The sequence below is a fragment of the Arachis hypogaea genome, chromosome 5, assembly GCF_003086295.3.
Source record: "Arachis hypogaea cultivar Tifrunner chromosome 5, arahy.Tifrunner.gnm2.J5K5, whole genome shotgun sequence".
NCBI classification, from domain to species: Eukaryota; Viridiplantae; Streptophyta; class Magnoliopsida; order Fabales; family Fabaceae; genus Arachis; species Arachis hypogaea.
This window is the reverse complement of record NC_092040.1, coordinates 99708948-99763768: the sequence shown is the minus strand read 5'-3', so window position 1 is coordinate 99763768 and position 54821 is coordinate 99708948. Positions and strand designations below refer to the sequence as shown.

Sequence of the window (54821 nt, the reverse complement as noted above, 5' to 3'; positions counted from 1 at the left end):
ATGGTAAGGATCGTGGTGGTGGCGGACACCGGCGGCCAAGAAGAGAGATTAAAATCTGTGGGCGAAATGCTAGCAAGACAGGCAGAGAGGTTTAGGATCGGATTCGAGTTCAAAATCATTCAGGTCACTCAGCGATTCTCCGAGTTGACCCGCGAATTGCTTGGATGCGATGCGGATGAGTTTCTAGCTGTGAACTTCGCTTTCAAATTTAACTGAATCCCGGACGAGATCGTGTCCACGGAGAATCCACGCGACGAGCTCCTGAGGCGCATGAAGTCACTCTCACCGTTAACAGGAAATAAACGCGAACAGAAAATAAACGCGAACACGGTGCCGTTTTTGAAGCGCCTGGAAAAAACCTCACGTTATTTTTCATTATTTGTGAACCGAACTCTATACTTTTCATTATTTTTTTTTATTACCTGGTCCATTAAGGTCTAGAAGATACTTTCCCACCGAAGAAAGCTCCATCTCTCAACCCCCTGAGTTGGCATTACAAGAAAACATTTGATTGGTGAAGAGAAAGATGTAAACCATAACCATATTCAGCACTAGGCTATGGTTTGCTTTAATGGACCCAAATTGAAGGAAATACAGACAATGGACACACCAAAATACATAATTGTTACTAGCATGGAATGCTTCACTTACAAGTGGTGGTTGCCTTGTTAATTTCGTTAAGAAAATAGTTTATTTGTTAGGGGAAAAGGAACTCTCGGAGTCGGAGGAGCATTTTGTTCCATCAATTAATGATAACTACTAGTGAGTAGCAATGTTGGGATTGAGATGTCAAAACGTAAAACTCTAGCATATGCAATTGAAAACACTTGAAATGTGCATTTAGATTTTATAATGGTCAAATTACATCTTTCTCAAATTAATTTTCTATCTTATTTTAATTTTTAAATTCGTTGAAGAATTATTTTATCCAAACACACTTTTGTCTAAATACATTAACTTTTCAATGAATTAAAGAAAAAAACAGCTATTTTTAAAAGGGAGTAGTAGAACATATGGAGTCTCAAACTCTAATATCCGAACATCAAAAGTTAACTCTATAGTGTGAATAACAATTAACAAGACACAGGAATGTTGAGGATACTTTCAGCAATGATTTTGAAATGTTTAGAATTAATCTATCTTCAGAAATTAAAGTTGAGGATTTGATTAAGTCCTGAGTGAATGCATGAAAAGGCATTGATGAATAGTAAAAATACAGCCAAGAATAACAATCAAAAGGGAAAGATTTCTTCTTATACAAACATGGCCAAAACCTGCTTTCATGATGGCCACGGACGGCAATGGCAAACCTTATATTCATAAAGAGGGAAAAAACATGGTATACAAACAATGATGAAAAAGAGTGTTGCTATCACTTATCACCGAAGATCAATTACATCAAATTTTAAATCAGGATTCATGTAAACATCTGTACAAGTGTTGTAAATAGGACCACCATCTGGAGGCTGACTGTGTGGATGAAAGCCGCGGTGCTGGCATTGTTTGATGACGTTCATTCCACCAGGGGTTGTCAACCGAAAAATGCCATGTTTTCTGTAGAATGCCATGTATGAGAACTAAATTCAAATACCCATTTTTTGTGTAAGGACCAATACTATATATTTTGAGGAACAACCATGGTTAAGAGATTTCCTCCAAAGTTTATGCATGTATTATTATTTCGGTAAATTACAGTAACCTATTCTAAGGTTGGGCAACATCACACATGGGCACACCTTGATATATTGTTATGCAGACACTAATCTCTCCTCTTGTATTTATAAAAAAGGTCAATGTCACATTTTGTAAATTAGAATCGCGACGAGTTTAATATAACTTAAATTCAAAGGATGGTTGGTGTATGCCTTTATTAATAGGAGAGCATCATGTGTAATATCACTTAATCTTAAGGAATGTCAATGTAATTTGCCCTTTATTAATTTTTCTAGGAAGGATTTTACATTCTTTTCAAGTTTCAACTTATGGTCTCTAATTGTGCTTCCAAAATTTATTAGGGAAGATGCCTCTATGAATCAAGAATTCAAGATACATCTGTGATGTGCCTTACCTTGAACTGTCTCTTGGTGCCATAACTATTGCAACGGCTTCTGGAAGCATAATCTGAAGAGAGAACATACATTTACATAAGCAATGAAAGAAAGTATAAAGGAATCACCTAATAAATAATAACTTAGTTTCGTAGAGTAACAAAGGACCGCAGAAATTTATGCCAAATTATATGGCAGGTCCATAAAAAATTTCAGGAGCATAGAAGCTTGTATGTTCTATATGAAGTATACTCTAAACTTTATGTTCAGTAGATAAAGGTTTATAGCTGAATCTATCATGACAGTTATGAAGAATTTGACATAAAAGTAGAAAACACCATCATTAAAATCTCTTGGTTTTCTCTCTTCCACCATTTTCTCTAAAAACTAAACAAATTCATCTCCAAAGACAAAGCAAAACAAATCCATAAAAATAATCTTTAATTAAAACTAATGTACTTACCTGATATGAGTAGTGAGTGTGCAGATCAATTGATGACATGAAACAAGATTGTGTAGGATGTGTCTGGAAATCACAAATAGTGTGTCAAAACAACAATTCAAGACTAGCAGATAAAGTGCAAGGAATTTAGATTTTGGCTAACTCTATTTTATGAGCCAAATGAAAAAGTCAGATATTGAGAAATTACACCCTAAATGACATAATTTCTTATAATTTTTTTTTCATTTAGGTAAGGAAATTTAAAAAAAAAAATCTTTCTACAGCATGAATCAGTTCCTTACAAAGGCAAGATTTGAAAACTCACATGTATCCACCCAAGGGGGAAAAGAGATTGTTTATCCTGCACGTCAAATATTTCCTCTTCATTTGTAGCCTGACACTGCTCAGAAAGTAGTAAAGTACATAATAATTGTAAGGTTTTAAAAAATACTAGTCATACATATGCCCAAAAATATTTATAAGGAAAGATTTCTTACAGAATCTGATGTTGACTCCTGCTTTGGGATTATTAGAGCAGTAATAAAAAATTTTCTGTTTTTCTGCAATCAGATGTATTGAAAAAATCACAATCTCACAATTGAACTATATAGTACTTAAGGCATTAGGAAGCTCAACCACAACAACAAAATTTTCCTAAACTACCATATTAGAATACCTTGCATCTTATACATGAATCCATTAACACAAACATAGCTAAAGTAAATAAGAACATTGTTGCTATTGCAAAAGCACAAGACCATGAAAATAGGAAACCTAGTTTCTTTGAGTCTCGGATAGATTCTGCAATGGATAAATTATCGTTTATATAATAGGTAATATGCAACTCAATTTCAGGGACCTATGCTCCTTTTAGATCTATCTTTGCACACCAATTTAAGTTAACAAATTGTCGACATCACTTACAAGCAGACCAGCAAGGATACCACAAGTCTCCAAATTTTTGTCTGTATTTGACTTGGCAAGCTTCATAAAATTTTCCATCATAGAAGTTGACTGCAAATAGAAGCATTTATTAGGAACAGAGAGAAAAACGTCAAACTTTTATTAACATTTAATTTTTCAGAAATTATCAGCACACAGAAAACATTTACTTAATAGAATACATTAAAGATGGATAAAATGTTATTGGCTCTCACAACGTGCAGCTGCAGAGGCGACTCAGCATGAACATAACCACCTGATGACGGAATATCTGCCTTGCATCCTGCCTCGTCAACATGAGGTGACATTGCAGGGACCAAATCCTGTACTTCAGCAAGTACAGGTGGAGGAGAAGGCTGTCTGACAACTTCTATTTGGGCAGGGGGTTTTGTTGCTTCAAAAGAGATCAGAGAAGGAGCTTCTTTAACCCCAATTTGAGCAGGGGCTTCAGATTCTTCAAAAGAGATGAAAGAAGGAGGTTCCTCAGAATGCCGGGTATTGCATTCCACGCTCTGGGCAAGATTTGAATCTAAATCTGATCTTTTGTTTTCTGTGATGCTATTATCTTTTTTATTACAACATCCATCTTCCAAAGAATGTTGTAGGCTGTATACGGGAGAACTTGGTCAGATGGATGTAGTTAATGTATAAAAAAATATATAAACTAACCCGAGATGCATTATATAGCTGCAAACCTGTAATTTTAAAATATTTAAGCTCTCAAAATCAACAAACCCTCTTAAAGTACCAACAACTTTAAATTGAGTTCCATTATTTTAGAAAGACCAGGATACAACATACAATTTTTATTTCTTTTTTTCACAACAGCAGGGAAGCAAAACAATAGAAAAGGTCGGAAAATCATTGCAGAATAAACTTAAAATAGGTAATAACCTTGGTATTTCAACTGGAGATAGATCTGTGATAGATGGATATCTGACCTACATCAAGAGAGAAAAGTCAGGATGATCTTTGAATAGAATTGAATTTACAGATAAAAGCTAGCATACCCCTTTATCACTTGTAGGTAATCGCAAATGCCCATTAAGCCCGTGGGGACCAAGGAAAGAATGTTTAGAGCGAGTTTCCTCCTTTGCAGGCGTAAGATTTAGAGATCTACAAAACAGTAAGAAAAAATGCAACGGACATCTTAGTCAAGCAACAGGTAATCCAACTGGGAGTTTGGGAATTTATTTTGTATATCTGTTTCATTATGAGGATTGTATTTTAACCAGCTGGTATAACCAAAGAAAGGACACATTGCAACAGTTTAATGCTCACCCGCCTAACTAGGTCAAAGTTTATATTATGAAAATCAATGCAGTAATGTAACACCTCCACTATTATTGGCATAGGACAAAGATACCACCTAGCTTATCAACCTTCAAATGTATAATTTAATCTCATGAATATGATCATTACAGATAAAGTAAGAAGAAGAATGGAAGTTTCACATAACTTAATTCTATGACTGAAAATCTTGAAATTATGCAATATCATAACCAAAAGGAAACCAATCATAAATTAATGAAGAGTCCAATACTTACCGTCTTTGCAAATGCTGTTGGACAGGCCTGGTATAAGAGAATTGTTGGGTCCTTGATCCTTGGTAACCAAATTCCATGGCAGTTGGTCTGACTGTCTGGTCAAATATACAATATCATAGGGATGCAGAACTTCTTTTCAAGGAGAACATGAAAAATAGAGATTCATTTGCGCAAAAGAAAGTATGTAATTCTAAAGAAAGATTACCACCGGCAAACTACAATCTTCAAAACAAATTCTCCTGCAAATATTACCTTTATTTGGCCATAACTGCCCACAGTTTGCTTTTTCACTGGAGAAAAATCCATTAAATTATTTGAATGAAATTTTCCATGCTCATTTTGTTGGTAAGAATGTCTACTGTTAAGCTCATTGATCTTCTGTTGGACCAGTGGTTTCAACTTCTCCAGTTCATTCATGGAAATTATCAATTTCTACGGAAAGATTTTGAAACTTAGATTACATCAACTATTTTATAATAGATTACCATTTGAAGGAGAGTAGGAGATAAACCTTTTTCAATGATTCTTTTTTGCTTTGTGGAGATGTTCTATAATCTCGGTGACGTGGTATTGTCTCGGATGCCAAACTAGTACAAAATAAAAACGATCATCAATTCAGTTTGACGACAAAATTTCATATACGACGAAGTCCAGCTACGTTAAACCATTCAGCTGAAGCAATCATAATTTGTGTCAAATAGTCATTTATTACAGGACACTTTTTGTGATACCTAGAAAATCTTAGGAGCATGACATATAAGTCGATAATATTCCTCTCTGTCCGAAAGATATCAGCCTGCAATGTAAAATTCAATATTCGGAATTTAGATGCCACGCAAGAGAGAACCTAAACAAGAAGTGCGACTACAAGAAAGAACAAAATAATTATTCCAGCACAAAGGATAATTTAACTATTACCCTTATATCCAAAATATATCAAGACTGTAAGGGAAAGGAAAATATGAAAAAGATGACGGAATTCACGCATGTCATTTTCCTCATCATGCTCACTTTTTAAATATTTCATTCATCTACTATAGGAAAGTGTGTACTAAATATTTTTATTTCAATAATTCGTACTCCCCATTCTCAAGTTAAGAGATTCTCCATGAACATAACCAATATACTTCCAAACTCAAGTACAACAATGCATTCATGATGCATAGTAATTAGCAAGAAGCTCTTAACTAGTGCAGATTGTAACATCTCAATAAACCCTTTTGCCCATCTATCTCTCCCTCAACCTTAAGTATACCCCAACACAACCAATAGCAATTCATTAAAAACAATACAAAATTACAATAAAAACAAAAAGCAGCTCCATTTTTTCCCTTAAAAAAAGGAAGTAAACCACAAAACTCCAATTAACTAGGGAAGTACATTGAAATCCACCAAACCCTAAATTAGACCCTAGTTCCAACAAAGGGTTCCCCTTACAATTATATTCTCCTACACACAACCACTAAACGAGCTCAAAGCAGCAATCTTTATCATCAAACTTAAAACCCTAAGTCCCTTACTCATTGTTAAACCCTTCAAGACTCAACCACAGAGATTAAGTTCTAATACCAACATAGCTAAAATAATTAGAAGAGAATATAGAAAGAGAAGAAGAACCTGTCTGAGGATGTTATCAGCGATGCGATAATAGAGTCGCAGGCCGATTCGATTATCGACATCGAGTCTCTGTGTGCTGGCGGCGATGTTGATCGTGTTCGAAGAAGAAGACCTCATTTTTTATTCCTATTTTCTTTTTTCACTGTCTTCCTTGTTAGAAACGCGGCGACAACAACAACAGCATCGTTATGTGCGAACTTTATGATGTTGTTGTTGCTGTCGTCGGTGAGGGAACTAGGATTTTAGTCGTTAATGGCGGCTTTAGATCAAAGAGACAGAGAGGGAAGAAGAAGATGGGGGAAAGCAATGACCAATGGAAGAGGGATTTGTAATTTTGGTTTGTTGTGAGGGCAAATACGGAAACGCAGCGTCTCTACTCTCTAGGATCTGTTTGTAATTTTGTTTCAGAAATGTTATGTTAGAGAGCCAATTTTTTAAAATTAATTTAATTTATTTTAAATTATAATTTTTAAATTATAAATTTTTTATCATATATCTTAAATTATAAATTTTAAAATTTTAAAATAGTTTTAATTAAAAATTAATTTTTATTTTTTGCCCTTTTTCTAATACTAAAAACTAGCGACCGACAGTTGTGAAAAATGAATTTGTAGCCAATTAATGAATTGAAATATTTTATAGGATAATTTTTAGGCATATTTATCAAATTCGCTCCTATTCGATTAGTTAAATTAAAAACAGTTATTTGGTTATAAAATCGGATTGGAGTATCATTTGAATTGACTAACCAATTAACTCGATCAAATTTAATTAAAATTAGTTAAATTCAGTCAAAATTGATTAAAACAGGATAAATTGATTTTGTCAAATTCGAGAAAATTTGATCAAACTAGATTAAATTATTATTTACTATATATAATTTTTTATTAAATATATTACATACATAAAATTGAATTATACTTACAAATTTAAAAGAAAATAATTTTTATTATTTATAATATATTGTTAATTTTCATGATTATAATTTTTTTATAAATATTTAGAAAATATAATAAATATAAATTAATTGATAAATTATAATCTAAAAACAATAGTTAATTTCATATAAAAAAACTAAAATACAGATATTTATTATGCAAATAAAAAATTAAAAATAAATTTTATATAATTATTTAATTATAATAAGATCAATCTATGACTTATTAATTGAACTATTAATCTAATAATCTAATAGTCTAATCGTTTCCGTTATTTATTCAGTTCTCCTAATTATATTTTTAGGTGATACGAAAATATTAATGTTTTAATAATTTTAATTATTAATTATATATATAATAAAAATTAACGAATAAAAACATTAAAGCACTAATGTTTCATTTATGTCAGAATTGATAACCTTTTTATGGACACACCACTTTATTGATCTAAAGTCTAAACAAACTGGATTTTTGATAAATAAATAAAATAAATATTTTATTTATCAAAATATATAATTCGTAGTATTTTTACTAAAATTTTTTATATTTTTTATTTCGTTTACATAAATAAGATAAGACATGAAATATTAAATATATTTATTTTTTTTTTTGAAAAAGTATAGGTAGACATAATGAGAATATTAAACAATGTGAACAATAAATATGTCAGATGTTCAATTCAATAGGTATGCAGATAATTATGTTCATTATTTTTAATTGGATGGTTATTTTTTTTATTCGATTTACTCATGCACAATTAACAATGGTTAAATGTCCAATTCACTGGGTGTGCATATGGTTATCCTAATGTTAAGGTTTATGAGATAATAATTTGGGGTGGAATGTTTTTTGTTTTTTTTTTGGGTCAATTCTAGAACCCATTGTTTACACTGTTTACAAAAATCATTGTCTACCAAGCAAAATCGATTTCCTTAACAGCGTAAATGAAATATGTGCACTCTTATTTGTTTACACTGTAAACGAGATACGTGAAGAATTATAACGTTTATAGTAGAAATGAAATACATTACGATAAATTTTTAACAAAGTATAAAAGGATGTGCAACCTTTGTATTCTTCACAAACATCTCACTTCTTCTTCTCTGTTGGAAAAACTTAACAAAGGTTCAAACAAGAACCTGTCTAACAGCGAAAGCACCAAAAATAATTTTCCCACAACCTATGCGATTAAATAAGCAATGCCAAAGATACTTCAAGCAGCAAATATAATGGCAAAAATTAAATATTCAGACCCTAGAATTTTAACATGGGAAAATCCCTAAAAGAGGGACAAAAAATCCACAGAACCTAGTCCAGAAAAATCTTCTACTATCAAAATAATGTGTACACAATCAGTCTTCCTAGTAATACTAGGGCATCTCAACAATCAACAAAATACATCATCAAAACTGATGGAATCAACATAAATCCTTCACAAAGTGGGTATCTCAAATCAGGCAAAAGAGAAGGCAATACAACTAGTAAGTTATATCTTAATGTTCATCTCTACACCAGAAACAACATACTAAAATTTCAGCAAGTTTACCCATTCAATCGGATAAACAATGACTTGCCCTTTTCTCCCAAATTTCCTTCTTCTCCCTCTTACGCCGAAGCCCTAGTTTTTCTTTTTCGTTCAAAACTGAATGAATCTTCTTTCTCTTCGTGGCTTAAAAGCCAATTTCTTTCTTTCTTTCTTTGTTTTTTTTTGTTTTTAATATGTGGCCCCACTTAGTTGGGAACCCACCAACAAATCTCCTCCTCACCAACTCAAGTGGGGATAGGCTGTTTCACCAACCTCGCCTTCTCTTTGCAGGAATTAAACTTCACTACAGGTAAACTCTTAGTCATCATATTTGAACCATTATCATCTGTGTGGATCTTCTCAAGTGCATATGACTTCATCTCAAGCGCTTGACGTATCCAATGATACCTCACCTCTATGTGCTTCGATCTGGAATGAAACGTCGAATTCTTGCTGAGATGGATAGCACTCTGACTGTCACAAAATAACACAAACTTCTCTTGATTGATGCGTAACTCTTGTAGAAATTTCTTCATCCACAAGAGTTCCTTAGAAGCTTCAATAACAGTAATGTATTCTGCCTCTGTAGTAGACAAAGCAACACATTTCTGAAGTCGAGATTGCCACGACACAGCTCCCCCTGCAAAAGTCATCATATAACCAGAAGTAGACTTTCTTGAATTAAGATCCCCAACCATATCTGCATTTGTGTAACCATCCAAGACAGGTTGGTCACTCCTAAAGCATAAACAAACTTTGGAAGTACCATTAAGGTATATGAGAATCCACTTCACTGCTTGCCAGTATTCCTTGCCAGGATTAGAGAGAAACCAACTAACAACTCCAATGGCATGAGCAATATTTGGCATGGTGCAAACCATAACATACATCAAACTGCCAACTGCAGATGCATACGGAATCCTCTTCATTTCCGCTTTCTCTTTCTCACTTGTAGGACATTGTTGCGAACTCAGCTTGAAATAACTAGCAAGTGGAGTACTAACATGTTTGGAATTACTCATGCTAAACCTCTCTAAAACCTTCTCAATATACTTCTGCTGTGACACCATAGTTTCCCATTCTTCCTGTCACGAGTGATACTCATACCGAAAATTTTCTTTGCAGGACCCAAATCCTTCATAGCAAAGGATCTGTTTAAGTCTTTCTTAATACTTTCAATCTTCTTAGTATCATGACCAACAATCGACATGTCATCAACATAAAGCAAGAGAATTATAAAATCTCCAACAGAGAATTTTTTAACATACACACAATGATCAGAAGAAGTCTTACTATACCCATCACCTTCCATGAAGGAATCAAGCTTCGTGTACCACTGCCTTGGCGCTTGCTTCAACCCATATAAGCTCTTCTTCAACTTGCATACAAGATGCTCCTTTTCTTTAACCTCGAAACCCTCTGGTTGATCCATATAAATTTCTTTATCTATGTCACCGTGAAGGAATGCAGTCTTCACATCAAGCTGCTCAATCTCTAAATTCAAACTAGCCGACAATGCAAGTACAACTCGAATAGAGGACATCTTCACAACTGGAGAGAAAATCTCCTCAAAATCAATACATTTCTTTTGTTCAAAGCCTTTCACACACAATCGAGCTTTGTACCTTGGCCGTGAGACATTTTCATCCGCTTTCAATTTGAACACCCATTTATTCTTGAATGCTCTCTTACCCTTCGATAACTTCACCAATTCAAATGTATGATTCTCATGCAAGGATTTCATTTCTTCTTGCATGGTCTTCAACCAATCTTTCTTATGCTCATCAAACATAGCTTCCTGGTAGCTCTCTCGCTTCCCAGTCTCAGTGTTCATCACATACTCATGAGGAGAGTATTTCTGAGAAGGATGACGCTTTCTAGTAAATCTTCTCAACTCAGGCTCAACTGGTGGTTCAAGTAGAACTTTAACATCTGGTACCTCAGGTTGAGGTGTAGGTTCATCATGCAAATCATCACCATCATTATCAACTTGTACATCTCCCCCATTAACAAGAGGTCTAGTGGAAGGACAAGGTTCATCATCAGCATAACGCCTAACAGTTATTGTTGGCTTATTTGTCTTCTCAAGATCTTCAATAGTTTGGTCTTCGAGAAAAATCACATCTCGACTTCTAATTATCTTCTTGCTCACCGGATCCCATAATCTGTAACCAAAGTCTTCGTGACCATAACCCATGAAGATACACTGCTTTGACTTTCCATCAAGTTTGGACCTTTCATCTCTTGGAATGTGAACAAAAGCTCTGCAGCTGAACACTCGCAAGTGACTATAAGAGACATATTTTTCTCTCCAAACTTTCTCTGGAACATCACCTTTAAGTGGAACTAAAGGAGAAAGGTTGATCAAATCTATTGCAGTTCTCATCACTTCACCCCAAAAGGATTTAGGCAACTTTGCATGAGAGAGTATTCACCCGACTCTACCATTGATAGTGCGATTCATTCTCTCTGCAACTCCACTATGTTGTGGAGTCTTAGGAACCGTCTTCGCAAGCTTGATCCCATGTCCTTTACAATATTCTTCAAATGAATCCCTGTATTCACCACCGTTATCTGTTCGAACACATTTCAATTTCCTTCCTGTGTCTCTTTCAACACTTGCATGAAAGTGTTTGAAGATATCGAGCACCTAGTCTTTAGATTTCAAAACAAAAGCCCACACTTTTTGAGAATAATCATCAATAAAAGTAACAAAATATGATGCACCACCTAGTGTCTTAGCATCCATAGTGCAAACATCAATGTGAACTAAATCTAGAACATGTGATCTCCTATGAGGTCCAGAATTATGAAATGATACTCTAGCATGCTTTCCAACAAAAAAATGAGTGCAAGTATTTAAAGTTGTACCTTTCACTGAAAGTGAGTGCTTCTTGGCTAAGTCGCTTAGCCCTTTCTTGCTCAAGTGCCAAGACGTATATGCCACAAATCAAAAGAGGAATCATCAGCTACATTCACCTCTTCTTTGCATAACTTTGCTTGCAACTGGTAGAGAGTAGTGAGACTATTGTCTTCTTTAGCAATAATGAGAGCCCCTATGGTAATCTTGCATTTTCCACTACCAAAGGAAGTGCAATACCCCTCTTGATCCAATGCCTTTACTAAAATGAGATTGAACTACATATCTAGCGCATGCCTAACATTCTTCAACTGCAACTTGCATCCTATGTTGGTTTCAAGCCACATATCACCATACCAATGATATCACACACTCCTTTATCTCCTAATTTGATCTTTCCAAAATTTTCAGCAGTATAGAAAGTAAAAACTTCAAGCCTCGGAGTAACATGACATGAGGCACCAGAGTCCATAATCTAAGTGGAATCATCACAGACAAGATTCAGATCATTTTCATCATATGTGATAAGAACATCTTTATAAACAATAGCAGCAATTTTTTTATCACTATCTTTACCTTTGTCTTCGTTTTTTCTCCTTGATTGTTCTCTTTTCAAGAACCTACAATACCTCTTGATATGCCTCGGCTTGCCACAATGGTGACAAATGTAAGAATCGTGATAAATTAACCGATTAATTAAATAATTAAATTGCCCAAATAGGATCCAAAAATTTATAATGTTAATTAGACAATTTAAATATTATTTTCGAACTCAGTAGATTTTTCTGAGTTGGTAAATATAATTTTCTGCAAAAAAGCGCATAAAAACCCGAACCGGTAAATGAACTGACAGTATCGGCTTAAGTCTGTCTGATACTATGCGAGAATAATTAAAAACAATAGAAAATCTTAGAAAAATATTTAGAATTAAAAATAAACCGGGCATTAATTTTAAAGGTTTGGCCCGAAATTGGGTTAAACGGGCCAAAAATGCTAACGGATTTGACCGGGCTCAAGATGGGCCCAAACCCAACATATATAAGACCATTAAATGAGCCAAATCAGCTCATTTCAGCACCAAAGAGAGGAAGCAACGTGAGTTGAAGAGGGAAGAGGTGAGGGTTTCATTTAATATTCATCATCTTCTTCTTGGAGCCATATCTCACTCTTTGTAGCTCCGATTTGCGTGCCGTCAGTTGCCAGGCAAAGCTTGACTGACGCATACGCGTTAGTGGTCGACGCTCCTGGTTAGCATACGCGTCTCTTAGAAAATGGCTTGATCACGCGTACGCATCAGCCATGCGCGCACGTCGCCTCCAGCTTCTCAAATCTTCAAATTCTTGTGTTCATTCCACTTTAGCATCCTTCCTCTTCATCCTCTATGCCATTCATACTCTATAAATTCTGTAATCACTTAACGCACATATCACGACATCAAATGATAATAACAGAAGATTAAAATTAGCGATTTAAAGGCTTGGGAAGCATGTTTTTAATTATAGCACGAAGTTAGAAAAGAAACTTAAAAACATGCAATTTACATGAATAAGTGTGAGAATAGTTGACAAAACCCACTCAATTCAGTTCAAAATATATCATAAAATAGTGGTTTATCAAAGCTCTCGTCGAGTTCTTCGATTTCATCAGAACAAAGTGGTAAAGAACTTTCAATTTCTTGCCCAATTCTTCCTTCTAAAACATATTTGAATTTGGCTATGGTTGATGAGTGGTTCTTGTGATTTTGATTAATTAGGTACAATCTAACACCGGGTACTTAGTGAGTTTTGTCCTAATCCACTGTGGGAAGGTAAACTTGCTCTCATCCCTTGTGAATTGTGTATTTAGGAACCTTAGGTATTAATTTATGGTAAATTATGTATGTCTAGCTTGAAATTGTGATTATTGGAGCATTGGTTCTTGAATTGGTGGCTTTTGGTGATTGGAGGCTTGAGTTGGATTCAATTTGGTGATTTAGCGCATATTGGAAATCGGCCAAAGTATGGTTTCATTTTTTTCTATGCAATATATAATATTTCTGGACACTTAGGCTAGTGACACATAGGATATGTTAGATTGAATTGGTTGTTGGATTGGATAATGCATGATGATGTTGTTAGATTGATAATGTGTGATGATGTTAATGCTTGTGATGGTTTTGATGTGTTAAGATGAGAATTATGATGAGGTGTGATAAATAAAGCTTTTGAGTAGTGAGATTTGGTACAAGTGTTTGAAATTGAATGTTGATATGCAAATTATGAAATTGTGGGGTTATAGAGGTAAAATTGATTGATATAAGTGTTGAATTGGTTGACGTGTGATGGAAAGGTAAAGTGTGATATTTGCTAGTGTTGTATGGTGAGATGGAATAGGCTTTGAATTGGTTGGGTTATAAATTTTAAGGTGTTGAGGATTAAGTTAACTATGGTAAAAATAGATTTTTAGTGAGTTTTGACGGATCATATCTTGAGCTACAGTTTTTGAAATTTAATAAGTTTTATATCAAATTAAAAATAATTTAAAGAGCTTTAAAACAGTATAGATTTTGTTGAAATCTGAATTTTGTAGAGAAAGATATGATCGTTAGAAGTTTGTGTCAGAAATCTGAATTCTGTGATGTTACAGAAATTGTGATTTCTGGTTTGTGTGCACACGCACACTGCTGTGCACGTGCTCTAATCAGTGGCTATTTTAGACTTGTGCGTACGCACAGCCTTGTGCATACGCACACCCTATGTATTTTTGAAAGCGTGCGTACGTACACTCTTGTGTGCACGCACAAACAGAAAGGTGCCTACTGTTGGGAGCGCTAGCACACTCAGGTGCGCACACACACCCTGCGAAGTTTGCAAGCTGTGCGCATGCACACGCTGGGATGTGCATTTTGTCGAGGGCATTCGCACGTATCTGTGCGTGTATGCAGAATGAAAATCTTTGCTCTCTGTGCATACACACACCTCTATGCGTACGCACACTTCATGGAAATCCTTCTGGACGTGCGTACGCACAACCCTATGCGTATGCACACTATCCTGTTTTTCAATAAACATATTGTTTTTAACTGTTTTACCTTCCCAGCAAGCTTGTAAACTTCCGTGATACTTATATAAGACTTTTTAGCTTGTTTTTAAGTGTCATAACATAGAGAGGACTCGAGGTGAAATTAATTAGTTATTTTCTTGTAAAAAGTTTAGAAAACGGACGCTTAGGTTTCTGGAGTACTGAGGACAGATTTGGTTGAGTGAGAAGGCAAAGTATTGTATTGATGATCACTGACTATGAATTGTGGAGATTATGAACTTATGGTGGTTGAGACGAGTCTGGGACTCGGAATGGAATGATGGATCCCTGATATACTGAAAAATAATTTCTGAAAACCACTGAATTACTATTTTATACTGAGATTGTTGAGATGCTATGCGCCTGGCAGGGACGGTAGGTTAATCCCGCCTGTCGAGGTCGCGGCAGCAGCGTAAGGACGGTAGGGTTATCCCGCTTACGATGAGATGTGAGGTATGTGGCAAGAGTATCCCGCTCGCATCCCTTCGGATCATTAGAGTGTGCAGGCCCTATATCTTGGACCGTGTTTCGGGCACGATATCTCAGGGGTTCCCATTATGATACTGAAGGGCGACATCTCCATGGAGATATGTCAGGTTGGCAGTTGAACCGATAATGTGATATCACAGCCAAATAGGACAGACATTCATCATGTGCATATTCCATCTGTTTGTTTGCTTTGCCGACTTGTATTATTTGCCTAAGTGTTTAACATGCCTAAATGCTTATTGTATTAATTGCTATATATGTTTATACTTGTGCTTTACTTACATTGTTATCATCTGTGTATTCTACTGGGATTGAGGAGGTTTGGAAGGCGGTGGCGATGGGATTGCATGGCGGTTAGGCTGGCGAAGGCTGTGGGACAGCGGAGAATTGTTAGATTAGAAATCACTAAGTTAGATTACCCCTTGTTTCATTGTGGTTTTAAAGTTAACATTTTAAATTTACTTATGTTCTAAGCTTGAATTTCATGATGGATATGAAGCTCTAGGATTGCCTCTGGCGTCCAGGAGTCTTATATTTTATATCACTGGGCACTATTACCATACTGAGAACCTCTGGTTCTCATTCCATACTCTGTTATTATTTTTCAGATGCAGGTCGCAACCCACCTCGGTGAGTTATTTTGATGGTGACAGAGCAGAAGATCCTTGTTATATTTTTTGAAGTCTTTTGATTTATTTTGTGTAGATCTCTCACTTTTGTATTTATTTTGCCTAGAGGCTTACTTTGAAAGGAAGTTTGTATAAGCTGTTTTACTTTCTAAACTCTGTGTGTCTATATATAACTAGCCGGCTTAAACTCCGCAAGCCGCGGCTAGACTCTTATGAATATCATACTTTGATGTCTTGATATCTGTATGTATATCTTGTGCCTTAAGTTGTAGGTTTGTGTGAATGTTTTGCGCTTTTCAAATTCTTTTTTTGAGCTTAATCCTTCATCGGGCTTCTAGAATATATTATTTCCTTCTATATAAATATGTATAAGCTTTAGAATTGTCGTAACCTTTGATTAACCTTTGCTTTACAATGCGAGGTAAGGCTTAGGGTAATTAGGGTGTTACAACAAATGAACTCCTTTCTTGTCTTGTACTTTCCTCTTAACTTGTTTCGACTCTCTGACTTGTCAGAATTGTAAGGTTTTCTACTTTGACTTCTTCCCCGTGACTCTGAAACAAGTGCTTCTGATTGGGAGGAGGCATTAGTCAAACCTCGCTTTCTTCTTCTGGCTTCTTCGTTTAACATGCTCTCTTTAACCATTGCTAACGTCAACTCTTTATTTGGAGCTGAGTTAGTCAGTGTCATAATCAAAATTTCTCAACTATCAGACAAAGAGTTCAAGAACAACAAGGCTTGTAACTCATCATTCAAAGTGATTTCATTATTTGTCAGTTGGTTTACCGTCTCCTGAAAGGTGCTCAAGTGCTCCGGCATTGATTTACCTTCAGTATACTTCATATTGACAAGCTTCCTAATCAAGAATGCTTTGTTTTGCACATTCTTTCTCTTATATAACTCCTTCAATTTGTTCCACATCTTCTCGGCATTCGTTTCGATGTCAACATGTGGATACATGCTAAGATCAAACCATTGCCTAATCAATGCAACTGCCTTCCGATTCAACTTCTTCCATTCAGCATCGGATTTAGTACCTTTGGATTTATCCATTTCCACAGGATCATACAAGTCCTCGCTATACAACATATCTTCCATGAGGGTCTTCAAAATTGAATAATTTTGAGAATTCAATTTGACCATATTTGGCCCATGTGTATTTTCCTCAATTTAATCAGCATAGAGATAAACAATCAAAGCTCTAGATACCACTTTATTGGAAAAACTCAACAAAACTTCAACAAAAACATGTCTAACAGCGGAAGCACCAAAAATATTTTTTCCATAACCTGTGCGATTAAATAGGCAATCTCAAAACTACTCCAAACAGCAAATATAAGGCAGAAATTAAATAACCAGACACTAGAATTTTAATGTGGAAAAATCCCAAAAGAGGGACAAAAAATCTACATGACCTAGTCCAGAAAAATTTTTCACTATCAAAATAATGGATACACAATCAATCTTCCTAGTAACATTAGGGCAACTCAACAATCAACAAAATATATCATCAAAATTGATGGAATCAACATAAATCCTTCACAAAGTGGGTATCTCAAATCAGGCAAAAAAGAAGGCAATACAAGTAGCAAGTTATATCCTAATATTCATCTCTACACCAGAAATAACATACTAAAATTTCATAAGAAATAGAATAAATTTACCCGTTCAATCGAATAAAAAATAGCTTACTCTTTTCCCCCAAATTTTCTTCTTCTTCCTCTGACATCGAAGCCCTAATTTTTCTTTTTCGTTCAAAACTGAATGAATTTTCTTTCTCTTCGTAGCTTAAAAGTGAATTTCTTTCTTTTTTTATTTTTTTGTTTTTAATATGTGAGACCCATTTAGTTAAAAATCCACCAACATTTTCTTTCATTTTTTTTTTCAAAAAATAAGTCAAAATGTCTAATAATAATAGATATATGATTATAAATGTATATCTCAATTGTCATATAAAAAATAATAACACCAAAATCATATTTAAGTGTAATAATTTCATTCTGTTGCTCATCCAACGAGTAAGCGCTAACCATCACGAGACCTTACTCCCATCCATCTTTCCCTAAAAAAACCTTACCTATAGTGATACAATCTTCCTAACAACTGCTTTAGGCATATTAAAAATGCTCATGGGTAAATTATTGAGCATCGCTTTATTGAGTACAAGTTTACCAACCTTTGTTAGATACCTATCTTTCCATGCTTTAATCCTATCTTCCACTTTAATAATAATCAGCTTCCATGTCTCCAATCTTCTTGGATTTGCACCAAGTAGTATACCGAGATACCGAATAGATAATGTACCTCTTTTACAACGCCCAGCAACCTACATGCTACGCTAACTTCCTCTTCCTCTTCAATACTATTGTCACCATAATAACATGTATATGTAGCCATGCACCACCAATAGATGCATAAGATGAAATTATTTCAGATAGACCATCAGTAAAAAAAAGTATACCCAAAATACTTAACTATCTTCACCATAAAGCAATTGTCACATTTCCATCGTAAAAATACTCATAATCTTTAAGTTGATAAAAAAAAGTACAATTAAAACTCCTTGGGCCTTCAAGCCTAACCTATAGAAAATCAAAGATACCAAAAAAATCAATAATATTTAATTTTAAAAATATAAAAATAAATAATTATTAAATATTTAAAATTTACTAAAAAAATATATTAAACAAAAATTAAACACCAAATTATAAATACCATAAAATTCATCAACACTACTTATGCACCATAATATTATACAGCCTAATTATACATATTCTCTCCTTTCCGTATGTTTATATAGACAATAAAACAGCTGACGCAGATCAGGAACATGAAAGAAACGGGAGCGGTTAACTTAAAAATGCCAAACTAATTTTCCAAATGTCCAAATCCTTTTTAACATAGTCGATAATATGATTCCAAATTTGGGATTGTCATTGTCCATTTCATTAATACAAACGCGTAATACAAAGAATTTAGACGTGGACAAAAGTATAATGGAATAAACGACTAAAGCAATAATGACCTGTATTAGATATTTGTATATATATTTATTGTACATCTTTTCTTTTTATAAAAAAAATAAATAAAATTGTAGCATCAATGCACATAATAAAATTTTATTTTTTTAAAAAAAATAAAACATATACAAAGTTATACACAAAAATTTATATAAATAATTAAATATCATTATTTTTTTTCTAACAGCCAATTACATTTGATTTTATTTATTCACTCAAAAAATTATTTTATCTAAAAAATAAATATCAAATTAATATCCGATCAATTCTGACGTTGATAAAATAATACCTAATCTTTGTTAATGATAAAATAATCTCCAAAAAATTTTAAAATTTGACAAAAATGACTAACTTTTAATTGAGTTATCTGAATTTAAGATTTAAGAGTGATGTGCCAGTTAACAATTATCATAATTATAAAATTTATCCACTTTTAATTTTTATTAATTTTAAAAACACCGTAATTTGAATTTTCAAATAATTTTAATCTCCTTATTTTCTGAAACTCTCATCTCTTCTTCTATATCATCATCATTTTCTAAAAATCCTAATCTCCTTTTCTTCTTCTTCTTTTTCCTCTCAATGATGTCATTTTTGAAAATTAGCTGGTGGTTAGCGAGACTCTATAGTTATAATTGTGGTTGTGGTAGTGGTGGTGGTGGTAATGGTAGAGGGGTGAGACTTACTACAGAAACATCGCATAGAAGATCCTGTGTTATTGAGACAATAGTTCAGTTCGCAATTGAAAAGGTGTGTGAAGAGGTCCTCCTCTGAAACACAAAGTTGCCAGTTCTGGTTTGGCCAAAGAGAGAGATAACTCTCTTGAACTTCGAAATGACGACGACAGCAATGACCTTGCAATCTCTTTCGATTGATAAAGTAGCGTCAGAATTAATAGAAAAAGAAAAAGTGTTAAAGTGTTGGTGTTGAGTTTGAGAGAGACGCCACTTTCTGGATGGCACTCTCTTCAATCTTAAAAATGACGAAGACGTCGTTGCTGTCATTCCTATAACCATTAATTATGAGCTCAACAGCCATAGTAACATCATAATCACTGGGTCAAGAAAAAAAATGAAAAATGAAAAAGAGGTTGAGTCTTGGGAAGAAGGGATTGAGTCTCAGAGAAGCATATTTGGTTAGAAGAGAGAGAAAAAAAAGGAGAGCAACGTTGTTGTCGTGAGCTAAAGCTGGAGGTTGGTCGGAAGAAGAAGGAGGAGGAAGCTAAAAGCAGTGACGAACGAAAATAAAGAAGAGTTTATTGAGAAAGAAGAAAATTGGTGGATGATGATAAGGAAGGAGAAGAGACGAGGGTTTTAGAGGAAAAGGAATTAGAGTTTTTAGAAAATTGAAATTGCAATGTTTTTAAAATTATAAAAATTGAAAATAAGTAAATTTTGTAACGATAATACTAGGGAGACAAAAAAAATCATAACTTTCCTTATTTATTATTAATTATTAATGAATATTAAATAAGACAAGTTATGATTATTTTTTGTTGATTTTTTTTATCAAATATTTTTAATTTTGTAATTATGATAATTGTTACCTAACATGTCATTTCTAAACGTTAACTCTAGGTAACTTAATTGATAGTTTGTCATTTTTGTCAAATTTTAAATTTTTTTTTAAAATTATTTTATCAATAACAAAAATCAAATATCATTTTATCAATGTCAGAATTTTTTAAATACCAATTTAGTATTTATCTCTTTTCTTTTTTTTCCAAAGGTAAGTTAACTTTTATTTCTTTAGAAAAGAAACAATATTGTCCAAAGAGGGACATACACATAGCAATTGGGAATTCCCACTAAGGATAACATAGCAAAAACAGATGGCTATTGCGAAGAGGAACGAAACATTAGGAAATGTATTGAACCCTTGGTAAAAACTCAATGGTACTGAGCTACTACCTCAGTTATCTCCTCCACCATCATCTTCTTTCCTTCAAACACTTCTCTATTCCAAGCTTTCCAGAGTTTTCAGCAGATAATCGCAATTCGAACAAGTGTCTCGGTGGTTACCATCAATCCAAATTCTCTACTGTCCAGAATGCTAAAAGGAAAATATTTTCGTTATGCAAATACACTCTCAGCGGATAAAGGATCACAGCCTTCTTGGGATTGGCAAAGTCTTTTAGAAGGAAGAAAAGTTGTGGAAAAAGGTATTAGCTGGAGCATAGGATTGGGATCTAATATTCGTATATGGACAGACCCTTGGTTACCTCCCCCATATCCATTTATTTCTAGTTTCAGCAACAACATAGGTACAGAAGTCTACTGGGTCAAGAATTTACTTATAGTGGATCGGCAATGGAAGAAAGAGCAGAAGAAATTTTTTCTCCGAAGACAGCAACTCGTATCCTTTCTATTCCGGTGAATACTGATGGTGTAGACAAGCTACAGTGGATCTGGAACAAAAGAAAGCAATATGATGTCTCTACTGGGTATACAATCGCCTACAATTTCTATCATGTTCCGACAGCACAACTTTTTCTTTTGATGCAAAATCAGTTAATTTGAAAGCAGATTTGGAGAGTATTTATCTCTTTTCTTTATCATGTAAAGAGGGATTTAAATCTAAATAGGTTTTACTAATTTTTCTTTTTGACAAATTGTACCTTCAACGCTTTAAACTTTTGGGAAGGTTTCTTACTTAACGTTTCTAATAAAAAAACTTGTAGTTGTTGAGTGGGTAAAACTATTCTTTGCTATTACTTTTGCCATTTGGACTAGTAGAAATAAAGCTGTTTTTGAAAACTAAACTAAACAAAAGATACAGCTGAAAATGTGAACTAAGAGTCAAGAGTATGGGATATGCCTCAGTTATAATATTACTTCTCGTAAAAGTATAAATTAATAATTTAAAAAATAAAATAAATAATTATATTTTTAATATTTTTTTAAACAAAGAATTTTTTTAATTTGTGTGATTTTTTTATTTTTTGTGGAGAGAGAGAGAAAGAGAATTTCACACTATTTTAAAAAATTTTGAACGGTCAATGTAATAGTAGGTACTTATATAAATGTAACTAATACATTCGGCAAAACAGAGAAAAATAAAAGAAAGAGAAGAAAAGTCAAAATAAGATAGGACAAAAGCGTGTTTTGAATTTACTTGGTTTGGATGTTATACTGTCATATTATTTGACTCTAATTGAATTAATTAAACAACTAAACTTCTGAATTTTTGCCTTATTGATATGTTTTCAATTTTACAGAACCATGTTCATATGGACAAAATATTAATTAAGATTAAGATTTTTAAATCAAGTCTTTTATTTATCTTCTTTAAAAAACTTGTCACTTATTTTATATATATGTATGTATGATTTGAATTGTGGTGGCTAAAAGTGAGTTTTTGTTGAACAACAAGTACTTTGTAGACACCTGACGCTAGTCATTACAAGAGAAACGTTAGTCATAAAACTAATGAACGAGATTATTATATAAATCGATAACTCTTGCGCCAAGAACAAAAGTATAAGTGTATGTCCAAAAATTACTTTTTGTTCATATGGATCATTAATTCATTATTGGATCATGGCTCTTGTTTGGATGAATTTTGTTTATTTCTTTAAAATAGTATAACAATATGTAATTTAATAATCATTTGAAAATAATACAAAAAATTATTTAAAATTATATTTAAATTAAATATTATTTTAAAATTTTAAATTTGTTTTAAATATAATCAATTAGATGTAGTTTAAATATATATTTTAAATTTTAGCATTTATATTTAAAATTATATTTATTAATTTAAATTAAATAGTGTATAATTTTAAATTATAAGTTAGTATAAGTAAATTATATTAATTAATTTATTATTAATTTTAAGGGTAACTAATTAAAATTAAATTCTGAAAAATTTATTTCTATTAAGCATAAAAATTCTATCATTGTTTTTTTATGAAATATTCAAAATGTAACCGATATTAAGTTTTCAAATTTTAGTTGTCTAAAAAATTTTTTTATAACATTTTTACTTATCACTTTATCGATCTTTTTTTTAAAAGAATAAATAAGTATTGATAATTTTTTGTTACTTTTATTTTATGGCACCAATAGAAAAATAATTAATTTAAATTTTTGGTAACAAAATGTTAAATAAAGGTGAATATCAAATTTTTATTTATTTAGAAAATGTTTTATTCTAATATAGTTATAGCTTAAATAAATTAGTAGATAATTGATATTAATCATGCATTACATAAATAATAAATAAATTAAAATAGTTTAAAATTTAAAGAATTTATAAATATATATTCGAGGAGAAATAGTTAAATCTATAATATATTATTAAATATAAACTTTTAATCTATTAATTTAATAAACTTTTAAAAATAAATCTTTTATTTGGTTTTTTAGTTTAATCATATAGAAATTATTTAAAAAAATTATTATGGTTTAGGTTACATTTTGAATATTTCATAAAATATTAATGGTAGAATTTTCATGCTTAATAGAAATAAATTTTTCAGAATTTAATTTTAACTAGTTACCCTTAAAATTAATAATAAATTAATTAATATAATTTACATATACTAACTTATAATTTAAAATTATACACTATTTAATTTAAATTAATAAATATAATTCTAAATATAAATGTTAAAATTTAAAATATATATATTCAAACTACATTTTACTGATTATATTTAAAGTAAATTTTAAATTTTAAAATAATATTTAATTTAAATATAATTTCAAATAATTTTTTGTATTATTTTTAAATGAAGGTAAAATTACATATTATTATAAAATTTTAAAGATATAAACAAAACTGATGGAAACAAGGGCCATGATCCAATAATGAATTAATGACTCACATAAAAAAATAGGTTTTGAGCATTCACTTATGGATTTGAATTCTCTAAATTTTGAATTTCATTTTAGAAAATAAAGTATGATTTATTACCATTTATTTCATAAGTGGAATCAAAAGAAAACATGAGAGAGAAAATATTCAATGATAAGAGATTTGACTTTATCCTCTAAGATAAAAAATCTAAAATTTAGAGGATTCAAATTCTCCACTTGTGCTTTTGCCCTTAGCGCAAGAGTTATTGATTTACATAATAGTTTAGTTCATTAATTTTATGACTAACACTTCTAAATATGAACAAAATATTGTTGGTCAACAAAAAATCACCTTTAGCCACTACAATTTAAGCTACTGAAAATCTCTCATATATATATATATATATATATATATATATATATATATATATATATATGCTAGAAATAGTCCTATAAACTAAACTAATATTCCTTTTTGTTTTTTTTTTCTTAGACAAACTAATCCTTTCACTTTCTCAAATGATTTATTGAAGAACGAAAAATAACAATTTTATACAAGAATTAAGAAATTTTTTTTAGTTTAAGAAAACGTATTTTATTTTCATTTTCAATATTTTATAAACTTAAAATTTAATAACAATATAAAAATTTAAAATAATTAAAATAATTTTTTTTTACTTATTTAAAACACAACAATACTGAAAATAAAAAATAGAAGGAGAAATACAAACCAAACAAATTCCAAAAATATAAATAAATCAGCAAAAGAATATTTAAATAAATAGATTGGTTTTTGAATGAAGTAAACTAAAGTAAATAACTTTGAGGAAGTAGATTAACCAATAAATATTTATATTAAAAATAATTTATAAATAATTATTTTGTGTTTGATTTTCTAATTTTAATACTATTTATTTAAAAAAATATAATTAAAATTTTTTATTATAAAATAAATTATTTTTTTAATTAGTTTATAAATATTTAAATAATTTTAAAAATTACACCAATAATTAATATTATTAGTTTTTATAAATTAAAAACTCAAAAAATAACTTTTAAATATTTTCAAGCGGATATTTAAGGTTGGTAGACTAGTAGTAGTTGAGTTTGAGTATGGTTAATGAGTAGGAAGTGGCACACACAATTCATCCACGTTAAGCATTTGTGAGAGAATGAATCCATTTAAACACTCGAGACAGAAACAATCAAACAAATAAGCAGCAACAACAAAACGCGCTACGCTCTTTAAATCTTTACCGAACTTAACTGTACACTGTTGACTTACAACACAAAACGACGTCGTTTCCTGATGGGGTTCATCTCTATACTCTGCCCCTGCATGGAGACTCGTCTCAGGGGATCCGCCGCACCCTCCCACGATCCCGGCGACGGAGACGCTGCAGACACCTTCGATCTCTTCTTCGGCCTCCACACACTTCAGCTCGCCACGAATTTCTTCTCTGAGCTCAACCAGCTTGGTCATGGAGGCTTTGGCCCTGTTTACAAGGTACTCAATTTTTTCTTATTAATTTCTTCTCTCTCTTTCTTTTATTATCTCTCTCACACACACAAAATGAGGTTCCACACGTGAACGGTGAACATTTTGTTTCTGTTTTCCAATTAATTATTCGGTTTGATTATTCTTTTAAATTTGATTATTTCGATTAACAATTATTTTCTTAAAATACATGTGAAATGTACAAAAAAAAAAAATCCATTACTAAATTAGTAATATAAAACATGAATTAAATAATGCGACTAATTTTTAATATGCACTTAATATTTTTTTTTTTGGTAAAAAACACGTGAAATATGTATAAATACAATAGCTCAATTAGGAACTAACCATCCTTTAACTAGCCAATTTTTCGAAATTATTTTTACTTTAAGTTTTAATTTCTAAAATCTAAATTCTAAATCTTATATCTTAAATTCTGAAACTGAAATTTTAATCCCTCAGTTCTAACCTTATACCCTAAACCTTTCATAAAGAAGAAAAGTTGGTTTGAAAGAAATAGATAGGAACTGATTTTGGTGACGTATTTTTTGAATTTTGGCAGCACTGTTATAAACAAAATAGATGAACAAGGCAACCTTGTGTCTTTTCCTTGCTTTGTACATGGTCTTGAATTGATATTGGTGGTTGGTTATTGCAAATTTTGTTCCGGGTCCTTGAGAGCTAAATTTTTTCATCTACTTATGCTTTCTTGCAGGGGTTGATGCCTAATGGCCAAGTAGTAGCTGTTAAGAAGCTTTCATTAGAATCAAGACAAGGTGTCAAAGAATTTACCAACGAAGTCAAGCTGTTACTAAAAATTCAGCACAAAAACTTGGTTACTCTGCTTGGCTGCTGTATAGAAGGACCTGAAAAGATGCTTGTTTACGAGTATCTGCCCAACAAAAGTCTTGATCACTTTCTGTTTGGTAACTCAATCAATGACTACTAAGCGCCGGTGAAGATGCGCTTGTTTATCCTTGTTTTTGCTTCTTGTTTTTTGGTGGTGATTTGTAGTCATAATAATTTTCAGATAAAACAAAGTCTTCATATCTGGACTGGACAACACGGTTTAGAATAGTTACAGGAGTGGCGAGAGGACTTCTCTACCTGCACGAGGAGGCTCCGGAAAGAATAATTCACAGAGACATTAAAGCTAGCAACATATTACTTGACGAGAGGTTAAATCCAAAAATATCAGACTTTGGTTTGGCGAGGCTCTTTCCTGGAGACGATACTCACGTCCAGACATTCAGGATTTCTGGTACACAGTGAGTAGATTCTATGCTCCTCTTTGTCTGTTATTCTGGTTCAGCCATCCTTATGGCTTTTGCATTTGATGAATGCAGTGGTTACATGGCTCCTGAATATGCATTGCGTGGATATCTATCCGTGAAGACAGATGTTTTCAGTTTTGGGATCTTGGTGTTGGAAATAGTTAGCGGGAGGAAAAATCACGACGTGCAATTTGGTGTAGAAAAGGCTGATCTCTTGAATTATGTAAGTTAATCATTTGAAACATGAATGCAAATTTAGTGTGGACTGATTATGCTCATGAACTATGATTTTTTAACAAGTCAACAATGAGCTTCAGTAAAATGCATATGTATATCAGGATATGCAAAGGATTACCGAATTGGGAAAGCGCATATGGGTTGTGATTCTTGTTCATGATGTTCACAACTTCACATAGAATATAGTGACCAAGCCGGAAGTTTTCTGCATAAATTCTTTTCACAGTTCTGCAGGATGATTACAATCGCTAGTTTCAAATAGCCCAATTTAACCATAAGGCTAAGGTTATCTACCCTATAATTCTAGGATTTTAGAACAACTAGACGTCCTTTAACTCAGATTTATTTAGTGAACAGAATTAAGCAGTTCATGGGGTCCGAGGAATACACAAATTTCTTATGCTAAGGCTAGTGCTCATCTTTTATATAGATATATACTCCCCTTGACAAGCCAATTTGCTATTCACATTGTTTTGCCATGGAAATAGTTGACTTTAAAAGTTAAAACATTACATTTGGTGTTGATTTTTTCATAATGACTCTTGTTTTACACCATATGTACTAAGTCATGAAGGTATACCTTTTGCAGACACACAAAAATCATGCATTGACATGGTAGCATAAAACATTGTGTTAATGTCAACTGGTCAATAGAATTTGTGTTTTATGGAATTGATATGTACATTAGATCCTTGTTTATTGGCTTATATAGGTATTTATCTAACAACAGCTTCAAAGCATAATAAATACCGTCCATCTAGCAATAGTACGTTACCTTTTATTTCAAACTTTTCAAATCCTTTACTGTATTTGTAGGCATGGATACTTCATCAGGGAGGAAAAGTTATGGATTTAATTGACCAAACTCTTGGTAGATACAACCCTGATGAGGCAGCAATGTGCATTCAGCTTGGATTGTTGTGCTGTCAAGCAAGTATAGTAGATAGGCCTGACATGAATTCTGTTCATCTCATGCTCTCAAGTGATTCTTTTACATTGCCAAGGCCAGGTAGACCCGGAATCCATGGCCGTGTCGGACATTGGACCACAACCACCACCTCTGCTTTTACCAATACTAATGCTAGTAGTGGAACCAAGGCTTCAGGAGGTAGTAGGGTTTCAGGAGCTAGTAGCTATGTGGAGGATTTTTCTAGGAATTCTATCTCCACTTCTTCTTTTGATGAAGGCAGATGAGTATAGTGTAATCAGTTACTTAGAGCTTATTTTTTTTGTAATATGATATTTTTATACTATTACTATTATAAACACAACTAAATAAGTCTGATCTTATATAAAAGAATGAGAATTGAGACCTTCTTCTATGCTGCTTTGAGCATTTTGGTGATTCATTAATAACAAGCTTGAAGGATCTTGAGGTTGTACTTACAATGAAGGGATTATTTTCATATTTTGAACTTGCATTGCATGTTTAATTGTTTATTGAACAAAGCTATTCAATCTTAACAAGGTATCCTTAGAAACAGAGTTTATGCAATGGATTTTATGACTAGTCACTTATCCACCGAAAAGTGAACTCAGACAAAACTAGAAATTAGTTGTTGGTTTCTAACCGACAAATATCTCGAGACCATAAAACAGAAAAAAACTATTAATCTTATGGAGTTTCGAAAGCATAAAGACAGATTGGAAAATAGTTGCTAAAATTTGTCATAAAAGAATTGCAAAGTTTATCAAGTAAAGCTATTCAATTTTTAGCTAGTTAACATATCTTTAAAATTGACGTGTATATAGTAGATTTTGTGGTTAACCTCTTATCCACCAAAAAGTGAATTCAGACTGACCTACAGATTAGTTGTTAGTCCCCAACCAATAGATATCCCAATACCATAAAACAGCAAAAGCTACTGAATTTTATGGATTCTCAAAAAGCATAACATTCTATAGTGGAAAATAGTTGCTGAAATTTGTCTCAAAAGATTAAGAATGTGTTTGTGGGTATCGTTTTTTTCTCTTTTTCTTAGGTTCCCAAATTTTTTCCATGCATATCAATTAAAAACATTTCGTAAATGGTTTTTATATATATATATATATATATATATACACACGAATTTAGTTAACAAATGTCCTTAAAGAACTAATTAAGATGAGGATTTTTTTTAAATAAATATTTTATTTACCAAAATATATCATTTTTAGCAATTTTATGAAAATTCATCCTATCTCTTTATAGTGTAAACAAAATAAATATACATAGTGTAAATAAAATAAACCATAATCGAAAAAAATGACATGTATATCTCATTTTGTTTATACTGTAAATGAGATACATGAATAGTTATGACGTTTACAGTGTAAACAAGATACGTTACAATAAAATTTCAGTAACTATAAAAGTGAATATGTGGTTGTTAGTTTTGTATCCAAATTGCCATATGAAAAATAGTAACACTGGGTGATATTTGAGTGCTATAATTACATTTTGTTGCGCATCCAGCGAGTAAGTTCTTTGTCTGAGAGCTATACTGAGTAGCGTTGGTGGTAGCAAGAGAAAAGAAATCGGAAAGGTAGGATATAGACGGTTAGCACCGATGATAAATAGAGTCTTTCGATTTTGGCTGCTTTAACTCTATAACGACGAGCATGTGCGTCTAATGTTTGACATGTATGGAAGAATCATGATAGAATAAGTAATTGAGCTTTCAGTGGAGGTTGATGATATTGATAGCGGTGGATCTGGTCACTCGAATTTTATGCAAAATGACCCACATCTTGCACCACCTCCAATACACATTGCTAGTCCGAAAATATTATCCTCCAAAATTAGTAAACCTCCTCTTTATATTTTCTTATTTGCCTCTTTTTTTTTCCTTCTTTCTCTCTATTCTTTCCATTCTATATATAATTTATAATTTATATCTTATATTATTAATTTAACAAATCAAAATATATTATCAGATATTTTTTATTATAATTAAAATAATTTTTTTTTAACTTTTAAAATTAACAAACTTCCTCTCATTCTTCTTCTTTATCTTTCTCTCTCTTCTTTCATTCTCTATTTTTCACCTTTCTACAAAAAATAAAAGTAACATAATATAATTTAAAAAATATATATTATTATATGCATACATTTTATTTAATTTTACATTTTTATTATTTATCTTTTTAATCTATATTTTTATTTTTTTAAATATTTATTACGTATAATTTTTAAAAAAATACTAATACTGAAATTAAAAATTAAAATTAAAATTTAATTATTTTAAAAAAAATTATTTTATAACTATCAATATAAATTTTTTTATACTAATAACTAAATATATTTTTATATATATAAAAAAATATTATTTTTAAATAACAACTATAAAAATTAATTATTTCTATTTGTACAACAAAATATATAATCAAATATTAAAATATACATGTCAAATTCTTTCAACTTTTAAATAATAAATATTAAAATTAATTATTAATAAAAAATTAAACTCTTTCATATAAAAATAATATTTAAAATACTTATTTAATTTTTTTAATCTATATCTTCTTAACCGACAAAAACTTGTCCCTTGCTACCTTTATGTAAAAATATTCCAGTGCTATAAATTTTTTATACCATAATCTATACCATTAGGACTAACATAGTTTTAAAAAATTTATATTCCCAATATGTTATTAGAAACTAAATACACTACTTATAGTTTCAAACATTTATCTACAAAAGAAATGCATAAAAGTCCAAAAGAATTTTTAAAATTAGTAACTTTAAAACGTGTTAACAAAATTATATGGTGGTTAAAGACACCATAATGGCAGCAGCCAATGACAATGGTGGCCAACTCTGGTCACCCGAGGAAATGGTGGCTTCCCACTCGTGGTCAACAGACAGATGAGCAGCCAAAAATTACTGTAGGTAGCAGATAAAACCTACTTACAGTTACAAGTTTGCTTTCATTCTAAGACACAACTTATAAAATTATAAATGGAAGAATTGTTTTTAAATTTATAATAGAAAAAAGTATTCAAATCCAACATTAACGAGAAACTGGTAATAGTATCTTTCTCAATAATACTAATGGAAACCCAGCATGAAAGGCACTTGAACAAAATTTTAACTAGTATCCACCATGTAAAATTGATTAAGAAATTCAAAACTACCAACAAAGGGAGAATCTAAGCCTCTTGTGCAGGGTAATCAAACACCACATCTTTGCCTGAAAGTTTCCTGTATACTGCAGCAAAAGTCTCCAACTTGTACTCAGTGTTGTTTCGTTCCTTGGGATCCAAGAAAACCTATCACCAAAATAGACAATTCAATAAAAATATAGATTCATTCTTTTTTTCAAGAGATTACATTCATTCACAAGTATTAAGCGTCAGATTCCATAACACAAACTTACCTTCATGATTGTCGACCCATCAACACGATACCTAACACGCTTCCCAACGATCTCAGCCGGCAATACAATATCCTCAAGCATTGCCTCATGCACAGCAGTGAGTGTACGGTTGCGAGGGCGCTGAACTGCAGATCCTTTCTTTGGCGGCCTCACTATCCTACGGGTGGCAATCAACACTACATCCTACAAATTTAAGAACATTCCAGAACAAATAATTATAACCCCACCAAAAGAAGTTAATAGATAAGGGGCTATATCACAAATAGAACTAGTGGTATTATAAATACTAAAGAAAAAAGTAAACTTAATGTATCATTAAAAAAACTAGCAAGACAAATTTTGACAACTGATGATATTCTAGCTGCAATTTGGTTAAGCATAAATACAGCTTCTTAACATTAGATGACCAGAAATCTAGAAATGTTCCATGCTAAAATAATGAATAAATAGATTGCAACGAACAGAAAATTCAACAAAATTCCAAATCATTAATATTGAGTGGAGCACAGGAGAAGGTAAAGGAATGGACAATTTCACCAAGGAACAGTGGTAACAAATATCATACATCTTCCAAAACAAAGGTGTTGACTGTGTAGTGCGTACCTTGCCACTGAACTTCTTCTCAAGCTCTCTAACAAGTCTAACATGAATCTTCCGGAAACCTTTCCTTAATCTGAAGGGAACGTGGATAACAACAGCCTTTCGACCCCCAGACACATCAACTTGACTGCATATTAAAACCAGGGATACACATCAAGACTAAAACATAAATCTACCTCACAGAAAAACTACAAATAATTCACATACTTACACAGCTGAATTTATGTATAAATCTTTCAGTTCGCTTTTCAGCTCCGTATTGGTATTTTCAAGATCAAACAAAGCCTACAACAATAGAAGTTGAACAAAAGATTAATACTTGAGAAACTAAAACTGATAAGCAGCAGCACCGACAGCATATTTGTAAGCGAAATGAAACCTGTCCAATAGACTCTTCGAATTCAGTTGGCTCAACATCCTTATCTTTGTGGATCTTCTTCCTGAAAGTGTACATCTTTGCAACTGCATAAACATACAAAAATAGGAACTTTGTGAAGCTGTAGCTTATTGGTTGTTAATTCTGTTAAGTTCAATGTAAACATCTCCCAACAAGCAAGGCATAACAAGACCGCCACACAAAAAATAGCCCAACATACATACCACAAAAAAAAAATAAAACATAGAACTAACACATTAATCACACCTTCCATATCTATGTTGATTACATCTCCTACCATGTTCACCGGCATAACACACAGAACACAGCACAATCAAAGAGGAATAATTCCCTAATCCAACACATATTCTGCATGTCTTCAAATCTCATTCAAAGAATAAAAATCACATTTTTCATTCCCCCTCCTAAAAAGAAAGATTATCTCAAATTACATCGCCAGTATAAAACTATACGGCATTACCGACATTTGGTTAAAGTTAATGGATTATGAAACATATATATAAGTAAGAATTGAGATTTATATTAATGGCAAAAATTTGATTCTCAGGTACAATGGTAAAACACACTGCATAGCTACAAATTATTCAAAGAGTAAAACTTAGATCCCCAAGGCAAACTCAATATAACAGAATAGAACCATCGATTAATTCCCCATTACAACATTCACGCAAAAGGACATAATTCTATTTACTACAGATAAATCCTAAAAGACACCATTTTTATCGCAGTTTGCACAAATCAAAGCCAAGAGAACCACAGATTGCATCAGAGGCTAATAAGGTATCAAGTTAAAGACTCGCCTCTTAAGGGTAGAAGCTCCTCCTGATAGATCCGCTACAAAGAGTAGGAGTGTTCACGCAGCTCAGATTGTAAACCCTAGTTTGAAGAATTTAGCTTTTAACTTATAAAGGTAAACCAAGGATTGAGATTGGATTTTATAGAGATGAACTGACGGCTCAGATTTAGTGAGGAAAGTATGCTTAGCCTAAATTTGAATGATCACTTTCACCTTGTATAATTAGCCTAGTCCAATTTTACACTGTTATTAACTTATTATTCATGGATTTATAAAATATTTTAAATCAATCTCCAAAAAAGAATATTTTTTAAATAATAAATTTAAAAATTAATTATTTTTAATAATTATATAAAATAATGAAAAGAGAAGATTTTGGAGGAGAGAACAGAAAAATAATGAAAAGACCGAGGGTTTAAAATTTAAATATCACTTGTCCGTAAATTTAAAATAGATGAAGAAAAGGGGTTTGAAAGACTTATTATCCAGTTTTACAATTTTAGTCTTTATTTGAATATTACAAATAAAAAGTAAATAATAATACAAAATTTTATTAAAAATAAAAAAGGTATTTTAAATATTGTAAAACCATCCAATTTATTAAAAATAAAGATCTTGCATTTAATTAGAGGGAAAAAAAGATGATGTATTTTTTGTCAGAACTTTTTACTATGTTCAAATTTAAAAACATCAGTTTTTCATTCTTGCTGCTAAAGATACTTATTATTTCATAATTTTATGAACAAATTAAAATTAAAATAAAAAAATAAAAAATAAAAATAAGAAAACTGCAACCCAGCGTGGAAGAAAATTGAGCTAAATGGTTGCATGAATGAATGATAACATACTGCATCATAAGAATAAATAATATTAATAATATTCTAGTTGATGTCTATTAATTAGTTAAATATATAACAGAGACAAAATTTATTTTAATTCTTCAAGTTATATATATATATATATATATATATATATATATATATATATATATATATATATATATATATATATATAATCATTTTAAATTAGTTTCGGATGCAATCTACTTACTGTATGATCATATTTTCATCAATATATCATGTTAAATGACATGATGTAATTCAATAAAATATTGATGAGAAAAAAAAGATATTTTATTTTCTCAACAAAAGAAACCCCTAGAAATTATATTTTGGAATTCCAAACATTATATTAACCAAATATATTGAAAATTTTTAAAATGGTGTTACCTAATAAACACTCCTAATTAAAGGTTTGTTTAAGCGCTATTCTAAAAAAATATTTTTTTTAAATGATATTTTTTAAAAAAATCTTTTATAAAAGTAAAAATGATTTTATATTTGAATATGTTATGTAAAAAAAAAATTATCTATCAATTATATTTAGGTAAAATAAGATAAAAGTATTTTTTTATTTATTATGTAAAAATATATTTTTTTTAAAGAAAAAAATATTTAAAAAAATATGTAAATTATAGTTTCTCAAAAAAAAGATTATTTTTTATTTTTCTAATATTTTTATTTTTATTATTAAAAATTTGCCAAACACATTAAAAATATATTTTTTTATTAATTAAAGAGAGCCTAAGCAAGCATTAGATACTAATTCTATCATTGATTCACATTGGTTGGCCTCTCAAATTTATGAATTTGTATATAAGTTACTAGAGAAAATATTCAGTTTGGTCTCTAAAGTTACACTCGAATCTCAATTCAGTCTTTAAAATTTTAATTGTCTCAATTTAATTCTTAAATTTTTTAAATTTTAATCATGTTAGTCCTTGCAGTGGTTTCTGTCACAGAGTCAATTAAAAATTTAGGAACTAAATTGAGACAATAAATTGAGATTTGAGTATAATTTCAAAGACTAAACTGAGTATTTTCTCTAATTATATTGGTGGTTACCTTTAAAAAAATCATTACTGTATACTCTTAAAGTGCCACAATTTATCCTTGTTCATCATGTTCCACATATCTATCATTGATCCACGTTGGTTGCACTCTCTCATTATTGGGAGCTCTTGACAATCAGAGAGACCATCCAACTCAAAATGTAACTCTTCTTTAGTTTCTTTAATGTGTGACTAATTTTAATATTCCTCACACTTAACAGTACTAATACTTATTATATTTATATATTACATATATCAAGTGGTTACTGTGAAGCTTCAATAAAATATGTATGAACTTTATTTTTTTTTTTTACAAGAAAATATTTGTTGGTATTGTGGTTTTTGTGTTTTACACAGTTTACACTCAATTTTCCGATACGATAAATAGACTCATGAATATTGGCTCTTCTCAACTTCTTTTTTTTTTCTTTCTCAACTTAACATTAGGTTACAAAAATGCACTGATCCCCGAAGCAGAAAACACAGAACAATTAATTAGTAGACAAATGCAATTGTGTACAATAAGATCATAGAAAATCTTTATTGACATAAAAAAAAATTAATCATCATATATTTATCTATATTGGTATATTTTTCTTCATATATTTTTAAATAAAATAATCAAACATTAGAATAATTAAAACTTTTAAAAATAATATAATTAATTTTTTTTATAAATATTGTTAAGTTTAAAGAAATAAAAATAATAATTTAATGGTGACTAAATATTATAATTTTGGATCATCCAAAAATATGTGTGACAAGTGTGATTTTGTGCATGCCAAAATTAAATAAAATTACAATAAATAAGATCCAATAACACATATTTCATTCTCATGTGGTCCATAATAATTGGTGCTGATTTCAAACCAAAAAAAAATTATTTTCTTTTCTAGTTTGTAACTATATACTTCATGCTCTCCTCTGATTGCAATCCATGTGATTAATCCCTAAGTTAAGGAAAAAAGAGAATTTTAACAAGCAAAAAATGAGTGTTCAATAGGGTTCAAACATTTAAGAAAAAGTAAACCATAAATCTTGACATTGAAAAGAAAAGAGAGGAAAAAAAGTCAAAATTTGGAGCTAAGAAGCAAAATCATTTTTTTTTAATTCAAAAACAAATAAAAAATTATATTTTTGTGTTTTCATTCTGATTTATTGAAGCTGACTTTCTTTTGCATGTACCATTTAAGTAAGAGGAGGAAAATAAATTAATAAAGGTTGTCTTTTTCTGCTACAAATCAAGGCTGATTTTTTAACATATGATGCAGCGTTTGGTGTAACGCCCGGTTATGGACATGGGAGGTGTTTAACAGAGTTATGACGGCGGATGGTTGACGGACTGAAATCGGACGGTCCGATTTCGATTAGGGGTCAGGGGGCACAAATCGGACCGTCCGATTTGTGCATGGTGAGGTCGCGTGCATGGTAATCGGACCGTGCGATTTCATGCGTGGGGAGATTTTAGTTTTTTTGGCCCAAGGAAATCGGACCGACCGATTTTAGGCCTCATTCAAAAAGAGCACCAAATCGGCCCAGCGATTTCTGGGTTTCAAAATTTTTGGGCGGGCTTCTTAGTAATCGGACTGTCCGATTTTCTTGATCAAAAAATTTTGAAAGAGGATGCAAGCGGTCGGATGGTCCGATTTGAATGTGATATATATATATATATATATATATATATATATATATATATATATATATATATATATATATATATATATATGTTCCTTCTCAGGCTGAGCAGCTGAGCAGCTCATTTCATTTTCTTCTTCTCCGGTGTTACAAGTATCTAAACTTCTTATCTCCGGATCTCTTCTTTTAGTTTGTATATCTGCTCTTCTCTATTATCATGGATGATAGAGTAAGATTAAAAGTGTATTACCATGGCCAAATTTTATTACAAACATCAGAAGGAGTAAAGTTTGTGTGTGAAAATCCGTTGGATATTATTATTCCGTTCACACTTTCATTTGAAGAATTAAAAGGTGTCATTTCTGAGAAGATAGATTCTCAAATATCTAACAGAGTGTCGTGTGTCCTGTACAGATATCATGTACCTGTCTTTGGTGGGTTCGTGCAATTTTAAACGAAATACGTGACCGACGAAGCGAGCAAGCAAGAAATGTTTTCAGTGTATCTTGAAAGTCGGTCGCGAATATCATTCATCGAACTGTATGTTGAGTTTGAGCAATCTGCACTGGACCGAGACATTGAATTGGAAGATTACAACAGTGATAGTGAAGAAGAGTTCGAAAGTAACTACGAGGTTGTTGATCCAGGTGTAGACGAAGATCAAGCTGACGAGGCTGTGGTGGTAGATGTGGCGGATGTGGCAAATGCACTAGCAAACCAGCAGCCTTTTGTGGAGCCGAGTTTCATGCGGTCGTTAGATTTGGAGGCTATGCATGATCCGGAGTTTCCTCAATATGTAAATGCAGGTGAGCCATCAATTTAAATTAAGATTTGTTATAGTATGATTTGAGCATGAGGTTTGAGTTTATGAGAAACAGTAGAGACAACGGTAAATAGGCCAAATATAGCATGTAATAAGTTAGTCTTCTGTTTAGTAAGTTAGCCGGACCTGGCGGTTCAGTCGGACCGACCGGTTCAGCCAGACCAACCTGTTCAGCCGGACCGACAGGTTCAGCCGGATCGATCGGTTCAGCCGGACCAACCGGTTCAGCCGGGCCGACCGGTTCAGCCGGACCGGCGGGTTCAGCCGGACCAACGACATCGTTCTGTGATTATTAGTTTATTAGATTATTACTTCTGACAACTCTAAAATTTGTGATGTGATTGCAGCAGAGCTTCCCCTTATGCCAGATGGCGAATTTACTGTGGGAATGGAGTTCAGTTCTAGGGAGGCAGTAATTAAGGCGATGAAAGATTGTACAATCCGCAGAGGTGTAGATTATCGGGTGTATGAGTCAGAACCGACGACATTCTATGCTAAATGCACCCAGTATGGTGCAGGATGTGATTGGCTGATCAGGGTGACCAAAATGTCCAGAAAGTTCTGCTGGGAGATAAGGAGGTACAATGGAAGTCACACTGTACTAGGGCCACCATTTCTCAAGTTCATTCGAAGCTGGATTCCAACACAGTTGCAGAAGCAATAAAGCCATTGGTAGAAGTTGACCCGTCTATAAGGGTGAAATCAGTGATTGCGGAAGTACAGGCAAAGTTTAACTACACCATAAGTTATCGCAAAGTATGGTTGATAAAACAGAAGGCAGTGGAGTCAATTTTCGGTGGGTGGGAAGCTTCGTACGAAGCCTTGCCGATATGGTTTGAGGCTATGTGTCACAAGGAGCCATCCGCAGTCGTTCATTTTGAAACGATGCCTGCGTATCAGGGAGATGACTTGGTTCCTAATATTCGTGTACTATACCGAGTCTTCTGGAGTTATTACCCTTGTATTAGAGCATTCAGACATTGCAAGCCAATAGTGCAGGTAGACGGAACTCATTTGTATGGAAAGTACAAGGGTTGTTTGTTGGTTGCAGTCTCACAGGATGGCAACAACAACATCGTGCCGATTGCATTTGCGATAGTTGAGGGAGAGACATCTGAGGCTTGGCACTTTTTTCTGAGTAACCTGAGACAGCATGTTGTGACACGTGATGGTGTCGGCCTTATCTCCGATCGGCACGATTCCATTAGAGCTGCTATTGCTCGTAGTAATGGAGCTTGGTCTCCTCCAAGAGCATTCCACATGTTCTGTATCAGACACATAGAGTCCAACTTTCTCAGGAAATTCAAGGCTCTGTATCTGCAGAAACTAATCGTCAACATCGGTATGATAGTTATGATTACATTTACTCCTGAACTCAGTTATTATGATGAGCTTTTTTTAAACATGGGTCTTTTTTTATTTGACAGGATACTCGCGAACAGTTCGCGAGTACGAGACACGTTATCAGCGTTTACGCGAGCGGGGTGAGGCTTATACCAATTGGTTGGATCGGATTCCGCGTGAGCAGTATGCGTTAGCGTTTGATGGGGGATATCGATGGGGTCACATGACAACCAATCTAGTGGAATGCATCAACTCGGTTCTGAAAGGGGCTCGCAATCTTCCAGTCACGGCACTTGTTAAGGCAACGTTTTACAGGCTTAATGAGTTGTTCACCCAGAAAAGAGCCGAGGCCGAGGCTCGAATTAACGCAGGACATGTGTTCTCTGAGCTTGTAACCTCCAAACTACATGCGAATCAGCGGGCAGCGGGTAACATCCAAGTTAGTTGCTTTGACCGACAGAACGAGGTATTCGAAGTGCGTGAGTGTCCCAGTGGTGTGGAGTATGCAGTGGACCTCCGTCGTCAACGGTGTGACTGTGGTGAATTCCAAGTGGACCGGGTTCCATGTCGACATGTGTTTGCTTGTTGTGCAAACCAACGGCTGGATTGGCAACTGTATGTGCATGATGTCTACAAGATGGACCAGGTTCGACGAGTGTATAGGGCTAGGTTTAGGCCCCTCGGGAATCCCACAACATGGCATGTTTATCATGGACCTCGATTCATAGGTAATACATTCCTTAGACGGGTGCTAAAGGTCGGCCAAGGATGATCCGTTTCTTGAATGAGATGGACACTCGGATGTTGCGTGCTCCTAGGCGATGTAAGCAGTGCGGGGCCGAGGGCCACAGTCGTAGTAGATGTCGTCAACGTGGTGGTGCAGGTAATCCGGATGCGACAACCCAATAGGGCTCCAGTTATAGTGTGACTTTCAATATTTTATGTATGGTATGACTTTCATATGTGACCTTATTGTATGACTTTCATATGTGACCTTAATGTGAGTCAAACACCTAAAACATAAATAAGTCATACAATACAAATAACTAAATCCAAGACATGAACCATAAACGAGTCCAACACATTCTACTTAAACAAGTCCACTAAATGCACAAGTCCAACACCTGATAGATACATAATAAATACGATACAAATAACAAAATCCAAGACATGAACCATAAATGAGTCCAACACATTCTACTTAAACAAGTCCACTAAATGCACAAGTCCAACACCTGATAGATACATAATAAATACGATACAAATAACTAAATCCAAGACATGAACCATAAATGAGTCCAACACATTGTACTTAAACAAGTCCACTAAATGCATAAGTCCAACACCTGATAGATACATAAGTCATACGATACAAATAACTAAATCCAAGACGTGAATAACTCCAACATCATTTTCTCATTGCCCATTTTACATCTTTGACTAATTTCTTGCATTTCTTTGCAACCTTTTTAAAAGCGGATGGGATATACCGATTGGCGCTCCGACGAGGGGGGTCAGCTCTAAGGTTGTATCCTTTTCCTTTTTCACCGGTGGGTGTACCTAACCAACTCAATTAATCAATATACAAAGTAACAACTAATCAAATCAATAAATTCGACCACCAAATAACCAAGTCAACTAATCAACTCAAATAATCAATATACAACTAATCTGATAAACAACTAATCAAATCAATAAATTCGACCACCAACTAATCAAGTCAACTAATCAACTCATATAATCAATAACCAAATCCAATCAGGTAACAAATTCTTTTACCTGCAGTAGGCGCTGAACCATCATCCAGACCATCACCCCCATCATCTTCATCCTCACCATCCTCCTCATCTTCATCGTCGTCCTCATCATCATCCTCATCCTCATCCTCATCCCCATCTGGATGGTCAACCAGATAGTCATCATTGTCCTCATCAACTGGCTGGTAGCTCTCTAGAATGAGATTCATCGGAACACGGCGTGAATTTCCACTCTGTATGATCCCCCTCGTGGCATCATCACTCATACTTGAGTCAACAGAAATCCTACCTCCAAAAGTACCAGACGAAGTGATCTGTCGAGGTCTCGCATCCAATGAAAATCTACCTGGAGCAATCCCACTCGGTTGGGCCATCTGGTCGGTGGGAATGTTTCTGTATGCTGGGTATGAGTAACCTGACACAGGAGCCATGAATCCAAGCAACTGGCTAAATGAACCATGTTCACCTGATTCTTGGTGCGGGACATTCCAGTACTGCTGGTGAACTGGAATACTCAAGTAATCCGCAGAATGCGTATCAGGGATGTATGGACTGAACTGCTCAGGCTCTTGTTGTGCATGTGTCTGTGAGGGGGGCGGTGGTTGTTCTTGTTGATTCTCCTGGTTAATCACAGGATCACCATGATGATTCTCTTCCGGTCCGAGCTGTGACAGATGCAAGTGGTCACCATATGTACGTCGGTACCAATGCAAGTAGATATCTGACTGATGCTGTGATGGCACCGTGTCTTGAACAAGAACATGACTATACCGGTTCATCCAATGCATAACCCAGACTGAGTGGGTTCCAGACCAATCTTGATTCTTCGGACCTGTTAGAACTTGGCCGTGTGCTTCACCTAGGTCACGCTCTTGTTGAGGAACGCCTTGAGTCAAGCCATATTGCCTCCTCAGCCTATCAGATGCATGCCACTCAATACATTCAAAAGATATAAACGGAACTGTGGCACTCCAAATAGCTGAATGCTGACGGATGTCAGCAGGAATCACGTCTGGATCGGTCCGACCTATTGCATAAGGTTCCCAAACAAACTGCACACATTATGCAAGTAACCGAGGATTACACAATGAATAATAACACGGCTAATTGAAAACAACTACGTATTTATTACAACAGACCTGTCCTTCTTGCAGAGCATCCAGGTTTCCCCTAAGGTGCTCAAGTTTCCTCAATCTGTAAGGCCAATTCTCACGTTCCCAGTTATGCCACCTAACATCATGCAATTCGTTAATATACATTTATCAACTCAATTTAAGATACACTATTATAAAGCGTTTAGTAATTAAATTTACCTATTTGCAATCGGAAAGATTCGAAGATTGCTAGGAATCGACGCAAGGAACGGTAGGCGGATCCAAGCCCAGGCAAGCAAGAGTGTCAACGGACCATCAATCTCCTTACAGTCGACACGAGTTTTCCTACACAAAGCTCTGTACAGGTGTGCCAGACATGCCGAACCCTAACTGAACTGTATTATCCCGGTAAAGTTATAGAGTAATGGGAGAAACTTCCAGTGCACCCCTGCTCCAGACTTATCTCCAAATATAACGGTTCCAAACAATAACATTATGTGGCACTTCACGTACCTCTGAATCTGGATATCATCAACCAACACTAACCGATCCTTCAATGCTTGAAACCACGTCAACTTGATGAAACTTCCCCTACAGTCTGCCTGCCTAGGTGCAACACCAAACTGATCCAAGCATTCAGCCTCTAACGCCTCATAACTACTCAGTGTCAGTCCCGTAACTGGCAAACCATTCGTCGGAAGACCATAAATTAACGCCACATCCTCCAGTGTCACAGCACACTCACCAACCGAAAAATGGAAGCTGTGAGTCTCGGGGCACCATCTCTCAATCAGAGCATTAACCAATGCCGCCTGACATTGGACAACTCCAATCTAGGAAACATAATAAAAGCCGGTGTCCCGTAAAAACCCCTCCACTATTGGATTGTACCGATCCGGCGGCATGTAGTGGTCACATTGCAACATTCTAGATCCCTAAACAAAAACAATAATATTAATAAATTAACAAATTAAACTTAAAAGAATCGAATTTTCATTATCAAATAATCAGCCACACATAGAATCAATAAATATATTAATAACAACAATACAATACAATACTTTATACAAATAACTATTATATTATCTACTAATACTCAAATAACTAACTACTCTATTTTATTCTATTCTAACAGCAAACATATAATAATAAATCAATCACTAACCCTTCATTAATTATTTATATTAAACTTATAACATAAATAATTAATTCAACAATTTTTAATTCATAATATTTATTTACGAACGACTACTAATACAATATTAAGTAACTACAAAAAAAATTATTTATTACTAACAATTAAAACTACTTAACTTATTTATATTCACACGTACAGCACATTAGCACTACTATATGTATTCTATTCTACTGATAGTTAAATTAAACGCTACTAGCAGTAATAATTATTATTATTACAATAAGCATTATAACAATTAATATTAATATTACTTATTCTATTTATTTATCATACATCCAAAATTTTATAATAACCGTATTATTATTAACAATATTATTATTGCAATTATTCTATTAATAACAATAATTAATTTATTATTATAATGTAATATCTGAACAATATTAATACCCAATAATCTCTAATATCATTTTAATTGAACTCAAATATCTAAATATTATTACTCCACTAATTCCTAACATTATCATTATAATAAACTATTACTAATCTCTAACATTATAATTATTATTTTAACTAAAATAAAAAAATTTGGATTAAAAACTTACATAATTAGAATGATCAAGATAATTAGCAATATGGAGTTCTGGACGATTCACATCTTCTACTTTTCTTCTTTTAGGCATACTTTCTGTGTGGTCCAATTTTTTTGAGCTCAAACCTTCAACAATAGAGTGAACTACCGTGGCTTGGGGGTGGGGTATATGGGAGAAGAGAAATGGAACAAAGTGAAAGTGAAATGGAAAAGGGGAAGTGAAACTGGCTTAAGAGAACTCGGGTGGTTGGGATTTGATCATCTTTGCTGGACCAACGTGCATGCGCGACACGTGGCTGGGGGCGCAAATCGGACCGTCCGATTTGCGTACCTGCCCAGCCTAAAATCGGACCATCCGATTTCAGCTCCTCAAAACGGACCGTCCGATTTCTTCGATCCTGGCCGTCACACTCTGGTTATGCACCATGCAGCCCCATATCGTTGTTATACACCACTTCTCCCCCAATATTAAAAATAAAAAAGTGACAAATCAAATGTCAAAAATAAATTTAGAGCCAAAGAATGGATGAATGGTTTTGATCTTTAAAGCCAAAAGAAAAAAGAGAAGCATCTAGGCAAAAATGCATGTCAACTCTAATTATTGCTATTGTCTTATCTTTTCTCTACGTTATTATTCTGATATTTGGGAAAGAAGAATAAGTCAAATGTGTTCAACCAAACTCAAGTTTTGAAAATTTTACTATTCTTTAAAAAAGGTAAATAGCCAGAAATTAAAGCAAGAAGAGTGAGAACATTGTTTGAGTCTTCATAGCTTTCAAGCTTATCCTTCTTTTCCTTCAGTTTATCTTTCTTTATTTTTTATCAATAAAAAAAGTTTTATGTGAGGTATTAGAAAAGCGATTGAGAGAAAAGACAAAGTGAGTAATCTTGGAGAAAAGTCAAAAAATTATGTAAACTCTTTTGTTTGTACTTTTATTTTATATTCATGATCACGAGGGGATTCCCTTACGTGAGCATTTAGTGGTTAAATCAAACTTGGGTAGAAGTTTGATTTGTTTCAGATAGAATTGGGTAGAATCCTAGAAAAATTAGAAATTATAATCTTTGTAAAAGATAGTAGAAATTCCACCACAGTTGTAGTGAAGACTAGATGTAGACCACATTATACATAATGGTTGAACCAGAATGTATGGCTAAGTCATTTTTTCCTCTATGTTCTTCTAATTCTGATTTATTTTGATATGAGACAAAATGAAATTGTCTTCTGCATAATTAATCCAGCAGACATCACAGCAACTTAGTACACTCAAAAATCTTTTGTTTGCTCTATTACAGATCAATCGTTAAGAAACAAAATAAAATTGTCTTTTACATAATTAATATTGCGAACTCAACAACAATACTAAATTAAATTCAGTTTAAAGTCAAAGTATATAAATTTAAAAAAGACCATAGATTCAATCTCCTCTTTCTAAACCATCGATAACCTTCAAATATAAATATGTATTTATGTAAGATAATTGATTATTTATATTCACCTAACACTCTTAACAAAAAAAAAATAATAAAGCAAACCTTAACTTTAATTAATTACTGATTTTGTATGCTCCTAAAGTGTGACAATTCATCCATGCATGTTCATGTTCCACATGGTACATACAAAATCCTTGTCTAGCCAATTGTTTTGTGACACTTGGCATTCCATATCGATGTTGAGTGCATCCATGCCATACGCATTAGTGATGTTATCTAAAGCCTCAAACTGAACCATGTTTGCCATATTTGTTGACTCTGTGAAGGACATGCATGATGATCCATTATTGTTGTTGTTTTCATAATCTGAGTAATCCACACAATTTGAACTTGCACCATTCATCATACAAGAAGGTCTCTCACATGGAATTATTTGAGTTTTTGCTGGTGTTGGTGTTGCTTCTTCAATAAGTGATGGATATTGCTGCATTTGAGTGACACAATCAAGAGACATTGTTGGAATAATTAATGCTTGGTTTTGGTTTTGCTCTTGGTATGATTCTTTTGATTCATCAACAAATCTTGTCCTCCATAATGTGTCAATCTTAAAATACTTCACTTGTTTTTGGATCCTTGTTCTCCAGAAGTTCTTGATTTCATTATCTGTCCTTCCAGGCAATTGTTGTGCAATTTTTGACCACCTAATTAACAAATAATGAGCAAAATTTAAGTGCCCAACCAAGTGTCAATTTTAAATTTTGGATAAGATTTATTACAGATTCGTCATGTGTATACTAAAAATCAACTAATAAATTAGTTATTTGTATATGATACAAACTGAAATATAAAATAGATATTAAAAATAATAACACATAATATACTAAAATATAAAATACATATTAAAAATAAATTAAATAATATATTTATATACAAATATATAATAAATAATTTAATAACTGATTTCTTTTTATATAACATCTTTTGTTTGTCTCTTATGTGAAATAAAGAAATTTATTGTTAGGGGCTTTTTTTATGACAAAATGTATGTCTTTATTTTTTTTCTTTTGACAAAAAGACTTTTCACATAAAATTAGATGCAATAATATTCGTATCCTGATAAATCATTCTATTGTCTTTAAAACTTATATTTTACTATTTTTACTTCTATCTTTAAATAAAAAAAATGTTAAAATTTGTTACATTAATGATTCAATATCTCTTTGATATAAATTAAATTATATCCAAATATAACAAAAGAAATCTACGTATAAATAATTTTACTATAAACATGATATATAATAAAACTTAATAATATCGTCTAATTTATATAATTAATTCTATGTTCTTATACAGTAGGATAAAACTTTGTTATTGTTGTTCATCAAGCAGTGAAATTAAATTGCCAATGAGCTATAGTTCAAATGATATAGTCTTTCTATACTCATTTAGAAATCACGATTTCGAATCTTTCTATCTTTGGTTAAAAAAAAAAGGCGTGAAATTAAGTAGCATATTATTAGTAGTGGCATATAAGCGAGTTTTGGTTTTGGAGGAAAAGAAAAGAAAACAAAAGGTTCTTTAAACAATGGTAAATGCACCTGTTGCCCCACTTTGAGTGGAGTTCAAAAATCAAAAGCTTTTCTTGTGGGGTTAAATTTCCTCTTTTCACATCTGGCTTTAGATAATTAAGCCACCTTAATCTGCAACTCTTCCCTGTTCTTTTTAACCCTGCTTAGAAAGAAAACAATGAAACTAATATTAATTAGAGTTAATTATTTGACTAAATCTAATAATATTACCTGAAGATTTGGCCAGAAAATTCCATCTTCCTTCACCATGAATGGCAATGCACATTTTGAGAAGATCATCCTCTTCATGGGTCCAAGGTCCTCTTCTAAGTTCATTATCCTTATTATTATTATCATCTTCACTAGAGCAGCTAATAATGTTTTTATTATTGCTCTTTGAAGAAAAAGACATGGTTTGTGACTTAAATAAAGCTTAGAACACTAAGATGCATATATAATATATAATAAGAGACTTTTAGAGGAATATAGAAAGAACCTAGACAGAATTATAAAGCAAATTGGCCTCTGCAAGATTAAGATTAATATTTATAGTTTTATACTGTTGTGTATGCTGATTTTAACATCTTAGTATGTAATGTATGACGTGTGTTTTTTTATTATAATAACGCCAATAAATTTTTAATTTAAATGTCATGTATATTAATATTATAACTTTTTGCTAATAATAAGGGTCTTAAGAGATAAAGATACTATAGTTAAGGATATCATAAACAAGAAAGCTTTACGAAAAATAGAAGATAAATTTTTTATTTCAGTGAAAAAATAATTTTTTTTTCATCTACTCTTTTAATTAATTCTTTTAAAAATACTCTTGAACTAAATTCAATGGATATTTATATTGAATTTTTCAAAAGCATCCTTATCTTTTATACTGCCAATGCAAAATATGTAACATTTGTCTTGTCAAATTGAGTTGGAAATAGCAAATGTAGTTTAATGTAATGTAAATTTCACATTTCATCAATATTTAATAAAAAATAAATTAATTAAAATGACATTAGAATTTGTTTAAGGTGCGTGAAAATAACACAACTCTAATTATATACAAGGTTTGAATCTCCTATTATAGTGTTACAGCATTTTGATGGGACTCTGGTCAAAGTGAATATATATATATATAACATGAACATTAGTACTTTAATTTTATGAAAGGTAAAAGAAAACAATATACTACTGCTTTTAGAAATTCCTTGTATATGAGACAGCTTCCTGATCCATAGATTCATTGCTCAGCATCTTACCCACTAGCTAGCTACTAGAAGAGTTATAAATGGAACAAATGTTAATGATAAAATAAACGTGATGCTTGAACCTTCACTAAAGTTGAATCTGTCAATTGTCAAATGACAACTCAATTAATTGAATTTGCAATTTATATTGGCCACTCAATAATCAAGAAAAGTCTCCCCGTCGCTCTAGCTTGCAATCACTTCTTAAATGTACGAGACATGGATCTTTCAAATAGGGTTGGTGGGGTTAAATTGTAATGAACTAATTAATTATGGAAGGGATATTTTTTTTTTTTAGAAAATTTTACTCTTCTCTTTTGAGAGATGATACTAAAATGACATTTTCCTCCTCTCTCATATAATTTTTAAAAAACTTTTTTAATCTATTTCAAATTTTTTGTGTTAATTAATATTAACTTTATCCATTTAAAAAAATATTTTTTACAAAAATATTATTTAACAAAAATTTTATTTTTTGTCATTAAATTTTGCTTATCAAAATATTTTTTAATAATTTGTATTTTTATTAATTAAATGATATTTTCACTAAAATATTAAATTATTTTTTCAAAGATACCCTTCAACAATTTTTTAATTATTAAATTTTAATTTTACTAAAATTTTTGTCAATAATTATTTTTATATTTTACTATTAATTTTTCGATATCAATATATATTATTTTAACATTAAATAAAAAAATCTTACTACTGTTAATATGTATAAGAATTAATATAAATTAATATCGAAAAATAATCTTACCTAAATTTTTTTATTTAATATTAAAATAATATATATTGATATCGAAAAATTAATAGTAAAACATAAAAATAATTGTTAACAAAAATTTTGGTAAAATCATAATTTAATAATTAAAAAATTATTGAAGGATATCTTAGAAAAAAATAATTTAATTATTAAATTTTTTAAAAAAATATTTTGGTAAAATACAATTTAATCAATAAAAAATAATTTATTAAAGAGTATTTAGTAAACAAAATTTAATGACAAAAAATAAAATTTTTGTTAAAGGATATTTTTGTAAAAAGTAATTTATTTTTAAAAAATGGATAAAGTTAATATTAGTTAACACAAAAAATTTAAAATAGATTAAAGAGGAGGTTTTTTAAAAGTTATAAAAGAGAAAAATGTACATTTTACAAATAAAAGAGAGAAGAATATCATTTTAGCATCTCTTAAGAGGGGAATGGAATTTTTTCTTTCTTTTAACTATATGGAGAGTGATGGAAGAAAAAAAAGAGAAAAATAGTGAGAGCGAAAAAAATGAGTAAATAATAAGAATAGAAATTCAAAATCCATTAAAATTAGTTTTAAACGAGAGAACCTTTTTCTAGAAAACAGAAAAAAATACAGAATGTATCTAAAATATAAGGATAAGAGGAAATTTCAAAAAATTAATTAAATCATAGATTTTTTACAATGTTTGTGGATAATATTTTACAATTGGTAAATTTATAATTGCTATAAAAAAATTAATAAAGAGGAACAAGTTATTGATGTATTTCTATATAAAAAAAATAAGTGTATACTCTTCATAAATTTACTTTTGTTAGATACGCAATCGATAATCACATATAGAAGACAGTCTATAACTTTTATGGCTATAAAGTAAGTATAATATAATTATTAGTGTGAGAAACTAAACACAGGAGAAATGAAAATAAAAAATTGGGAAAAGAAAAAATTAGTTCCTGAGCTTTTATTTTGTGGATAAATTCATCCTTGAAGATCTAAAAATACAAAAACGTCCCTTACTATTCAAAACGCATGATGGATCGATTTTTCCGTGCAAAATGCTCCCCCAGACATAACAGAAACAGGTGATGTGTCGCTTAGTTGGTGTTGTATCTATTTATGTGGTGAGATGGAACTGTTGAGGAAGGTTTGTGTGTCCGTTGGGAAAAAAAAGTTTTGGACAAATAGATCTCTGTGACTTAAAACGACAACGTTTGATAATGTTGATTGTAGTTCTTGCGTTTAAACATAATTTCAAACAAGCCCATATGAATCTCACACAATTACTTGATGTCCTAACACACATATGTATGATCTTTTTTCTCAAAAAAAAAACCTTTGATCTTCTCCAGTTCTTTGTTTTCTGTTAAGGTTGCACCAGTGAAGCTACGCTGGTGGAGTTAATGGTGTCATCTATACTGGTAAGTACATTTATTACGAAAGTCATTGGGTTTGTGCTTTCGAACGTTATTTGTTATGCATGTTATAGGTTGGGGTTTCTGTGTAATGTAGTTAGTGAGGGACCTGGAAGATGGATTATCTGGGTTTTAGGGCTTAGGTATTTCTCTGATTTGCTAATGTTTAGTGCTGATCATGGTAGACAAGTTTGATAAAGTGGTCCCTATCTGAGTATTTTGTGCTGAACAATATTGCAGATGGATGATATTTTTGTAATTCCTGTTTGTCATTACGGGGACTACTTCACAAGGACCCTTACTGGTGAGTTAGTTTACCTACAGAGTAAAGTTGAGAGGTTTCCACCGATAGACTTGAATTTTGTAAATTTTGATAATTTGATAACATTGTTCAAAGGACTGGAATATCAAGCATACAAGGAGGCATACTGGTATGATCCAAAGAGCAAGGATATAGAGTCAAGGTTTTACAAACATTAATAGCAATTCACAACAATCACAATAGCAATATGGCAAAGTAATATAAGTGTATGTAAATGAAGTACTCGATTGATATATAAACCAAGAATCAATAAAACAGTATACCAATACCACCCTGAGCTCAAGGGAGGTCTGCATTATCAAATAGCAACATAATACTTATCCGGGTAAATACCCTATCCGGTCCTTGACCTTTTTTCCAAAGGACAAAGCGCATTTTAATCATTCCGAAACCTCAAGCAGGCCCCCATCAATCTATAAAATTGTACAAATAGACTCCTGTTCCTGGTTGATAAATAGTGGCCCATATGACGAGTCCAGTGAGGTGCCATGTATCAATATCAATTTGTTAAAGGGACTAAAAATCCCCTCACCAAAACTTAAAACCCTAACTATCCTTGGCTCGTGTTGCGGCTACCTTTCTCTTCTCCCTTTCTTTCCCCTTCTCTGTTTTCCAACTCCCCTTCTACCCACAACTGCTTTGTTCGCCGCCTGTGTCCCCTTCTGTTTTCACCGCTGCTGGTTGTCTTGCTCGATTTCTCCTCTGGTGTATGGTGACTATAAGGGCATGCCGAAGTTACAGATCATAGAGTTCATAGCGAAGGTTATGATATTGTTCTTAGGTTGATATACAGGGCGTGTAGATGCTGAGAAAGGTGGTGAAAAAATGGTAGTGCTTATTTTTCTGGTGGCAGAGAGTGAGGCAGCAATGGTGGAGAGGCTGATAGATCAAAAGACGGAGACAGTGGACTTGCTGCTTGTGAGGATAGCGACAGCAAAGAAGGAGGTGAAGTACGTGAAGAATCTTGATTATTGTGTGGTGAATGCGCACGAGAAGCTTGAGAATGTGGTGAAGCTTATAGAGTCTATTATTAATGCTAAGAAAGCTAGGGTTATACAGAGGAGTGCTGTCATATAGGTATTATTACTTTTTATTAAACAAATATGCAATGCTTGCTTTCTTGCTTGTGTTTTGTGTTACTAATATTGTGATTCCTATGTTATGTGAATTCCAAAATGCACCATAAAAATTTGTAGAGTTTGATCTATCGTGATTTCGCTATGTTAGGGATTGGATTTTCTATAGTGAGCTCAATGAGTTATTTGCACAGGTTGTAAAGGTGTATGTATGATTGATTGATGGTGGTTCTAGAGATGGCATGATGGAAGAAGAAAAAAAGAAGAGGAGAAAGAGAAAAGGAAGAGGAAGAAGAAAAGAGAGGTTGGTTCGATGATGGTGGTGCTGCAGTAATGATCATGAAGTTGAAGTTTGATGATGATAGTGATGGAGATGATGGTGGCCGAAGAGAAAGGAGAAGAAGAAGAAGAAGAGGAAGAAAAGAGGGAAGAAGAGGAGAGTCTTTTTTTTTGCGAGGGAGTTTTTAATCTCTTTAACAAATTGGTATTGATACCTGCCACTGTGACATGACACATCAGATCTCACCAGACACGTCAGATGAGCTGCCGTTTATCAACTGGGAACAGGGGTCGATTTGTACAATTTTTTAGATGGATGAGAGCCTGGTTGAAGTGCGCTTTGTGCCTCGAGAAAAAGGTCAGGTGCCGGATAGGACATTTACCCTCCCTATTCTTTTCTTACACTCTAATTCCCTTTTTATATCACAACCCATATTCCAATCTGTTGTAACCAACTTTGACCTCAACACAAGCTAATAATTCTCTGTGACGCACTCCTATTTACTTTTCATAGTCTTTCATCCATATAGGTGGTTTCCTTACCCTTTTGTTACTTGAGTTATTCTGCATAATGGCTTCATTAGGCCCATCCGCTTGTTTTTTTGGGCCTCATTATTGACATTACTATTATTTTTCGCATCAATTACTCCCCCCAGGATAATGACCTTGTCCTCAAGGTCCTCAGCAGGATAAATCTTTACCAACTCAAACCAACTGACCCAAGTTGCTTTTTCTCTTGGTGCACCTTGCCACTCAACTAACACTTGGACAGTTTGAAAACCATCGTCGAGTAGCCTATGCTTACTATTAATGATTGCAGCTGGAAGTGGTTCAAAAGGTAGAGAGTGGAGAAGGTCAGCGGTAGTCCCAACCATAGCCAGGTCCCCTTTAAATTCCTTCAACAGCAAGACATGAAAAATTGGGTGTATAGCACTGCTGATTGGAAGTTCCAGCTTGTACGTGACAACTCCTACTCGCTGCAGCACCTTAAACGGCCCATAAAACCACTTAGCAAGATTTAAGTTACCCTGAGCTACCACTGAGCTTTACCTATGTGGTTGCAGCTTCAACAGAACCCAGTCACCAGCATTTAACAATTTCTCTCGACGATGACTATCAGCCAGGCGTTTCATTTGATTTTGTGCCTGTTGGAGGCAAAACTTCAGTTTTATATCAAGAGACTCTCGCATTTGCAGCAAGTCATCTACATCCTTAACTGAAGATGAGTGATGCACATACCTTAGAATGGTTCAGGTTGGAAACCCATATAGTGCTTAATATGGAGACATCTCAATTATGGTGTGGAACAACTTGTTATAACAAAGCTCAGCCCAATTGAGATAAACTAATAATGAAACTCATCCCAATTGAGATAAACTGACCATTTTTTAGGGTGGGCATGGGTGAACACACGCAGGTATTGTTCCAGCATTCGGTTTACCAACCTCAGTCTGACCATCAGTATGCAGATGATACATTGTACTATAGAGCAGCTTAGTACCACAATTGATGAACAATTCCCGCTAGAAGCGACTTAAGAAGAGAGGATCTTTATCAGAGACAATAGTGGCAAGGAATCCATGATATCTTATCACTGAATTAATGAACTTCTAAGCAACAAGTTTGGTTGAGAAACCTGTCTTAAATAGAGCAACTCAGGCAATCTCGCTGAATCTATCCACGACAACAAGTATAGTAGTAAAGCCATTAGAGTTTGGAAGCTTAGTGATGAAATCCGAACTGATGTCATCTCATGGTTTTGCCGGAATAAGAAGGGGTTGAAGGAGACCTTGTGGTTTGGTAGCAATATACTTTGTGCATTGACATTTGACACAACGATCGATGAAGCGGACAACATCTTGGCGCATTCCAGGCCAAAAGAACAGTTCACTCAGCCCCTTGTACGTTTTCAAAATACCGACATGACCCGCTGTTAGGGCAGAATGAAACTAGGTTAAGAGAGTAGTACACAAATCAGTAAAATTTGGTGCCTAAATTTGCCCTTTATACAGCACTAAACCATCCTTAAACACATAATCGGAAGGCAAGTCGCCATTCCTCAAGCATTCTTGAAGTTGTAACATCTCTTCCATCTCACTATTGGCTCTCAATAATTCAAAAATGAGTTGAGATTGCGCTGCTATGAATGCTTGGAATCGTAGACAGTTGACTTATTCCTCTTGGTGGGATAGGGCATTGGCTACCTTGTTGAACTTGTCAGGACAATACTCAATCTCAAAGTCATACCCCAATAACTTTGAGAGATAGTGCTGTTGTTCAAGGGTAAGGATGACTTGAGTCATGGAATCCCTTAACCATTGATGATCGGTCTTGATCAGGAACCTCTTATCTAGCAAATAGTGTCACCAATTTGTGACTACTTGAGTTACGTTATAAAGTTTCCGCACATAAGCAAATACTTGTGTTAAACGCACCCCTAATTTCTTGTTAAAGTAGGCAATGAAATGACCACCTTGAGATAGAACCGCACCAATACCAGCGCTAGAAGCATCAATTTCTACCACGAAAGTTTGGGAAAAGTTAGGGAGTGCCAAAACAGGGGTGTTAACTATCAGTTGCTTTAAATGGTGAAAGCCTGATCAGCAGATATGGTCTATTGGAAGACATTCTATAATAACCCATTCAAAGGGAAGATAAGTTGAGCATAATTGGCAACAAATTTTCTATAATATCCAGTCAATTCGAAGAAGCCCCTTAATTGTTTCACTATAGTGGAAACAGGCCAAGCTAAGATTGCATCAATCTTTGTAAGATCTACCTTCACTCCTTCCCCAGCAATTACATGTCCCAAGTACTCAACATGTTGTTGTAAGAATGCACATTTTGACTATTTGGCAAAGAAATGGTTCTCCTGTAAAACTTGTAAAGTTTGAGCCAAATGCCTCATGTGCTCTTCATGGGTCTGACTATACACCAGTATATCATAAAGAAAACAGCAATACACCGTCTCAAATAGAGTTGGAAGACTCGGTTCATGGTTGCTTGGAACGTAAAAGGCGCATTAGTGAGGCCAAACGACATGACCACAAATTCGTAGTGGCCCATATGAGTCCTGAATGCCATCTTGTATATGTCCTCTTCCTACATTCTAATCTGATGATAGCTGCTCTTTAGATCAATCTTGGAAAAGAATTCTGCCCCATGTAACTCATCAAGTGTCTCTTCTATGGTTGAAATTAGAAATTTATCTTTCACAGTGATTGCATTCAAAGCTCTGTAGTCAACGCAGAAACGCCAACCCCCATCCTTCTTCTTCACTAGCAGAACCGGGCTTGAAAAAAGCACTTTGACTATCACAGGTTACACCAGTTTGTAACATCTCAATCACTAACCGCTCCATTTCTTCCTTCTGAAA

General features: G+C 32.9%; 5 protein-coding genes and 1 long non-coding RNA gene across 10 annotated transcripts in view; 2 read left to right on the top strand and 4 right to left on the bottom strand.

The window, feature by feature from the left end:
• LOC140184739 (uncharacterized) overlaps window positions 1-559 on the bottom strand; it is a 1087-nt gene extending 528 nt beyond the window's left edge. Inside the window, exons 1-2 of the long non-coding RNA XR_011882299.1 lie at window positions 423-559; window positions 1-348 (exon numbers count right to left, since the gene is read on the bottom strand). The exon at window positions 1-348 is cut by the window's left edge and continues 528 nt beyond it. This is a non-coding gene — a long non-coding RNA (uncharacterized lncRNA). The remainder of the gene's footprint in view (window positions 349-422) is intronic.
• A 667-nt stretch (window positions 560-1226) lies between these two features.
• LOC112802231 (AMSH-like ubiquitin thioesterase 1) lies at window positions 1227-7016 on the bottom strand. Of its 4 annotated transcripts, none has more exons than XM_025845343.3 (14): window positions 6597-7016; window positions 5711-5775; window positions 5491-5566; window positions 5232-5411; window positions 4980-5074; window positions 4443-4548; window positions 4327-4373; window positions 3615-4038; window positions 3415-3504; window positions 2988-3050; window positions 2816-2890; window positions 2512-2574; window positions 2069-2121; window positions 1227-1554 (listed from the first exon to the last, which is right to left on the bottom strand). In XM_025845343.3, exons 1-14 carry the CDS (start codon window positions 6711-6713, stop codon window positions 1380-1382), a joined length of 1629 nt encoding a protein of 542 aa, XP_025701128.1. In that variant the 5' UTR covers window positions 6714-7016; the 3' UTR covers window positions 1227-1379. The 4 variants fall into 4 exon arrangements, with proteins under 4 accessions (XP_025701128.1, XP_025701129.1, XP_025701130.1 ...); XM_025845344.2 differs by having other exon boundaries at window positions 3648-4038; XM_025845345.3 differs by lacking the exon at window positions 5232-5411 and having other exon boundaries at window positions 6597-6989.
• Window positions 7017-24977: 17961 nt separating this feature from the next.
• Window positions 24978-28314, top strand: LOC112802232 (cysteine-rich receptor-like protein kinase 43). 2 transcript variants are annotated; one of them, XM_025845347.3, is made up of 5 exons: window positions 24978-25423; window positions 26130-26340; window positions 26445-26682; window positions 26761-26911; window positions 27742-28314. In XM_025845347.3, exons 1-5 carry the CDS (start codon window positions 25226-25228, stop codon window positions 28117-28119), a joined length of 1176 nt encoding a protein of 391 aa, XP_025701132.1. In that variant the 5' UTR covers window positions 24978-25225; the 3' UTR covers window positions 28120-28314. The 2 variants fall into 2 exon arrangements, with proteins under 2 accessions (XP_025701132.1, XP_025701133.1); XM_025845348.3 differs by lacking the exon at window positions 24978-25423 and adding an exon at window positions 25876-26038.
• A 2545-nt stretch (window positions 28315-30859) lies between these two features.
• Window positions 30860-33305, bottom strand: LOC112802235 (small ribosomal subunit protein eS7). The gene is made up of 6 exons (XM_025845351.3): window positions 33081-33305; window positions 32263-32345; window positions 32095-32168; window positions 31887-32010; window positions 31284-31466; window positions 30860-31176 (listed from the first exon to the last, which is right to left on the bottom strand). Exons 2-6 carry the CDS (start codon window positions 32335-32337, stop codon window positions 31057-31059), a joined length of 576 nt encoding a protein of 191 aa, XP_025701136.1. The 5' UTR covers window positions 32338-32345; window positions 33081-33305; the 3' UTR covers window positions 30860-31056.
• Window positions 33306-37092: 3787 nt separating this feature from the next.
• On the top strand, window positions 37093-39697 carry LOC112803855 (uncharacterized). Its single transcript, XM_025847313.1, has 5 exons — window positions 37093-37408; window positions 37773-37888; window positions 37963-38767; window positions 38853-39497; window positions 39588-39697. Exons 1-5 carry the CDS (start codon window positions 37093-37095, stop codon window positions 39695-39697), a joined length of 1992 nt encoding a protein of 663 aa, XP_025703098.1.
• Window positions 39698-44776: 5079 nt separating this feature from the next.
• LOC112802233 (uncharacterized) lies at window positions 44777-46846 on the bottom strand. The gene is made up of 3 exons (XM_025845349.3): window positions 46581-46846; window positions 46380-46509; window positions 44777-45482 (listed from the first exon to the last, which is right to left on the bottom strand). The coding sequence occupies exons 1-3, from the start codon at window positions 46759-46761 to the stop codon at window positions 44933-44935; spliced, it is 861 nt and encodes a 286-aa protein (XP_025701134.1). The 5' UTR covers window positions 46762-46846; the 3' UTR covers window positions 44777-44932.
• Window positions 46847-54821: the final 7975 nt, after the last annotated feature.

Coding starts and splice junctions, on each gene's coding strand:
- LOC112802231 (XM_025845343.3), bottom strand. CDS start 6,713: ATGAGGTCTTCTTCTTCGAACACGATCAACATCGCCGCCAGCACACAG. Junction 3,051..3,414: donor GTATCCTTGCTGGTCTGCTT/GTAAGTGATGTC, acceptor ATCTGATTGCAG/AAAAACAGAAAATTTTTTAT. Junction 2,575..2,815: donor TCCCCCTTGGGTGGATACAT/GTGAGTTTTCAA, acceptor TGTGATTTCCAG/ACACATCCTACACAATCTTG.
- LOC112802232 (XM_025845347.3), top strand. CDS start 25,226: ATGGGGTTCATCTCTATACTCTGCCCCTGCATGGAGACTCGTCTCAGG. Junction 26,341..26,444: donor TCTTGATCACTTTCTGTTTG/GTAACTCAATCA, acceptor AATAATTTTCAG/ATAAAACAAAGTCTTCATAT. Junction 26,683..26,760: donor TTCAGGATTTCTGGTACACA/GTGAGTAGATTC, acceptor TGATGAATGCAG/TGGTTACATGGCTCCTGAAT.
- LOC112802235 (XM_025845351.3), bottom strand. CDS start 32,337: ATGTACACTTTCAGGAAGAAGATCCACAAAGATAAGGATGTTGAGCCA. Junction 31,467..31,886: donor AGAAGAAGTTCAGTGGCAAG/GTACGCACTACA, acceptor TTAAATTTGTAG/GATGTAGTGTTGATTGCCAC. Junction 31,177..31,283: donor ATGGGTCGACAATCATGAAG/GTAAGTTTGTGT, acceptor TTTTGGTGATAG/GTTTTCTTGGATCCCAAGGA.
- LOC112803855 (XM_025847313.1), top strand. CDS start 37,093: ATGTTTTCAGTGTATCTTGAAAGTCGGTCGCGAATATCATTCATCGAA. Junction 37,409..37,772: donor TCCTCAATATGTAAATGCAG/GTGAGCCATCAA, acceptor ATGTGATTGCAG/CAGAGCTTCCCCTTATGCCA. Junction 39,498..39,587: donor TCATGGACCTCGATTCATAG/GTAATACATTCC, acceptor GCGTGCTCCTAG/GCGATGTAAGCAGTGCGGGG.
- LOC112802233 (XM_025845349.3), bottom strand. CDS start 46,761: ATGTCTTTTTCTTCAAAGAGCAATAATAAAAACATTATTAGCTGCTCT. Junction 46,510..46,580: donor TTTTCTGGCCAAATCTTCAG/GTAATATTATTA, acceptor CTTTCTAAGCAG/GGTTAAAAAGAACAGGGAAG. Junction 45,483..46,379: donor CACTCAAAGTGGGGCAACAG/GTGCATTTACCA, acceptor TTTGTTAATTAG/GTGGTCAAAAATTGCACAAC.